At 26.2% G+C, this 72089-nt stretch overlaps 7 protein-coding genes across 7 annotated transcripts; 4 read left to right on the top strand and 3 right to left on the bottom strand.

Annotated features, from left to right (window-relative positions):
• The first annotated feature begins 21947 nt into the window (after positions 1-21947).
• Positions 21948-37227, top strand: LOC129605984 (uncharacterized). The gene is made up of 6 exons (XM_055516025.1): positions 21948-21974; positions 34751-35052; positions 35147-35932; positions 36032-36395; positions 36478-36680; positions 36744-37227. The coding sequence occupies exons 1-6, from the start codon at positions 21948-21950 to the stop codon at positions 37213-37215; spliced, it is 2154 nt and encodes a 717-aa protein (XP_055372000.1). The 3' UTR covers positions 37216-37227.
• Positions 37228-39455: 2228 nt separating this feature from the next.
• LOC129605982 (protein cramped-like) lies at positions 39456-43322 on the top strand. Its single transcript, XM_055516024.1, has 4 exons — positions 39456-39586; positions 39808-40479; positions 40537-41928; positions 42010-43322. The coding sequence occupies exons 2-4, from the start codon at positions 39867-39869 to the stop codon at positions 43320-43322; spliced, it is 3318 nt and encodes a 1105-aa protein (XP_055371999.1). The 5' UTR covers positions 39456-39586; positions 39808-39866.
• A 2579-nt stretch (positions 43323-45901) lies between these two features.
• Positions 45902-47477, bottom strand: LOC129606009 (actin-related protein 1). The gene is made up of 2 exons (XM_055516055.1): positions 46372-47477; positions 45902-46315 (listed from the first exon to the last, which is right to left on the bottom strand). Exons 1-2 carry the CDS (start codon positions 47376-47378, stop codon positions 46192-46194), a joined length of 1131 nt encoding a protein of 376 aa, XP_055372030.1. The 5' UTR covers positions 47379-47477; the 3' UTR covers positions 45902-46191.
• A 1781-nt stretch (positions 47478-49258) lies between these two features.
• Positions 49259-50704, top strand: LOC129605981 (protein odr-4 homolog). The gene is made up of 5 exons (XM_055516023.1): positions 49259-49323; positions 49384-49468; positions 49525-49647; positions 49710-49848; positions 49902-50704. The coding sequence occupies exons 1-5, from the start codon at positions 49281-49283 to the stop codon at positions 50598-50600; spliced, it is 1089 nt and encodes a 362-aa protein (XP_055371998.1). The 5' UTR covers positions 49259-49280; the 3' UTR covers positions 50601-50704.
• A 301-nt stretch (positions 50705-51005) lies between these two features.
• Positions 51006-52092, bottom strand: LOC129605980 (OCIA domain-containing protein 1-like). Its single transcript, XM_055516022.1, has one exon. The coding sequence runs from the start codon at positions 52090-52092 to the stop codon at positions 51196-51198; it is 897 nt and encodes a 298-aa protein (XP_055371997.1). The 3' UTR covers positions 51006-51195.
• A 2853-nt stretch (positions 52093-54945) lies between these two features.
• Positions 54946-58002, bottom strand: LOC129605979 (putative leucine-rich repeat-containing protein DDB_G0290503). Its single transcript, XM_055516021.1, has 2 exons — positions 56615-58002; positions 54946-56503 (listed from the first exon to the last, which is right to left on the bottom strand). Exons 1-2 carry the CDS (start codon positions 58000-58002, stop codon positions 54946-54948), a joined length of 2946 nt encoding a protein of 981 aa, XP_055371996.1.
• Positions 58003-59207: 1205 nt separating this feature from the next.
• On the top strand, positions 59208-60673 carry LOC129605997 (cytochrome c oxidase assembly protein COX11, mitochondrial-like). The gene is made up of 3 exons (XM_055516040.1): positions 59208-59640; positions 59879-60202; positions 60261-60673. Exons 1-3 carry the CDS (start codon positions 59401-59403, stop codon positions 60408-60410), a joined length of 714 nt encoding a protein of 237 aa, XP_055372015.1. The 5' UTR covers positions 59208-59400; the 3' UTR covers positions 60411-60673.
• Positions 60674-72089: the final 11416 nt, after the last annotated feature.

Raw genomic sequence — 72089 nt, 5'->3', positions numbered from 1 at the left:
GAGCGAGACATGACCAATGTAAACAGACATAAATTTTCATCAAAGGTACTTCAGGAGCTGAAATTCAGACGCACGTGTGCACAAATAGCTCTCCAATAGAAATTTGCTTATGTTTCCCTATAGTGGAGAAAAAAATTTCGATTAAAAGATCGACTTGCTAAATTTGATACCATCACATAACCTTTCTTATTATTTTAATAATTGAGGAATGCAGTATTGAAAATTTGAAGAAAAGAGTACTTAAGTGTAAAAATTAGATAAAGTGTGAGCTTGATTTACATATTCAATGTATTAAAATTATAACAAAACTTTCGGAACATGATTTTACCAATATTACAAAAGAAACTTGATCCTTAACGAGTTCAATTAAAATAAATAAATATAACTTGTTTAAAATAAAATTTAGATTATGAAATAAACAATTTTTAATTGAACAAGGTTATTAAAATCATTAATTATTCTATTTAATTATGGTTTCTAATTTGTTTGTTTCCAATGGATAAAAGTGAAAGAACGGTATCTAAATCTAAATTGTTCTATAAAATTAATTACTTTTCACCAAACAATACTAACATTATACAAAAATGTAGCTACATATGTATTAATATATAAGATTGATAAAGAAGAGAAAATTGGATATAAAATTGTCAAAATGTTAAATTGCAAAAATTAAAAAAAAAAAAACAGTTAATTAAAAATGTGTTAAAATTTCCATTCAAAACGCAGAATTTTCTGTACATTTGTATTAAGGAATTAATCAGGGTAAGCGGAAACGGCATTAAAAGACCAAAAAAATTGATATTTCTGAAATTTTTGTTATAATGAGAATTTTAACCAATAACAATATTTAAAAAAAAAAGATTTCTCTTAGTGCAACCAGATTGAAATATTTGAACAATTAAAAAATAAAAATTCCGATTAGGTCCACTTAATTTCAAAAATGATTTATTCGAATTTTTCTTTTCTATTTTAAACTTATTGTTTTCTTTAATTTTAATCCAGCTCCTCCCTCTCCGTCGATTGAGTATTTTATAGTAAATTTTCTAGTAGTAAAATTAATAATGAAGTATGAATCATTTAAAAATTACAAATATACTTAAGAAAAACAAAAAGAAAATCCAGCACAATAAAATAAAAAATTACTTTCACTCAAATGGCATTATTGATGAACGTATAAAACAAAAAGTTTTTGAATAATGTCAAAAATTTCAATTGAATTACCATTGTCAGGTGATTCTTCGATTTTCAATAAAAAATTTTGTTTGTTTTATACTCGTATTATAGCAATTTCTTTACAATTTTGGTTTAATTTTGAATTTAAATTATGAAACTATAAAGTTTTAGCAATTACGCAAACATTCAGTATTGTTTTATATATGTATGTACAGGTATACGTATAGAGAAATTGAAATAGATAGATTCGTACATCTGTTCTGTACTAATTCCGATAAAAGTGTATTAGATTTATTTTGCAGAGTTATGTAGAGTTTTCTTTTACCGCTTAAGTACGTAGAGTTTTCCTACACAGTTATATGAAAAATAGCAATACCACAACGTTATATGCAAAAACGCTATATACAAAAATAATACATGGAGGCGAGTTTTGCTTAGTATTTCGGGTTATAAAACTTTAAGCTTGAAGAAATTCAGAGTATTTTTGTTTTTCAAAACACATTCAAATGACACTTTAAACTACTATTATGAAAAAATAAAAACCACCCCATATAAATATATATAATTATTTAACGGCCCTAATCTTTCTTCACACTATAAAACGAAACTCTAGCACAAAACCTTATTAATCTAAAACTTTCTACATTAAGTGTTCTTTATCATATATATTATACACTTGAAAACTTTATATATATATACACATGTGTATCTAAATAAGATTTCTTTCAATACAAAACAATTTTCTTCCACTATTACATTCCTGGATAATATGTACATATGGATGCAGTAGTAAGATATTAAGCCTGTGGTCCTATCATTAAACTGTCATATGATTAGCATCCTTTTTTGGTAAACTTTTTCTTTCAATTTTAATTACGTTTCAGCAGTTTCATGGTAATTTTTGTTAGTGTTCGACACTGCCGAAAATTTAAAATTTTTAAAATCCAATTGACCTAGTTATTTAATTAGTAAACAAATCCAACACAGACACATATTGTTGTACGACGACAAAATATAATTTACATAGGGAAGAATGGAAAATCGAAATTTAATTCAATTTTAAAATTAAAAAAGGAAATTTATATGAAAATCAAGAATTGGGTGTGGTACATTTTTCTAAAAACAAAAACAAAAAACCAAAAAAAAAAATAAAAATTCTTATTATTTCGTTCTTTTGTCAACAATGAAATTTCTATTTCACCTACATTTTTAAAGTTATTTTTAATTTTGATAATTGAGGTTTTTTTTTAATATGAGCTTTAAAGATTTGATTTTTGACAAGATTTGTTCCGGACTTAATTTACAATTTAATTTTTTGGATATTAGTTTTTTTGCTTTGAACTTGATAATAATGCTCTATCCAAAAATCAATTAGTAAGAGTTAAAAGTTAAGATGAACTTTCTCAGCTAAAATTCAAATTAGATCGTATTATAGCACCCATAGTTTTGTCATTCATATACGAAACATATATTTAGGATTAACGATTATGCAGTATTTGAAGTAAAGCAAAAATAAATTTAAAGAAGAGTTAACATAATGCTCGATTTTAAGGGTTAATTGCGTGAGTTAAGAAAAAAAATTATATTTTTTAATGACATGGAATTTACAGTTAGTTTTTTAGAAATTTGAAAAAACTTGCGGTTTCGGAAATATAAAGCGTCAAAAAATAAAATTTTACAAATTTCAAGGGGCGATAACTTGAGAGGGGGTGGAGATGGAAAACAATTTTCTTCTAACGAAATAAACTATTTGTTAGAGCCTGAAAGCTGCTGAAATTTCAGGCTCCTAGAAAATGGGATCTAGAAGAAAGACGGCATCAAAAATTTGGAAAAAACGCATTTTAGATATAACGGTAAATTAGCCATTTGGTTTTTTTAAAGTTCAGAAATAATATACCGCGATAGAAGAAGTATATATACTTCTATATCTATATATACCGCGATAGCCACTTTTTTCCAAAGTTTTTTCGAAAAGTGCTTAAAAACGTAAAATATTTTAATTAATGAATACGTATTTATTGGAAATAAATAAAAATCAAATAAAAATTACAAAATTAAAAAATGTTAAATGCTAAGTATACGTACTTGGCCTTTCTGTACTTTATAGATTTTATTAAAATTATTGAAAAGTTTATTAAATCGTTTAGAATGCGAGATTTATTTTAAAACTATGAAAATTTATAATTGGTTTATAGTTCAACTCTAACAATTAAGCTTTTGACAGTGGTTTTAAAATTGTAATTAGACCCTATGTATGCATGCATGTAAGGTACTTGCGACACTGATAGCGTAGAGTAAAATGGACCTTCTTTTGATTTAAATATAATGTGTCTTGCGTTGTTGTTGAATATTTCAAAATCAAATGAAATAGAAAAGTATCAGAATGAAATAAATATTATGGAAATATCATATGCAAAAGTTTATATGTGTGGTTGTATTGTTAATATTTCAGATAGATTGCTCAACGTAATTGAATTTCTTAGAAGCATCTTACCGTACACATATATTGTTAAAGGATACTCAAAGTAAATTATAACGATAATATTTGATTGATGGAATGATCAATAGAGAATTACTGGTTCATACCGATTTTGTCATAACAATTGATCTGAACAATTAAATTGAATAATCAAAAACTTGTTGTATCTTGGAGGATATCAAAAATTAGATTCGAACGACAATTCTCAATTAATTTTGTAATATTACTATATAAGTGTAGTTTTAATGCTTATTGGCACAATATTATTAAAACTTCTACAATTTAAAAACAATTCATTTTAAATTTGTACAAGAATTATTTTTGATTTAAAAACAATTGTTTTTAATGTGAAATTGATTATTTTAATTTCAAAAATAAATGACGCTTAAGTGTTAGGGTTTTTTAAGGGTTAACTTTGTATAATTTATGTGTTTGCATATATGTTTAATATAGTTGAATGTGTTTGCATATGAATGTTAAAGACAAATTTAAATATTTCGAAATGTCAAAATGATTTAAGGCATAAATATTGTATGTTTAAAGTATGAAAGACAAAATGAATTTGGTGTCTTGATTTCTGCTTTATAAACAGCAAAAAGCTAATTTGCGATTACAAGAATTTTTATACCCAGTTTAGCATTTTTTAATTTGCAAATGTTATGCTTCTATTTCATTGTTATATTGGGATTTAATGTCTAAAAATTGGTTTTGAAAGTGTAATTTGCATACAAATTTAATATTGTATATTGTACATTGTAACTGTATATCAGTAAATTGTTATTTTCATTACAAGGAAACTATATATTCAATCACTTCTTTTCTTTCAGATGGAAAATCATTCATCAGAACCGAATTGGAATTTAACGTGACCAAAATAAAGATTTCTTTTGAAAATAATTATTTTTATAACATAAATGAGACGAAAAACATTTGATATAAAATTTCCGATCATTCTTTAATTTGGAATGAAATTGGAACCAACGGTTATGAGGATCTATCAAATTATATTAATTTTGCAAATCTTTGCTAATGTAAAGGTAAGTTTAACAGAAATAAGAGTATAAGAAAAAATTTAAAGATTAAATGTTAATTAGATGGTTTCTTGGTCCATTTGCAATTTCAAAACTCTTTTATTTCCAAATTAATGACAATGTCAATAGTTGGAATCGAAAGTTATGTTATTGGATAGGAAATAAAGTTGGGTCAAACCACTGGTGTGTATTGTACCACTTTTCCCTTCAACAAGTGAAAATTCTGCTTTTAAATACAGTCTATGTATATTTATCACACTATTAAAATTATTTTCATTCATTTACAAAGCTATTTCTAGGATTGCATATATTTAGGTTGATGCACACATGCAGTCTTTGAAATAAAGCACAAATTAATATAAAGGGGGGTTAACATAATGCTCGATTTTAAGGGTTAATTGTGTGAGTTAAGAAAAATAATTATATTTTTAATGTCATGGAATTTACCGTTAGCTTTTTGTGTTAATAGAAATTTGAAAAAGCTTGCGGTTTCGGAAATATAAGGTGTCAAAAAGTCAAATTTTACAAATTTCAAGAGGCGATAACTTGAGAGCGGGTGGAGATGGAAAAAAATTTTCTTCCAACGAAATGAACTCTTTATTAATGTCTAAAAGCCCCTAAAATTTCAAGCTTCTACAGGCTGGGGTCTAGAAGAAAAACGAAATCAAAAATTTCGTTTGGCGGACAGAGTGAAACTAATAAGCCCTTTTTATTCGGTTTTGACACAATAGTTTGTCAAAAAATTAAACTTCCACGAATTTTAAGAGTTATACGAAGGGTGGATTAAACATTTTTTTTTTTAACAGAAATAAAAATAATCAATAGTTTCAATAAGATATAGAAATTTTCAGCTTTTCACCTTGAAGCATGTAGACGTTTTGCGAAAAGATGAATAGCCAAACAGATGATTGAAACTGATAAGAGATTTTTTTTCAGATTTTTTAAATATTTGCAAACTACGAAGAAAGAACAAAAAATTGAATAAAATCAATTTTGCTATAATAAAGGCGATTTGTTTTTATGCGACTTGCTTAAATACGACTCGACTGTACTTAAGAATTAGAACAAGAAATTATGTATTTGTGCTTTAATATCTACATTTTAAAATGAAATTCCGCTTTTTCAAAATTATAAAAAATTTGATCAAAATCTCTATATTTTTAACTTTTAACTATAAATAAAAAATAAACTCAAAATAAAGAAGTAATCATTTCTTTGAATCCGATTCCTTCAAATTATATTGTAGATCTCTTCTATTAGATTACAATTGACGCGTATCTAAGCTAAAAATGTACTTTTTCACATTCAGAATACAAGAAGAACTATTCAAAAGGATGCTGTAAGAAATAGGCATTTTTATAAATGAAACGCTTAACAAAAACGCAGAAAAATCAATTTGTCACACTTTACATACTTTAAGTATATTGCATGTAAAAATAAAAAAAAATATTTTTCTTTGAGGATTTTATCATATGGTCAAAGCGATAAGATAATAACAACCTTTCAATTGTTAGTTACAAACATTAAGTGTATATGTGTATAATTATATATACATGTTAGAAATACAAGTACATTGCATATCTAATTAAATTTGATTCACTTTGCTGGACTTGACTAGAGAGGTGAAAGATTGACGATATAAGATTGAGGGCATCACCAATCATGTTAGTTAAATGTTGAAAAAAATGTTGATTCATAAGATTCTTTCCATTTTTTCGGTAACATTAAATTTAACGGTCTTTAGAAATTTTTACCAAGGTATTAATGATTTGAAATAAAAAATATATATAAATAAAATTCATGTGTTCTGTGATTAAAAATACAGTCTACAGATCACATACATTATAACAAGTGAAAAAAGGGAACTTTGATTTGAATAAAGATGAAAAAAACAAAATATAGCTAATGCCATTCAATAGCCGTTTTTCAGGAGTTGGAGTATGTTGTGTAATTTGAATGAGTCCGTAATGAATTAGCTGGAAAGTACGAATTCCTTCCTATACGTACGAGTTCTGGAAGTACGGATGTTGGTATTCTGGTTTCTGGCATCCTTGTACACATATTAAAAGTTTCGGAGCTAACGTACATTCGGATTGTTTCGGAAAACAATATTTGAATACATTTTAAAAAAAGTAATAACTGTCCTTCTTTAATTTACATTCGGAAATTTTGATTTATATTATGTTATATTGGCACCAATAATTATGCATTAGATGTCTAAATAAAAATGTTCATTTTCAGTCCCCCATTTTTTCCATCTATTTTACAGATGTATTTTCAAACTAAATATGTCTTCAAACTATCTATAACGTTGATGTGATGGATCGCATTGGATTGGTTTAAATAAATTTGATTAATGAGATTTTAATTCAGTTTGATCACTTATACTTACGTTAATTTGCCCATATTGAAATTCATTTAATTCGCATATACAAATCTATAATTAAATTTATTTTAATTGGAGGCAAAATTCTGTTTAAAATTTTTTTCGCCCAATTATTATTGTAATTTAACTGAAAAACGTTGTTTATTTGCTTTATGCTTCCTATTTATTACGTGCCTGCATAAAAGAATCGATAATAATTGAGTCATTATTATTGAAATTTACGAAGATTCTTAGTCTTTTGTAAATAAAAATATTTTTCTTTTACAAATTAATTACTTTATGTTTATTTTAAAAACTCTTCAAGAAGTTATTGATTTACACAAATCATTTCAATTTATAACTATACGTCTATATAATTTCCAGTAAATGCACATGTCTTGCATTCAAAATGATCTTAAATATTTTTACAAAATTTATTTTCAAAATCATTTAGTTCTTCTTAGCGTCGTATTGTAAATATAATAGATAAATAAATAAATTATACGTAACATGTATTATAATAATGCATGTATAGTGTTTACTTGAAATAATGGGATGTACATGCTATATATATGTTTATTAAATTTTGTAGTAACAATTATGATCACTAAATATGAAGTACGAAGTACTTGCATATATGGCTAAGTTTATTAAGTTATTTCTATTATATTTTAATAAAGAATATTTCATTTTAAAGTCTTTAAAATGAACCTCAAAATTTACATGCATCAGTCAATAATGAAAGTAAAATCAAAAGCTTTGGTACAACTAATGTACATATTATATCGTTAGTGATCGCAAAAAGTGACTAAATGGCATATTAAATCACGATAAATGTTGGCTTATTTACACTGCAATATAAATATTCAATATATTCAATATAAGTGTGTTTAAAATCTTCAAATGTGTTTGAAAACGAGATTGTAGTCGTATTTGACGAGTTTTTCTTAAACATATGGGTCAAAAATCCCAAGTTTTTATAAATTTACCCTCACTACTTCTATATGCTAAACGATGTACGCATTCATGTTAGAAATACAAATACATTGCAAATCTAATTAAATTTGATTCACTTTGCTAGTCTGCTTCCAATTTTTAAAATATTATAAACGTTTCCCAAACTTCATTAATTTTCAAAAATTCATTAATTTAAAAATTTAGTCAATCAATAGAGATCAATGTTCTTAACAATGACTGCAATAACAAATATATTTCATAAAATATTCCTCTTGGTTTACACAAATACACAATAATCGATCTAAAAAAATCGATATACCTCAATTCTTACAATTTTTTAGCTATTTTTTTCCATTGTTATTATTATTTTATGACCTAAGGCATTATTAAATTTAATAAATTTATTAAATATTTGTTTGACCAACCCATTAGCTTTTTCTTTTTATTCCTGTAGCATATTTTGCGTCTACTTTAGTTTACACTCATAAATGTTTTGGCTATATATTATAATATCAGCAAAGACTGCAGTTGGAAATGATGTGTTCGCTATGGAAATTTCAAATGGGAATTGCTGTATTTTTGCTGTATTTTTATTGAAATTTTATATTTTATAGCATTGTAATGTTAATCTTCGGTTGATAACATATAACATATGTCACAGCACTTGTTTTATTCTAGCAGTTTTTTTTATTGTTTGTGTTTTGATTGGTAGTTCAGATATGATTTATTACATTTATTGTCGTCAAATGAATTTAATTTGATTTGATATTACAATATATGATCGAAGATTTTCATTAATATTAAGTATACTTACATAGATTCCAAAAACGAGCATTAAAATTTCCGAAATGATATGAAATTTCGTGCGGGCTTCGAATATAACATACTTATATAAATATCGAAAAAAATTGTTTAAAATAAACAGAGTTGTACCTCGAAATGTATGATATTGATATAAAAACATTTCCAATTACAAATATGAAATTTTTGTATACAAACATATTATACAATAAAATTTACTTAATGTCAACATAAAATTCTCGAGATTAAGTTTAATCACAATTTGGATTGTTCAAATATCTTATTGTATTTTAACCAACTATATCAACGATTTAGCCACCAAAACATCATGTTTTTAAAAAATTTTTACTTTCATTATTTTTATTCTGTGTAGTTCCACACGTAGTACTTATTGAGTAGCATATGGTCTGTATTGATGATTAGTACAACTGTACCTATGAGTGTACATATATTCTTATACAAGATTTATTATATGCATATAACAAGTTACACTACATCTAAATGTGTAGCGACATACTAGTACATACGGAATTCAAAATACAATCATGAAAAATAGTAACAAAAATGTTCAGAAATTATTTCTGGGTAGTCAAGCTTCAATCATAAATTATAATATAATGAATGAATAATTGAATGAATCAAATACTAGTATCGTACTTCAACATAACCGTACGCAATTTATAAAATTAACGAAACATATTGTTTATGTTGTATACATATATGTACAGGGTGGTCCAGATTCGATGGTATTTCTGAAGCAAAATGATATAATCAAAGCTGACGAACAAAAACTAATAACATATATTTACTGATTAACAACCATATTGTGTTTACAATAGATAGGTTATGTGATGGCAACAAATTTTGCATATCGAGTTTTCGGTGGGAATGCACTTTTCCATAGTAGGGAAGTGTAAATGAACTATTTTTAGCAACCTGTCGGTCTGTCGGTCTGTGTGTGTACGCGTGTATCTCAAGTTCGGCTGAATCGATTTTGATGAAATTTTATATGTAAGTTTATTTCGACCATGGCACGGATTGATCAACTTTTGGGATATATCAGACCGCGGGAACTGCACTTTTTAGCGGACCTGTTTTACATTTTTGACCATTTTGAAGAAAATATTCAACCAATTTACTTGAAATTTTATATATAAACTTCGCTAGACCGACCGTGAAACCTCCTAACTTTTGGAAGAAATCAGACCTCAGCAACTAAACGTTTACTACGGGCCAAATATACATTTTTTATAAAGAGATATAATCAACCGATTTCATTGAAATTTAATATTTGAATTCCTCATATTAAAACAATGAACAAATAAATTTTTTGGAAAGTTCAGGGCTCGAAAACTGATTTGCGGGCCGATTTTACATTTTTGCAAATGACTATTCACGTTTTTTTTACTGAAAATGAAAGCCAGAGTTCTGAGTTTTATTATGATATCAAATATTAAGTAGCAACCAAAAAAAATGTAACAATAACAGTTTTATTGAAAATTTAAAATAAAATACTAGCAGGAATACGATCAAGTGCCGGATAACTTATATAATAACACACATAGTCTTACAGTAACGTCATAGCTAAATATTTCAAAACGTACTTAATATGTTATTAACATTATATTTTTTTACATAATTTATTATAACAAGAAGTATTTTTCAAATAAGATGGCATGTGGGGTAAAAGGGGCGATTCAAAATTTGAATAGCCCATTCAAAAAGTTATATACTTACATATAAATACGTACATACATACCTATTTAACTTTTTGTGTTTTTTAACAAAATACAAACTGTTGAATATATTTGTCCGGTTTGAGCCCTTGAAATTTTTTTTAATAAATTATCAAACAGATTTGATGCGGTTTCTTTTCATATATTCGGCTAAAAATTCGAGAGAACAACAATAAATAATAGTGAAAATCTTATAAAGATAACCTTTTATTATGATGGTGATTAGAATTTGTTAGTTTTTGTAACTATGAATTTATGAAAGAAAAAATTTGTTAATTATATTAGTTAATAGAGTTATTTATTAAAAATTGTAATGGGTAATAAATAGGGTTAAAGTGGAATAATAATGCTTAATTATTTAAAAAAAAAATAAGAAAAATTATACAAAAAATAGCTAATCCAAATTATTTAGTGAATTTGATAAATAAAATTTATTTTACATCTTATTTTTAATAAACCGGATCTATATTAGATCTCTTGGATAATCATTGAGAAAAAAGGGTAAACAGTTAATAAATTAGACTATTAAGAATTTAAATTTATTGATCTTCAACTAAAATAATATTTTTAATTGGGATAGTCAACCGCTTATTAACGCTTTGATATTCAAATTTTTAATATTTTTCCTACAATTTATTAATTATTGTTCAATTTCATGTAAATCAGCACGTGCAAATATAAAATAAATTGAGGAATTTTTAATTAGTTAATTAAAAAGTGAAATTCATTTCCTTAAATGTTAGTTGAAACTTGAGCATTTCTGAATAAGAAATTCTAGAAACTAAATTTATACGTTTTACATTTTTGTAAATACGTAAAAGTTTCAAATATTCAGATATATTTTAAAAAAAACTATATTTATTTTTTGTTTAGAAATATTTTTCTTTTAGAAATGTTGTAAATTTAAAATTAATAAGTTACTAAACAATTCGTCTATATTATTGTGTTTTGGAAAATGGTTTCCCTGAAATCAGAATTATTATTTATTAATTATACTAGCAGGAATCTGACCATAGGTGCAGTGGTTATGGCACCGGCCCTTTAACCGAAGCGTCTCGGGTTCAAACCCCGGTCAGGTCACTATAAAAATTATATTCAATATTATATAACTTAATATGCAATACTAATAAATATTATAGAAGTAATTTTCAAATATTCATAATATTCGATACTAAAGACTAAGAAAAATGAACAGTAAATATTAATAAACTGAAATATTTAATATAAATAAAAAAAACTACGGTAGGCTAGCTAGCTAACTCTCTATGACTGTAGAAACTAGGGCATGATAGATATCATGCACTAGCCATATACTCCTCCTATTAGTGAAGAAGGAAAAAAGAAAAAATACTAGCAGGGTAACAGCTTTAGAGAGTCAAATAATAATAGGAGACATTTTCTTTATTTTCCCCTTCCTTCTGACGTTGGTTTCGACGATCTTTAAATTTTTTCAAATTTTTGTATCGTAAAGTGGTAAATCATACCAAATTTATCATTCTGATACTAAAAATTAAGCAAATTAGTTGGAATAAAATACTGGCACAAAAGCAGTAACAACATAATCACAAAGCGAGAATCTGCGGTCGATTTAAATTAGGGTTTTTTTTGCAAAAAATACCGTTATTGATTGATTTTTAATTTGTTACATATGTGAAAAGCGAGAATCAGCTATTATGGCTCAAGAAGAAATATTCCATATATTTTACGGAGTTTGGACTTTTAATGGTCCCTTCTTTACACCCAGAGTCGTATTTATTGCCAAAATTAACAAATTTGCTTAAAATTTCATATATCACCCTTGTTTACTGATAGAACGGGGAATTACAATTTTTGGTAAAATAAAAGCATATACAGGAATTTATTTTTACTACTTTTTTTGTGGAAATCGGGTTAGAGTAATTTTTCTACGAACCCTTTTTTCAGTTTCGTAAATAGTATCCACCATCAATTTTAAAATAAATTTACAAAGACCATCTTTATCCATTCGTGTAAAGCTTTTGACATCGAAATTGTTAAACAGTAGTGACTATAAGTAGCTTCCACTGTATTCTCTTTTTCAAGCAGTCGATATCAGTTTTGACTTTGTTGTTTTAAGTATCTTAAAGGTGTTTAGCCCAACGATGCCATTTTCTTCCGTTTTATTTTTAATTAAAGACTTTATAAAAAATTATATGAACATAATAATGTTCATCAACTTTGCGTTAACTATTAATTTTTACCCAATTTAACCCTTTTATTATATCCTTTTTTAATAGTAAAGCGTGGTTTGCGCCATTCAATTAACTTTTTGATATTTTCATTGAAATGAAATGTTTGTTTTTTTTTTTGCATTTGTGATTATTAGGCGGTCGCTTTTATTTAAGTGTCAAAAATGTCTGCCCTGATGTCACAAAGAAGAACAAAAAAACACAGAACGAAAGAGCAGGGGGTAACACGATGTTATTAAATATACCAAAACATATACATATATAAATATACTAACACAAATATTTATTTAGATGCATAACAAAAAGTTAAAATCGAATAGAAACGAATTAAATTTTGAGTGACGTGATGTGAACATAAAATAATTGAATAAAGCATGCAAACAAATAAATAATAAAACAAATAAGAACAAAAAAAAATAAAAGAAAAATTTTTATGAGATTCGGGGAATTTTTATTGTGCAAACAATAATAAAATGAAAATTTTCCTCTTTTTCTTCCGATTTAAAGCAAGAATAAAAAAGTGCAGACATTCTTTTATCATTTCTAAACAAAAACAATGAAATATGAAAATTATACACGAAAGTGTACGTTTACCCTGACGTAAGTGACCCTAACAGCACGTTTTTTTATTTATTTAAAATATTAAGTTTGGTCGCCTGTTTAGAACAAAGAACTCGATTCAATTACGTATATTAATCTTTTATATAGAGGTCTTTAAAATGCGATCAAAGGCAAATTTAATTTAAGTTTTGAATTAAAAATTGAAAAAAAAAACGCTATTGCAACTGGTTGAATTATTCACTAAATCTTTCGATATTTTTTTAAATAAAGTTGGGACAAACCAATTTGTATTGTAGCACTTTTCCCTTCAACAAGTGAAAATTCTGCTTTTTAATACAGTCTATGTACATACCTATTACACTATTAAAATTATTTTCATTCATATACAAAACTATTCCTAGGATTGCATATATTTAGGATAATTCATATATGCAGTCTTTGAAATAAAGCCAAAATTAATATAAAGTGGGGTAAACATAATGCTTGATTTTAGGGTTTAATTGTGTGAGTTAAGAAAAATAATTATATTTTTTAATATCATGGAATTTACCGTTAACTTTTTGCGTTTATAGATATTTGAAAAAGCTGGCGGTTTCGGAAGTATAGGGTGTCAAAAATTCAAATTTTACAAATTTCAAGAGGCGATAACTTGAGAGGGGGTGGAGATGAAAAAAAATTTTCTTCTGACGAAATGAACTATTTGTTAATTTCTAAAAGCCCCTAAAATTTCAAACTTCTACAAGCTGGGGTAGAAGAAAAACGACATCAAAAATTTGGAAAAAACGGGCTTTAGATAACGGTAAATTTGAAAGACCATTTTGTTTTTCTAAAGTTTAATTATAGTATACCGCGCTAGGGAAAGCAAGCCGCTGCCTTTCTGCGTTTACAAAATTTCAAAAATGCTTATGGTTTCATTGCAACAAATAGTTAAAAAAGGCCATTTTTAGGTTTTGGGGGGGGGGGGGGGGGGGGTATAACTTCTAGAGGGGGGGAGATAGGTAAAAATTTTGTTCTAAGGAAGTAAGTTTCTAGTAAAGATCTATGTACATATAAAATTTCAGCTTTCTATCTTCAAGGATGTAAAAGTTTTGTAAACAAAAAAAGTGTCCACGGACGGACGGACGGACAGAGTCAAACTATTATAATAAGCACTTTTTTCAAAAAATTTTTGGAAAAGTTCTAAAAATCTAGTGTGAATCCCGAAAAGTTTTAAAAAAGTGTGGAATAAAATATTTTTTAAAAAAGATTTACAATATAAAGGTTATCGTTTATTTTCTAAATTTACTTATTCTAAAGTAAATATTTGAATTGAAACATAAACTGCTATAACAATAAAACAAAAGTTGCCTGAAAAGATCACGTCTATAAGAAAATTGAAAATAAATTTATCGAATACAACTCAATAAACACCTAAACATATTTAGTCGATCGATCCAAATACAAAACCTAACTACAATATTACCAAAAAAACTTAAAGCTTACTTATTTATAATTCTGTTCCAAAGTTTGTAAAATCAAAATTACTTATGTATATTATATTATTTCTATATTTTTCTACTCTAACTATAGCTCACTGAAAATCAAATTAATACTACAATTTGTTCCTCCTCACAACGAAATATAGAAAGATAAATGATATTAAGTACGTAAATCTTTCATTCAACAATATTTTTCAAAGATATTATATTATTATTTCAACAATAACTCTGTAAACGAGCTGAAGTAAAATCTTCTAAAGTGGATCACTCAATGGTGGACGAAAAATCGTCATTATATGGAGAGCACATATAGAAAAACCATATTGTTTTTTCTTGGCCTATAAGACAAGTTTATTTTAATATGCAAATGACAGAAAATATGTTGACCACGAAATATGGAGGTAGTCTTATTTAAAAGCCTTTTTATAGTAGTCTTATTTTTTCTATGGAAAAACCGGACTTAATGCAAGGGTAGTAAAAATCTGATCATATAAGAACAAGAAATCTGGCCAGAAGTCTAACCCCGGTACAGAAGAAAGTTATGTCCAAGTTTTAGTGTAATAAAAAATTGCAGTTTTAAATTTTTATGTTAATATCTTGTTGTTCCCACGTACAACTTTTCTATTTTCGCGCAGACTGAAAAGAAGCAAAATTTGTTAAAATTAAAGTACAAAATTGGTAAATAAGTGCACTAAACTATCAGTTTTAAAAGTTAAGAACTTCAGATGTTCTGATGCGATATCTTTCTAAATTTTCGATAAACTGTTACGGAAGAGAATATGTTTTGTGAGCTTCGGTCTAGTAAATAATGATGCTAGATTAAATGATATTTTCTCTATTTCGTAAATAGCAAGCAGTAAGTAAGTACCGTTTATACAAAATCTGGCATATTACCATTTAAGAGAACAAGGACATGGAAAACTAAGATTCATTATGCCAGATTTGTAATTAGAAGTAAACGTTTTTAAAATAATCGATCTAATAAAATTAATGTAAGGGCTTAAACCTGTAAACATATTAATTTATTCTTTATTTATTGTTTTCAAAAGCAGTGTTATAGGTTATATGCGTCCTTTGTACAAGAATATAACATTCCAAAGTATGCGGGAATAGTTAGAACAATTATAAATAAAATGCTAATTTATATTAAAAGTTCTGTTACGTATTAGAGTAAAACCTAGGCTATAAATTTAAGTATTGAATATTTGACTTTTATTTTCGACATAAAATCTTGAAATCATATTTACCAATATAAATGTGCAATAACTACTCCTATCAACTACAATTTATACTCTAAGACAACATTTAATTTACTGAAAATTATAGCATTGAAATATTCAATAATTTCGAGTTATGACCGAGTAAAAATTAATCGTCGGTATAAACTAATTGAATTATACGCTACACCTTTCATTGAAACTGTGAAACCATTCTACAGAAACTTCACGAATATGTCCGACCTATAATTAGACACACGATTGCCAAATCTCATGAATCTGACTACATTATTTTTGCAAATATGTAAGATCTTTATTAGTTTTTGAAATATTTTAAATAGCCTCTTTTAGTTGTATGGCAGCTACCTAAATCCGTTGTCCGAATAAGTCCAATTAAAATAGCAGCCTTCCTTGGCGGATAAGAAAAACTTGCGAAAGTTTGGAGGTATTTGCTTTATTTGTTTTTGAGTAATTGTACGATCGAATGGGCGAACGGACGGACGGACATGTCTAAATCAACGAAGAATTTTACGCTGAGCAAGAACATATATACATGTTCATACCACTTTGACTCCTTCACGTGGTTACAAACTCCATAACCACGTTAATATACGAAGGGTATAAAAATGGAAAAGACGAATACTAAAAATAAACTATGTGTCCAAAATAAAATTTCAGCTTTTATGCAATTAAGACGAACAGAAACCCACGTCTGCAGCATCTATTCTTCTAATTAATCAAAGCATTAATTTAAGGCGATCATTTAGATTAATTACACAACTTTACATCATTAGATAAGATCAACATGTTGCACGAATTTTATAGATCTTTTATATGCTTTAAATCGTTTAATTACAATAATTTTGATTTTTCCCCTCATGCTCTAAATTCCTATAATTCCCGTTATACATGAAAAAATAATATAATGTATAAACACATGCATGGAATATCTTATAAAAAAACCCCATGTAAAGAAAATTTTAAATATTTTTAAATTTTAACCCTAATTATAGTAACATTAAAGCTCATTAGTAATATGATCCTTTTGCTTGGTTTTAAGCAGCATAATATTGTTGTATTATATTATTAAATGTTTCATAAGAAAACCTAATAATAAAATTTAAATTTTAAAAATAATTTTTATAGAAATCCGTTAAATCCCCCATCAATATGGAAATTTTCACAGGCTACATTTTTTTTCTTAGAAAACCATTTGTGCTCATATGCAACTTTAAGTTTTCTAAAAAAAACAATAACAAAAATCTATTAAAAATTTCAGTTTTTTTTTCCAGTTTCCCAAGAGCATATTAAAATAATCAAATTTACCGCAAATCCATTAATTTATTTAGTAGAAATAGAATAGTAAAAAAATAGCAATTATGTGTTAGTGAAGTTGAACACTTCACTAACATTTCAGATCATGTTCAAAATTTATTAAACAATAAATCTTTTTTTGAATGGACCTGTTGAAAATAAAGACTATATGTGTATACAAAACCTCATAAAGAAATATTGTCTAATTAGAATTCAAAAGAAGTTTTTAATTGTTATAGGGTATATTTTTGGATGAGCAATTAGATTTCAAATTGAATTTGGTTAATTTTTGTTTTCAATAAAATGAATTGCGGTAGCGGAATGGTGATTAATAACCAAATGATCTCACTATGATTATTCTTTTCTCAATTTTTCAATTGATTTTTTGAATACCAAAAATTTTAATTATTCAATTAAAATTCAATGAACTGTAACATATACACTTATGTACTCTAGATTTAATTCATTTTAACTAACAAAAAATTATCCTATAATAATACTTAAATTTAATATAACAGTCATGAATTAAGGGGTTGCTACATTTCGCTACATTTTTTATGTAGCGAAACAGTAATGAATTAAGGGGTTGCTACATTTCGCTACATTTTTTATATTATTCCTTAAAAAAACATTGTTCAAAAAATAATGCAGTTCTCTATATAAAAGTTTTTTGGTGAAGAACATTCTCTGTAAAGTTTATACTCTATATATAGAGTATAAATATGAGGAAATAAAAATTAATTAGTAATATCCCCAAAAATTTTGTAGTACGGTGATTTGAAAATATTTAAATAGAGTCTGGATTCTCATAGCACTCCTTTCATTTTATTTTAATATTATAAAAAGTTTTTAAGCTATACCCCAACCTAATTGAAGATTAATAAGATTTTGTCCAACGATACAATCGTAGGACTTATCAAATTTCCACAGAATTATTTTTGTTCATTACAAATTTTAGTTCCTTAACAATTAAAGTCTATAAATTAATTAAACTCTAAAAATCTTAATTCTAAGGACCCATATTATATTATGGGTCCTTAGAATTAAGATTTTTAGAGCTTCATACACAAAATATTTTTTTTTGTTTAGTATTATTAAGAAAAATTATTTATTGAACATCTGCTGCGCAAATTCTGAACTTTTTTTTATTATGTAATGATGATAATAAATTATGTATTTAGTATAATTTTTAATCATTATATAATTCATCATCATTGGCATGTAAAAATTAACAAAAAAAAATGTAATAAAATTATGATAATTATCAAAATTTCTATTCCGGCGTCCAGATGGGTCGTATGTTTTATGTAATTACTAAATTTATTTCAACTCAAATTATATAATGAGATAATTAAAGAAATAGCAAAAGAAATTAGTTAGAATTGACATGACTACAGTTATCGAGTCACTCTACATTCACTTAGCATTTTGAGGGATTTTAAAATTTCGAGAAATAAATATTGCTAATTACACAGAGTGTTTTATAGGAAATTTCTCTTTCATGCATGAATATTAGCCGTTTCATTAGACATTTGAATACATCTGGACATTGGCTTATTGTTTATGATTCTACTGCAATTTTCGTTTAAGATACTGCGACACTTTTTTGTCTTCTAATGCAACTACAAGGTTAATTTTATAAGAAATATTAATCGGAAATTTCATATATCTCTTTTTATATTATCTATTGCCAACTCATAGTTTTTTAAACTTATGTAAGCCCTTAGGTAACGAGCAGAGGTATTCGCTAAGAAGGTTGATTGGTCCCAATAGATAGTTTTGTTTTTACGGTTTGCATTACATGGGGGGTTGTCGATTGTTAATTAGATGGCATGCCGATGTGCCTAATTACTATAGAGCATGAACTTCCTGGAGGTCCCACTCCATTACAAGGATTATTACTAGGTGAATTATTAGAAGTTTTCATATAAAACTAATTGTGAAAATTTATGATTCTGGGAGATAATAAACTTCATTGAGGAAATCTAAGGTTTTCTCTTATATTTAATCATAATATTTATTATATTCGTCCGTCAATTGTAGCAGCAAAATCTTTTAAAAAAAAAATAAGCATTATACGTTTTTCATTTTTGAGTTTCTTCTATGAAAGAATTACGTTATACTTATATTTACTCAAAAAAAAATTATATTTTATTCATAAATTTATTTACCTGCTCAAAATTCAATGGAATATTAAAGCTATAACGAAAATTAAAATTAATTCAATATCTAACTACCTTTATGTTTTGAATATTGATTTTATATTAAACTAATTTTTATTTGCCTCTTAGTATTCGAAACTTTCATGATCGATTTAAATCAAGTTAAAATACCGTTCTGAATTTATGCTTTAACAAATTTTTAATACTAAACAAAATATAAAAATTTAGCTTCCTTATTAAATCGCTAAAACTCATAATTAATTCCGAAAACGTTTAAATTTAGCGTTGCTTTTTTATTTTAGTATTTTATTTTAAAAATTGAGAAAAATTTTAATAATTTTAATTTCGTATTAATTAAAGTGTGATTTTATCTAAAAAATTTCAAGTTTTTAACATTTGTAATGGGTTAATTAAAAAATAAATATTGAGTTAAAGCGTATCAAGATAACAAGCAATTAATGAATTAATTTTATTTATCCATAAATTTTAGAAATAAACACGTACGGTGGCACTACTTTGCTCTATGTTTTGATCTTTTATTTTTTGCTTTGGAATTTTATTAATTAAATCAATTAATTTAATATTAATGTAAAATTGTTAACAGGTAAATCTGTACCATAATGGTAACTCGGATAAAAATGACTAATTGATCGAAATTCTCTAAAAAAATGAAAATGCTAAATTTGGTTTTAAATTGGAAAAAATTTCAATATATTTTAGAAAACAAGTTCAGTATAAAAGAAATTGTTTTTAAATAGTTCATTTGATCACATATCTTATGCAGAACACATAGTGTGAGTATCGTGTTCTGACCTTTATTTTGAAGGTAAAAGCTTTAGGTAAATCTCTATGAAGCGCACTCCTGAAGTAAAAAACTAAATGAAATATAACTAAAACCAATAAGGAAAATGTCATCTATTATTCTGTGTTTTCAATGTGCTTTATTACGCTTATTTATCCGCCGAGAATTCCATCAAGAGTCAAGACTCAAAAAGTCTCGTATTAATATTTTTTTATATTTTTTCTCATTGACTTATTTTTCGATATTTGTGCAGCCATTTTTTTCATAATTTTCTCGTATATTTTAAAAATTTCTCATGTTTATAAATGTGGAATTAAAATGCAAGGAAAAAACAGAACTGTTTTAAAAATGTAGAAATAAGTTTATATCTCAAATAAAAACTTCCACATTTCGCACTTATTTAATCATTTTTGCTACCACAGAGTCGACGAAAAAATTAGCTATTAAATTTTATATAATTTTCATAATAATATAAATGCGCAGATTTGAAATCAGCAAAATCACCTGCACTATAAAAAATTGAGTCCAGTAAAGTGGTTTGTAAGAAAATTTTAAGATTATTTATCAAGCGTTCATTATTATACAACTAAAGTAATAATTAAGGTTATCACAAAATTGTTATCTAGTTGCAATCCTATGATTGCCGCTACTTAGTTTAAATATCTCATTATAATTTCTACTTAATATAACTTAAACTTCTTTATTAATATAACAATATTCCTTATTGTAATTATAAAGTTTCACTAGGTGTAAAATAAATAATATACTATAAATTGTGATAAAAAATTTAACTATAACTTAATTGTGACTTAAATTTAACGAAAATAAAATAAACAACATGCAAATATTTTATAAAATAAAACCTAAATAATAAAATTTTAGTATACATAATTAATATAATTTTAAGCGAAATATAAATTAACCTTTAAATATATTTTCCACCTTTAAGGTAAAAGACATGGTAAGAAAAACGTTAGAATTCTATCATATTCCTTCATACTGCGAAAAATACATAAATAAGAACAAAGGCAACTGAGTTTCAATTTACAACTAAATAATTTGCTTCATTTGCAACAAAAATTTAAATTTAAAGTAACCATAATTTCAATTCATTAGTAGATTGATTTTTAAATTATTGAGTTCTTTGTATCTTATTCTTATTACAAAACAATTTTAGAAAATTACTGATGAGCGTAGTTAATTTCTTTTTTCTTATATTGGAAATTACTTACAACTTTACTACATAATTATCGTTGTATTCTACACTAAGTTTTACAAAATAGTTTTGCATTTTAAAGTTTAGTTGGTGAAAATTAGAGTAAAAATTAAACAAAAATTGTCTTGTTCTGTCATAAAAAATTGCAATGCACTAAAAATGAATTTTGAACTTGAACAAGTTGAAAAAATCTACTTAAATTAAAACGAATATTACCATATAGTACGGTAATATCAAACAACTGATTCATATTGAAATTATAGAACAGTATGCACAAATAAAATACAGATTTTTATTACATACAAAACCATAAACAAAATATCAACCGCCTACAAATGTACAACAAGACAATTCAATATCCAGGAAAAAAAAATTATTCTGACAAAGTGAAAACGCGTGTGGGAAAATTTGTAATAAAAAAAATAAAAAAAGGAAAACTGCTTACAATATGAATGAATCACTAAAAAAACATTCTGTAAGTAAATAATCGATTATTTGTTATTTAAGTGGCCGCTATTATTTATTGTAACACGATCACGCATATTATTATTTTGTTTGTTTACAACAATGTAGTTTATAATATGCGTGCAACATGCGCATATAAAACACTGCAGGCTAAGCGCTATATATGATGTACAAGCACTTAGTAAACTCCACATGAGATATTTGGTTGATGTACTGGAAAAATAATTTTCTATTGTGATAAAATCACAAAAAGAAAGATTTTTTTCATCAACAAATTCTAACAGTGAAAGAATTTTACTTAGTTTAATTGTTAATATAAATACATACACATACATGCTTATATTCGTTTGTACATTTGCATAGTAAACTCTATAGTGAGAATATTATTCGCTAGTATTAGCTATCATTAAATAATTCACAAATCAAAGATGCCAGCATGATGTAAGAACTAGTTCAGTTAATTTTATTGTAGCATGCTGATTTTGTTACAATCATATTTAAGGCTACTATTCTTTTGCATTCCATTCATAGTAATAATAAGCCAGCATAATTAGAAGCTATAAAAAAATATTTTGATACGTGAAGGGTGTTTCAGAAGGAGTGATGTTTCAAACAAAACAAGTGATGTTTTTTAGATAAATCTTTAGTTTCTTAACAGGCAAATTGTTGTGGTTTAAGCCCAAAATTTTTAAATAGATTTCAATGAACAGTTTAAAAATTAATTTTAGTATAACATCTATACGACATACACAACTTTTTGAAAGTTTTTCTTTAGGATTAATTTTCAACGAAAAAATTAATTAAAAATTATCCATATTCATTTTGCAATTTAGTTTGCAATTTGGGTTGAAAATAATAATGAGTGTTATTGTTGAAAAATAAAAAATCTTAAACCTTATAGGGATAATGTCTAATGAAATTTTATAAATTATCGTTTTTTTTTCCAATTTATGTGCAACAAATATTGAGTGGTTATTTGTTGCACATAAATTATTTGTTGGATAATAACGAATTTCTATTTAATTTTTTAAAGCGTTCGGTTATATTTGCAGCAGACATAAATCAATCAAAACAAGTTAAAAGGTGCTTCCATGAAAAAGATTAGCGTGCTTCAAAATTAAATTTGCTCTACAATATATCACATGCAAAATATTTTCTAGAGATATTTTTTTGTCAATGCAATCATATTTTCAGTCAATTTTCGGGTTTTTTAAAACAAACTATGAACTTGAACTGTAATATTATTAGTTTAGCCTATACTTATTAATATAACCAATAATAAATTATTTCAACTAAAAATGTAGCTGCATACACGTAGAGACATCCATAAGGGCGAATTTTAAATGGAATATACTTTGAATACAAAAATAAGGGTGTTAATTTGTGAAAATTTTATGTTTTGCATCAGAAATACTGGTCTACACCTATAACATTATCTGCAGCATATGTATATAAAACGCCGCATAATCATAAAACAACTTCTTCTTATTTATTTTGTCAACATGTGTTATTAATTTTACACACTACATTTCATTTATACAAGAAATTCCAAACAATAAATTTATTTTTGCACAATTTTGAACATTTTTAAAAGAAAATCATACGATTCAAGTCATCTGGCAACAATGATATTTAAAAATGTGTCTGTGTTTAATTTAAGTAGTTTAATTTAAATTATCTATAATTACTTAATTCTAAATTTAATATATTTGATATTTAATTTTACATTTTTTATAGTTAATTTGTAGGCATTTAAATCTTTTTATGCCAAAATATCATCCACATCACTTACAATTTTCGAAATAATCAATGTTCAATCAAATTGAATACCTACATATAATTGTTTGAATTTTAATAAACATATATGTACATACATATACATTTTCATATATCTGCATACATAATTATTTTTAGATTGGCCTAATATATTCGAGGTCAATAGTATATATTGATTTTATTTTTTTGCCATTTTTACTTTTTATTTTTTTCACAATGTACAGACGTATATAAGTTTAAGATATATACAATGGCTTCGGTATTTGTTTTACATATTGTACTACAAATGTAAGTAAATTGTCTGAAAAAATATCATAAAAGTAAATAAAGTTTTACTGAAATATTTAAAGTAGGAAATTTTTTTAACAATTAATTTTTCTTGTTCTTGTGATAATTTTTCTTCGGGTAAAAACCTATGCAATCAGAAATTTTAATTAGATATGTTTTGGCATATGCTTGTACATTATATACATGTACACATACATGTGTATTACATAGAAATTATATAGGAATGATCGCATCAATCAAATTTGCATCAACTAAGACAATAATTTAACTAAAAATTATTTTTGAAAAATACATAAAATGTACATATATACGAGTATAATTGACTAGAATTCTTAAAAATAATTCGGGGTTCAAGTTATAGTTTCTTTCAAAATCGCTATTATTTTATTGAAGTTGGGCTTGTGAATAGTTTTTAAAATATTAAAAAAAAATTATTTTTGCATCGTTTGATTTTAAACACCTTTCAAACAAAATTTAAAAAAAAAACGAGAAAAAAAATAGAGTTGACCTTGTCAACTCTGTGATACCCGTACGAATTTGTTATCCTATATGCGAATAAAGATGCCATAACTGACTATGGGACAGACTATGACTTTAAGTTGCCGTATTACCATATTAATTTATGCAAAATTTCAGTACTGTGGGTTTTTCAAAATACTGGTAGTGCCAAGCTACTATTTAAGTTGTACGGCAATTACCAGAACGAGCAAAGAAATTTTAACGAATTTTATCATACACATTGGCCCTACTAATATATTCGTTTGTATGAAATTTCAATACCATAACTTTTATAGTTTCTGAAGTATAGCCAAATAACTTTTGAAGTTGTATGGCAGGTACCAGAAGGAGCCAAGTAATTTCATCGACTTTTATGGGACATATTGGCCCTACTAATATATTCGTTTGTGTGAAATTTCAATACCATAGCTTATATAGTTTCTGAGATATAGCCAAATAACTTTTGGAGTTGTATGGCAGGTACCAGAAGGAGCCAAGTAATTTCAACGACTTTTATGGGACATATTGGCCCTACTAATATATTCGTTTGTGTGAAATTTCAATACCATAGCTTATATAGTTTCTGAGATATAGCCAAATAACTTTTGGAGTTGTATGGCAGGTACCAGAAGGAGCCAAGTAATTTCAACGACTTTTGTGAGACATATTGGCCCTACTAATATATTTGTTTGTGTGAAATTTCAATACCATAGCTTACGTAGTTTCTGAGATATAAGCAAATAACTTTTGGAGTTGTATGGCAGGTACCAGAAGGAGCCAAGTAATTTCAACGGCTTTTGTGAGACACATTGGCCCTACTAATATATTCGTTTGTGTGAAATTTCAATACCACAACTGCTATAGTTTCTGAGATATAGCCAAATAAATTTTGAAGTTGTATGGCAGCTACCCGAACCGGTACCCCGATCATGTCCAATTTAAATAGGGTTCTGGCACTTACTATAATAAATCATTTGTGAAAATTTGGTGAACTTAGCTCAATTAGTTTTTGAGTTATCGTTGGGACGGACGGACAGACGGACGGACGGACGGACGGACGGACGGACGGACGGACGGACAGACAAAGCTAAATCAACTCAGAATTTGACGCTGATCAAAAACATACACTTGAGTCTATATCTAAGACCGTTATTTCTTAGCGTTACAAACGGTAAGGCAAATTTAGTATACCCTTCGAACATACGTTCGTACGGGTATAATGAGTTTAGTTATGTCTTACCGCTTTTTTCTGCCGTTGAACCGCCTTCTTCTTCAAAAACTTTGTCTGCTTACAAAACTTGTTCACCCTACACAGAAGGATGTAATTTTTACATAGGAATTGATCTTTTTAAGAGAAAGTGATCTATTACTTGTTTTTGGACTGAAACCGTAAATAATTTCGAAATTCAGCAATAATGTATATAAAACGAATGATTTGCTTCTTTTATCGCGATATTTATGTCATTGACAAAATAGCCAAGGTAAAATGGCAAACTCATCTTAAACAAATTTTTTTCAAATTCTTAACATTATTTTTATCTTACAAAATGTGTACTTGTTGAATCTTTATATTTTAAAAGTTTGCATACATACTTTGGATAAACAGTTGATTTTGTCCAAAGTATGTCAGCAAAGTATCTCCGAAACCGAAAGTTTTTTCAAATTTCTAAAAAAAGCGAAAAATTAACAGATTAGACCAGATCAAATTTGTCAACAAATACAATTCAGATTTGTTGAAAAATTATAATTAAATTTATTTTAAGTTTTTAGAAATACAAGTAGCCGTAGAATTGGGCCAATATTATTAACCCTTCTTTTAATTTATGCTCTCATTCCAAAAGAATGCAACAATAGAATGTGGTTTTATCCGATATGGTTCTTTTTTTCAAACAATTGCAAAGTCTGTAAATTAGTTTATTATAAAAGATTATCGTAATTTTGTGTCTACTAGAGGAACTGCCTACGTATAAATTAAAAAATTTTTACTTTTTTTAATTTCCTTCTGCTAAATGTCTGTATAATTCTTTGTGTTTAGCAGATAACAGAAATTTAACTATTACTAAACAATGATGAATGCCAAAAACTAAAAATTTATATTATAAAAAATGTTATACACCTCAACCTATAATGCATTTTTGTATCTCAGTCTGAAGTTTTATCATTATATATAAATATTCCAATAATATCCAAAAGAATTCCAATTATGGAACTAAAATTAAATAATTTAATTCATTAATGAGAAAAATTTTGCAATTTATATAATAATTTTTACCAACCATTTTACTGTTAATTTAAATATTATAAAATTAAAATAATCGATGTCATCTTAAGTAAAATTTATGAATGGAACACCTTTAATATAAATGAAATTACTTTTCACCTTTTGTTTTAAACAACAAATTAAGTTATCAATAAGACTATGTTTGGAAAGTGTGAAAAAATTTTATTTAGCATTTATATTTTTGGTCTCTACCAAAATCTATATTTAAACAACTTCAAATTTAATTTAATCACAAAACTTATTTGGAAACTAAACAATATTTCTTTTTTTGATTATAAAAGAATAAATAAATTCAAAAATTTTATTATAAATACATTAATGTTGGTACATATTTTAAGTTTCGGCTCCAATTTATTTACATATTACGTGATGGTTAATGCTTCCATGTAATAATATATGGAAGCATTAAACATCACTTAATTAAATCTCTTTTTTAATATAATAATCTCTAATCCAATATTACATAAAACGCGTATTGTTTTATAGGTGTGGATAAACCCTAGATTATTTTTAAATAGTTTGCTTTAAAGTTGGCTTATTAGTATAATATAAAAGATCTTATTCTTTATATAAAGTGAAACTATTACTATAAATTGCTCTGTACTTTAGCTCTGGTTATTACGATTCATTTAAAATTTTTAAATTCAATTCAAATGTAATTAAAAAACTTGAATTATTTTATTTTTTTCAATTATTCTATTAATTTTGTGGCAAAATTAGTACGGTACGAAAGTATGAAACCATAGAAATCTTTTTTAATCTGATAAATTTTAATTAAATACATTTTCAATAATCCGAGCACATAGTGTAAGTACATATAAAATCAATTGACCAACAATAGGGAAACAAATATTATACTTAATGTCTAAAATATTTATTCTCTTTATAATAATCTAACAAATTTATTATGAACATTTTTAATAATTTTTAAAGATTAACTTTGAATTTAAGAATAATAAAAAAAAACACAAAATTGTTTCTGTGTCTAAATAAACATTAAAAAATTTGTTAGTAAATAAATTTTTAAAATTCATAATCTGAAAGCAAACAATAATTATTTTTTCTTAAATAAATACCGGCAACCGGTAAAATAAAAGAAAATTAGCAATGATTTCTTCTATACATTAGAACGATTACATAATTTAATTTTTTACATACATACATACATTGTATTCTTATATATATTTTGTATCTGCACATAATTCTACAAACATATGTGTAATATTCAAATATACCCTTAAAATAAAATTCATTTTCTTGATTATTTTAGAAATATTGTGAGTGAAAAATTTTTAAAGTAAAAGTATGACGTAAGTGTTAAGGTGCGTTTTATAAACAAAATTATTAATTAAACTAAACGATACATGTACAGATGTATAATTTATAAATCAAAAATTTACAATTTTAGAGATAGAAGACTGTTTCTGCACATAAAACTGTGACTTAGGCACAGTTACTAATCCGGAATTTTATATGCAAGCAAGCTTAACAGGGGCAGCAATGGTCTTTGTATTAAAATTTTGAAAAAATACAATGATAAATAAAGTTTTAATAAAAATGTAATTTCGAAAATTTTGTGTACGCAGAAATATTTGCCAAATAAACTTTAAAAGAACGAAAACTTATATGCCAAATGACTATGAAATCACTTTTCTATAGCTGTACAACATTATAGTGAATAATCTAAGCTTTTATAAAAAACAAGCGAGAAGTGTCTAGCATTGCAATTGTCTGCAAGAAGTACTATGTGTAATATTTTTGTTCTTGCTATAATTTTGCTACAACTCCAAAAATCATTTCGAAAATTCCTTAACATAAGTTCAAATCAATCACTTTAGTATAATCAGTTCAGAAAATTCTTTCTGAAATTTCAAAATTTAATTTGGAATCTAAACAGTTCTTAAATAATGTGTATGTAAGTTTATTATAAATGCATAAATTCAATGTTTTTATTAAACTACAATTAAATAAATTTTTGTGGGCGACACTTAAACTTAATTTTTTACTTTATATGTGTATGCACGTTTATCAAAAAATGCTTTTATATTTATAAATGCATAAACATATTAATCGGTGTTCACATTTACCTCTGGCATTTTAATTTTTATTATAATTATCAAATTATCTAGATTTATTCTAAAATACATATACATACATACATACATAGATTTTTATCTATACGTGAATTGTTTAAAAGAAAAATTATTAAATTTAATTTTTTAATTTCGTACACAACCATTTTTAATAACATATTAATAATATGGAAGGAAAAAATGATTATGTTGCAAAATATTTATAATGTTAAAATGATTACATTTTATATACCTATTCAAATATCGTTGTTAGGAAACATGAAAGATTGTTGTACGTCGTGCATTATCTGCAAGCATATTGAATTTTTTTTATGCCATACATTCATTGTTCATTCATGCTCTTAAATTTCCATGAAAACGAAAGAAAATCATTTTTATTTATGTGTGTTTACATACATGTTCTTAAACATTCTAAAATTAACTAAACTTTATTCGCGTAAATTGATTAACTTTTGTTGATTTACACAAATTGGCGCCTACAATAAATAATTTCCTTTTTTTCCTCTTCCCAAAATCAAAAGCAACAAAACAAAATTTTGAACTTTTCTTAGGTATTCTTATGACGTTAACATTACCAAAATAAATGTAAGAAAAGAAAACAAAACAAATATTCAATATAAAATTTCTTACCGCCCCCTATAATCAAAGATTATATAATTTTAGTGGTTAATAAGACAAGACATAAAGAAAACAAAAATAATCTCATCAAATAAATGATAAAAACGAAAAATGAAAAATAATATTGTACAAATTCCAACAAATAGAATAAAAACAGAAACAAAAAGGAACTGAAGCCCATTAGTTATCGGTTCGGCTTGCTGCCAAAATATGTTTGTACATATACATATACACTTATTTTGCTTATACTATAAAATGCTAAAAAATTAAAAAGATACGCGTTAATAACAGAAAAATAAAAAATTATAATTTACCTTCCCCTTAGCAAATTTTTTTCTTGTTTAGTTCTACGTTGAAAGCATTCAGTAAGAAAGGCATATACTCGTAATACTCAACAGATAGACTCGTCACCGCCAACAACATGACATTTTAAATTATGGTTTTTTTTCTTATTTTCATTCTTAAATTTTATGTAGAGAATGGATCTTAAATAAAATTAAACAAAAAAAAATACTTAATACGCAGTATCCTTTGGGCAGAATAACTTTAAGATACTTAACATTACATAATTAGTTGGCAAATAACGGATATATTTAGACATTAAGTCATTATAGTCTAAAAATGACATTTTTAAATGGCAAATGCCATTTAAAAATGTCATTTTTAGACTATTTATTTAACAAAACCGCAAACACTTTCTAGATTTCGATACATCAAAACCAAAAAGGTAACGATATGCCGCAATACGACACAATTGAACATTAAAAGGACAAAACAAGTCTAAAATTTTAGTCACTAATTTTAGACACAAATACAAAATTTATTTCATTAATAGAAATTTTTTTTCCACCTCTACTCCCTTCCAAGTAGTCGGTTGTCAAAGTCAGTAAAATTTGAATTTTCCGCGCCTTATATTTCCAAAATTGCAATTTAACTAGTAGTGAACGCTTTTTTCAATTTTTTTCTTCATCCTAAATATATACAATTAACCAATATATTTTGGTATATGAATAAAAGTAATTTAAATAATGAAGTAGAATGCTTTTTAAAGAGTATTTTCCATAGTTCGAGGGAGAAATGTTTCTTTGTAAAACTATTGGTTTCATCAAACTTCATTCCATTTAAAAATCTGACCATACCATAGTAAAGTGATTAAAATGTACACTAAGTGAGGAACAGACATTTTATGAACTAAACGTTGTAAGGTTTGAACGTTGGGTCACATAATATAATAACAGTGAATGTTACTGATGGGTTCAGCACATTGTGTTGCACTCCTGATATTTTTATATTTACTGATGGTCATATTGAAAAAATTATAGTCTTTAAATGTTGATTGTGTAAAATTGCTATGTATTAATAATGCCTGCATATAACTTGAAATGTTTAAAAAATATTTTTGATTTTTGCATAACGGTGAAAATTTTCATTCAAAATTCAATAACTTCAATAGAAACACTTGAATGCGTTATAGTGGACTTTTATTTATAATATTACAACAATTTACATTTACACACATATATTCACAATATGTACATAAAATGTAAAACGTAAATTAATATTAATTGCTTACTCATTAGTTTCTTTATTTATTCTAAATATAATAGCAAAAATTCCATATTTGTAGATTCAGCAGTTAATAACAATATGAATTTTAAGCAACAAAATAAAATGTTTTATATTTATCTTTGTTATCTTTATGTTTATGTGAACATGTTGATATTCGACTAATTTCTCTAAAAATATTCGAACCGATGATCATAGCTAAATTTTAATTACTAACTAAAAGTTGTTTTTTAGTTGACACTTTGATGAAAGTATCAACTTACTTACTTAGCTGATACTCACTTACTCCTTTTCTAAAATAGTAATGGCTTATTAAAACGCTAAATGTGCTATTTTAAATAATTTATTGTATTAAAACCTTAAAATTTTTTCTGATTTCTCAAATAGAGAAAAATAGTAAATTTCTTCTTCTAAAGTCAAACAGCAATAAGCAAGTATCATAATAACGAAATGGCAATTTCTATGAAAATAATAAATTTACGGTAGCTAAAAGCATGCAAGGATGATTTCTTCAGAATATAATTTTGGTATTATGTAAAATACGAATCAAAGGAAATAGTGTACAATTAATAAACCATTGGTTTATTCGGATTTATGAACCTTTTAATTTATCGCACATGCTGGAAAAATTTTGTAAATATAACCAGCTCACTATATTCAAAAAAAAAAAATAGATGAAAGCATAAATTGAAGGTTTATGTTTTCAGCTTCAAATGTCAACTCAAGGACTGAGATTCAAGAGCTATCACATACAATTTTTAGGATGACGAATACTTTTAATATAAAAATTTCGTTACAATTCCGATGTGCTAAAGTTAGAATAAAATAAACTTTTTCACAATTTCTAAAATCATATTATGAATGGAAAGTAAATACCATAACACCCTTGCATTTAATGCTCTTCACAAGTAGAAGAAATTTTATTTATGAATAAAAACAATTTTAAAATATATTTCAAAAATTTCAAAAATATTTTCCAAAGTTTCTTTTATAATTTAGATGCAATAAAAGCAATCCAGAGAAATTCACTAAGAAAATTAAAAAAAAACTAATAAGGCAAAACATAGAAGAAAATTAAATTTATTTTTGAGAGGAATTTACATTATGATGACAGTGTTGACGATATTAAAACAAATTGTTTACCTTTGTTGTTTTCAAATAAAAAAAATTATATAGGTATAAAAAGCATGGGTCTTTGTTTAAGTGTCTTTTTGATATTTCGAAAAAAGATTTAAATAAATAAACTTTTATCATGTGGCAAATTAAATACGACTGACCTTTATGAAAATGTGATGACAATCTAAAACGTTGCTATACATTAAGGAATTAAAAGAAAAAGAAAAAAGAGTTTTCATGACACAGACGATTTCAGTTTTCTTTAAATTAAGCGCATTCGAGAGATGGAGGAGGAAGAATGATTAATTGACAATATAAAAAAATAATTTTATTTTTGTTTGAAAATGATTCATTAATAGTTCAATTCTCATAGTATATTGTAGGGCCTACTCAGTATAATTCAACAGATAAATAAAATTTAATAGGCACCCTATTATCAAAAATATCATGTTTTATTTTCAAAAGTTTATCAAAATTTATTAACAAAGTAAAAAAATTTATTGTTTATTCCACATTTTTTGTGTGTCCGTGTAAATGTTGCAAAACTTATGTAATATTTGTTAAGAAACTTAAATTTTAATTTGGACAATAATAATTTTATTTATTATTAAAATACTATATTGATGCTGTTCTTAAAATTTATTAAATATCTACAACATAAAGTACAATGAAATATGAATGAACCAAGCAAATATTGTGCAATTTTTGCATAATAAAATAAAATAATAAAATGCATATAACACTTTTAATAAATACTTGTATACAATTAAGCAAGTGATAAATTTTTTGTTAATTAATAAATTAAATTATTTTACATAATTATATAATAATAATACTTACATTGAATACAATTCAGATTTAAGCCTATATATACAAATTTTTTGTTAATTAATAAATTAAATTATTTTACATAATTATATAATAATAATACTTACATTGAATACAATTCAGATTTAAGCCTATATATGTATACAAAATAAGGTTTCTTTTCCGCTGGATTTATAAAAAATACAATTAAAATTTTAATTTTTCGAAATATGAACTATTTTTCGAAATATTTCTCTTACTGAAATTTCGAATTTTGAAGTTGAAGTCTCCTACAACGCGATTTCCTAAAACGTGGAATTTTTCAAGACCCTACAGACCGCGTTTTAGGGACAGGTAACCCGTTAATTATAAAGTGCTTTTATGTACATTGTCATGTACTTATGTATGTATGCATAAGTATGTAGTAAAATAATGTAATTCAGAAATAGAAAGAAAACTTAAAAACTTCCAAAACCATTCATACATTTTGTTTACTATACATACATACATTATACATTCACAGTTATATTAGAAAATAATATGACGGATAAAATGCTATTCCAGTAAAAATACCATGACCTTGTCATTGTCAATAAACGGCCGTGACGTCATCTAGCATAAAGAACTGAAAAATTATAAAAAAAAATTAAAAATTAAAACCAAAAAGATAAAAAATATAGAATTAAAAGAGCAGAAACAGCTATGTATAAAAAAAAACTCGTGAATGAAAATCGAATCGCTATGAATGAAAATTTTATGACTTATTGTTCTTCACCCTAATCTATTTTACGGATCTGAATTGAAATATTTTATTTTGTTTGGTTTATTTTTTTCTACAAAATTAGCATTTTAAAAAAATTTAAAAAAATGCTCCAATTACGAGTAAAAACAAAAATTTATGAGTACCTATGTATATGTATATGAGTATTTGTATGTATGTTTTTAAGGTCTTTTATGTATTTGTGTGCCATTTTTTGGCGTTTTCACTTTTCATATAAATTTTATTTCCGAATTTTCTTGTATTTGATATCAAATTTCAAAATAATAAAAATACTGAAAAATTTCGTTTGATTCAGAAAACTCACGAAGTCAATATCATATTGCAATTTTTAAATATTTGAATTTTACAAGTTTTTGCAACATGATAATAAAATTCAAGTATGAAAATTTACATTAATTAATTTCAAACATAATACAAATGTGTGTATGTCAGTACTTACGTAAGTATTTTAAGCAGTATAAATAAAATTTTCTGAAAAAATATTGCACTAGTTTGTCAACATAACAATTTTGAAAATTAAATAATTTTCGCATAAATATTTTATATTTATTGTAAAATTTTTTATCGATATCAAATTCGACGAATGAATTATTTCGGTAATAAGATGATAACTGCAGTTTTTTTGTTTCCCGGATTACATGCATACATACATATATTTTGTAAAACATTTTATAAATGCTTCAAAAACTAATACAATTACAATATTAAGCATTTTCTTTGTTTTTCAACATTATAACATAACAGCATAATTTAGCCCAGACATTATAATATTATAAATAGGAAACTATGATCATTTTATAATACCACCTAATAAAATAAGTTAAATTCAATTTAGACACTAAAATTATTGAAACCTGCATACATGCATTAATATTAAATCAAATAGTCGTGGGTAACAAAATGCGCAATAGTTACATGTTATCCTATTAGTTATTAAAAACTTTTTATCTTTTACTTTACAGACAACACAAGTTCAAGATGCCAAAACAAAAATATTAAAAACAATACATGAATCTCTTGACCCAGATCAAAATAGAACAAGAAAGGATGTATTAGATTTAGATACAGACAGGACATTTCATATTTTTTCCCATGCAAGACATCCAAACAGATGGAGTGGCCGGCATAAAACAGGGCCGCTATTCACACCTTGGACAGCATGGGGTATTTGCGATAGTTCGTGTAAGAAACGTCGGGAAAGATATTGTAAAGTTAAACGAAAATGCGGTTATACAAAGCATATCGAAGAACAATTATGTTCAAAGTAAGTTTTTTTTCAATTGTGTATTATTGCAAATATTTTTATGATCCTCACTCAGTAAAAAAATTTTAAAAAACTTTTAATTTTTATATTGCAGAAAAAAATGCCATAAGCGTCATACAGATATATTCCGACCAAATTTACAGCTAGAGACTCAAGAAAAATCTAAAACAACTTTTCGTGATATTACACTTCATAGTAATGAAGAAAAAACAAACCTACATCATCACAATCGAATAACAACAAAACAAAAACCACATTATTGGTTACCTGTATACGAAGAAATTGATGAAAACAAAAAAAGCAGATCCCCGTTAGGCAGTGGCACTAACAGCAATTTTGATGATGAAGCTGATTTTTTCATAATTAAAAGACGTAAACCAGATAAAAGGAAGAAACGGAAAAATAGAAACAAAAAATTTCACAATCAAGACAATTATGGCAGTAGTGAAGAAAATAACAATGATAACAGCGATGAAAGTAATGAAGATGATGATAAAGATCAACATGATTTTGATGTTGATTCAATTTATAATAGAAAAATTATCAAATCAATACGTAAAGAACAATGGCGAAGAAGTGATGACCACTTTTGGCCAAGGAATTCAAAAAAAAGTTACAACACAAAAAATAAAAACGAAACGAAAAATTTAAAGAATCCTCCGTTATCAAATACAAACACCGAATATGATGAACAAGAAGTGCCAACCAGCTTTGAATACGATGACATAGATTTTGATAATGAATATGATCAGTCATTAAATATGACAAGGGTTCCTCAAGAAAAAGCTGTGTACGAGCCGCCTCCAAAACACAAAAGAGCATATTCAAAATGGAGTGAATGGTCAAAATGTTCAACAAAATGTACAACACGGCGATATAAGTGAGTTTTGAATAAAATATCAAAAGCGTAAAGATTCATTTACGTCCACAAAATTAAAAAAAGTTGCAATTAATCAACAAATTTTTTTTCCTTAACTAGAAAATGTCGAATACGTGATATTTGTGGCAGGGAAGTTTTACGAGAAATCGCTTATTGTTATACAGAAGGCAGTTTTTGTCAGCAATGGCTTCAAGCTCAAGGGCAAAGAACAAGCCCATATGATTTAAGACCGATGGCATCAAGTCGAAAGGATGTAGCAAGCCAAAATTCAGTTTTCAATGATTACATAATTAGTGGTAAAGGATACCGTGGACCAGAATATCAACCAATGAAATTAAAATGTGGTTTAGCACCAATAAAAAATAATCGAAGAAATATGTACAATATGCTAAAAATAATTGGCGGCAAAGCATCGAGAAAAGGTGAATGGCCATGGCAAGTAGTAATATTCAATAGGTTTAAGGTAAGAAAAACATATTTACAACATTTAACAATAGTAAAAATTTGTATAATATACTCGTATATTTCTTTATTCAATCACATAGGAGGCATTTTGTGGTGGCACATTAATAGCGCCTCAGTGGGTAATCACTGCAGCACATTGTGTACGCAAAGTTTTACATGTTCGTATTGGTGAACATAATTTAGATTTTAATGATGGTACAGAAATCGAATATCGTGTTGTCAGAAGTTTCAAGCATCCAAATTATGACAAAAAAACAGTTGATAGTGATATTGCTCTGTTACGGTATAAATAAAAGAAAATTTAGATTATTTGAATTTTAATTAAAAATTAATTATTTAAATTTAGATTACCAAGACCGGTTAATTCAACAACATATATAAGCTATTCATGTTTACCTAAACCTTATCAAAGATTACCAAAAAACATTCAGTGTACTGTAATTGGATGGGGTAAAAGACGTAATCGTGATCAAGCTGGTACAAGTGTATTACATCAAGCTGACGTTCCAATAATACCAATGGAAAATTGCAAAAATGTATATAAAGATTATACAATAACAAATAATATGTTTTGTGCCGGTCATAAACGTGGTCGTATTGATACCTGTGCTGGTGATTCTGGAGGACCATTGTTATGCCGTGATGGAACAAAACCAAATCATCCATGGACAATATTTGGCATAACAAGTTTTGGCGATGGTTGTGCTAAACGTAATAAATTTGGAATATATACCAAAGTACCTAATTATGTAGATTGGATTTGGTCTGTTGTAAATTGTAATGGTAATTGCAAACCAAATGCACTAAATTATAGATGAGATTAAAATAAAATTAAATAACTATAATTAAATCGAAATATAAAAAAATGTGTACAATAATGTACAATAATGTACATACATATATGCAAACCTATGTAAAGAAAAAAATCGAAATAATCGAAATTAATTAAATATATTTTAAGCATAAGAAAATAATTAATAAATTTTGTTATTAAAAAAGGTTATAATTATAATTTAAAGTCGTATTTTTAAATGTAGTCTTACATATTAATTTTAATTTTTAATTATATTTCTTCTCTTTAGAATAAGGCCGACTTCATAAAACTTAATTAGATTATTTTTAAATTTTAATTTATTATATTTTTTGTGAAAAATGTGAAGTTTTTAGTTTTTAAGAATAATGGGAAAAACAAAAATACAAAACACAAACATGAAAAAATCCGAAATTAAAATTAAGAAATTTCTTTACTTTTACTTGTTTTTGTTATCTTTAATTTTTGTATATAAGGAATATATACCTTCATATTTGCGCACTAACATAGTTAAACAAAAAATTCGAAAAATACTCTTACACCAAATTACACTAAAGGTAAACTGAGTGAAGTTTTTGTCTTCAAGTATTCAGATTTTAAGAAAAAAAGAAAACAGGCTTATATCTCTTATCAAAGCTCAAACTTATCCTATTAAAATCATCAGATTAAACAAATATATTAAAATCAAGCGTAAAATAAATATAACAAAAAAATCCACATAATTGTACATAATGTTGATTTAAAAGAAACGTTCTTTTAAATACTCTTATATTTAGAACAAACACTTGCTTTGAAGCTATAAAAGTATTTTTTATTTTAAATTGAATTTGTTGAGAAAACAAGAAGTGGCCAAATCCTCAGATAAGTTCTATAGCTAAAAAATTTAACGCTTAAATAAATAAACTTCAAGTAATATATCTTCTTTAAGTAAATATTTTAGATTACACCCATACGTGAATACATTTTCTATCTTGATGTAAGGAATGCACAATGTTATGGATAAGTACAATTTTTATCATAAGAACTGCTTTTTTATTTTTTTTTGCAATTCTTCAATTACTATCTCTAATTTATTGTAAGTAGTAAGTAGTAAAATGTAAAATTGTAATACTTCTTACAATTTTACATGTTGTTTAAATGTAATTTATTTATTGATTAATTCGTAATTTTGATATATTCGTAAGTTGTTTTTTATCGTATCAAAAATCGATTACATACGTTATTTTGAATATTCATATAAAAAATTGTATTAGGCTGTAAACTCACATATTTTGATGCAAAATAGCTTAAACTATAACTTCCCCCACTTAACTCCTCGTAGTTCAAACAATCTTCCAAGTTGTTATGATAAATCCAACCATTTACCCGAAAAAGAGAGCTCCACATACTCAAATAACTGGATGACCTGCAAACCCGATTCTAATGTTTGAAATCGTTTCCTAGTATCGAGTATAAATGATTAACTTAAATTATACTTTCATGGTTGGCAGCCAATCTTCTTATTTAAGCAGATTAGTATCCCCTTTCTTGTGGCTCCACTCCCCCATATTGTATTCTTCGGTATAGAAGCTAAGCAAAATTTTTAAATTTACGTGCCTTATACTAGAAATTAGCCAGTTGCCCTATATCAGCTGCACTTCCCAACTTTTCTTTTTTATGTGAAGGTAAAAGGATTCTCTGTTCTTTCCAGATTTCAAATATTAACCAAACTGCAATCCTCTAGTAGCACATTTGCAAAACATATTTTTACAAACAAAACTTGGTTCGACATTTGCTACAAAGCGGTACATTCCACTTTGAGTTGCAGTAAAAGGATGGTGTGAATCGAATTTCGAAAAGAATAGAAATTATACAGAAGTTTTAGGAACATCAATTTACGCACAAGATGTATGATTTAGTTTCAAATTGGGCAAAGTAGTGAATTTATTCAGTTTTATAATTTACAATCAGCGCTTGACTTTATATTATAGAAGTGAGGGAATATTATAAATAACATAATAAAAGCTAGTATTGGCTATTTAAAATGTAAATACATTATTATTATTTCATTTAAGATACCTAACTGCTTTCCACTAATTATAATTAATGACAGACGTTAAAATAAAAATTAAATTTCAATTGGAAATCAATAAAACTTTTAAACGCTTCCATTTTTACCGTTGTGGAAAACTTTTCCTATTTACAGAATTGCAGACTAGAGTTTATTTATGTTTTTTTTGCAGCCAAACTCTTCAAAAGATTAATGACATTTAACGAAACAACTTACAAATATCAAAACAAAAAAGTGAAATATTTATTTTGATAATTTTAAATTTGTAATTTTATAAGCGGTTTACTATTTTTAAATATGATAAATGTACTGTTTAAGCTTAACTGTGGTAAGAAATTTAATTTCTATTGAAGATGTGATAAAAATTAAAAATTTATAGTGTTTTCGTACAAAATAAATTGCGAAAAAAATGTCGCCATTTTGTGAATTTTATTATTAAGAGCTGGTGAAATTGTTTTAGATTTTTTAATATAAAATAATAAATGGCTAATTTTTCACGTACTAAATCAAATAATTGTTATACAATACATCAAAATCTTGTTCTTTTAGCTTTCTTAAGCTATTGGTAGCTTAATAATTGCAATATAAATATATGTATATCCACCATAATGGATGCAATTATAACGTCGTCATCAAGTTCATTGGCGGGTAATATCAAGCAAGAATCAAATTCCAGTTCCTGTCAGGATGAAGTTCAATCCTCTGGAGGTACTGTTTCTACAACTTTACCAATTTCTACTATGCAAGGAAGAAGTCCTCAGTTTAATATTGCCGCCAATAAATTAAAAGCAATGATGGAAAATAAAATAAAATTGGAAAATGGTGAATCGGTTTCCGAACTTTTGGGATCAGTCATAATGGATAGTTGTCATGGTGTAAGGACATCAGCGCGTGTTATACAAAAAATGAAAGAAAATTCAGCTAGGCCAACAACTCCTCCTTTATCGGAGCGTGAAACTAAGGCGAAAGAAGAAAAAACTTTGCAGAAGACGCCATCGCAAACCAAACCGAATAAAGTGGTTTGGAGTAACCTAGAACGCAATTTTTTTTTTGACGCAATCAACGAATTTGGAAAAGACTTTGAAGCTATTACAAACTACATAAATATGAAATTAAAAAGAAAATGTCCAACTGATCAATGCTTTAAAACAAAAGAACAAATACGAACTCTATATTATCAAACTTTTCACAAACTATCAAAATATATAAAATTTTCAGACGGTAATTTCTTGAGTTTCTCATTCTTTTTCCAACTTTATATAGTCAATCTATTTTCAGATGTTAAAAAGCCAGTTCAAGAATTATATGCCTTAATAAATTATGGGGAAATGAGACGAAAACTGCAGTTCGTCTCTGAAAAAAATTATATGAAAATAAAAGATTTAGTATATAAAGGGTATGCTATAGCACGAAGTAAAGGTAAAAATATTCGAATTAAAACACCCTCCTGCAAAGCTTTAAGAAGATTGAATCAGTTGGAAGATTGGTTAGAGGATATCAAATTACCACCGAAAGTTGAAGTTCAACTACGACCAGCAACTATGTCCTCTTTTTTACAAGTTCAGGGTGTGGCTCAAAATCCTTTAGTAAGAACAAGCGTACCTCTCCAGAAAAAATTGATTAATATCATAAAGACTTTTCAAAATAAGTGGCGCACGAAGGAAACAAAATTACTTATTGAAGCAACAAAACTTCAACAGCAATCAATTAATTTACCAAATATATTTGCTAACAAAGCACCTACACATAATATAGACACCAATTTTTTATCAATAAACGATTCAAACTGTTTAAACCTTAATATTAGTGAACCTTTCATATGTTTAAGGCCAACGGCGGAAGCAGTAATTCATCGTCCATTATTGAGTATAACTGAAGTTTTGAGTAGTTTTAATGTTTGTCTTAATTCATACGAAGAACGGATCGGCGCCAAAGTTCGAGGTGAAATTCTTTGTAATGAAAAAAGTCATTTGAAGCGTCACCGTAGTGAAAGTAATTGTGAAAAGAGAAGTCCTGAAATGAAAAAGTTAAAACAAAATGAATTAAACATAAACGTAGCGGAAAACACAATTCAAAAACAAAATATGACTCATATAAAAACCGATGTTAAAACTGAAACCAATATTAATCTTCAAAACCTGAATACCTCTGTAAAAGATGAATTAAAACCCATAAGTTCTGGTGACGAATTGGAAGAAAATAATTTGCAGGAAGATTTTGGCGAACTTTTATGCGATAGTAATGACGACAGTGATGTAAAATTTTCACGCCAAGATAGTAATAGTGATATAGAATGCCATACATCAACACTATTGACAAACTCTCATGAAAATCTATCAACTTCTGTAAATAATATTGATAAAACTTTATCATCGACATCATCATTAAACGCAGTAAGCCACAATATGAACTGTTCCCTTACTGTTCCTACCAATGACAGCAACTTTAATAGTAATAATAATAATAGTGTAAATAGTAGTAATAGCAGCAATAATAACTCAACTCATCACAACAATTCTCAAAGCAGTAATAAAATTAAGAAATCAAAAAAGAAAGATAGTAGTATTTCGAAAAAGGATATGAGTAATGTACGACCGTTGGTTAACGAAGAAATAATTCGAAGAGTTCGAAAAGGCTGGACCATTTCAAATGCAAATGACATAACAGTGGGTAAGTCAAAAAAAAAAAAAACAAATTGGTTTTAGTTAACAAGAAACAAAACAATATTTTTAAAATAAATGATAATTTTAGGTGATTTATATATTGTATTTGGAAGCGATTCCAAACTAATTTTTGAATACTATTGGACTAATGAAAATTTTGATAATAAACCTAACGCAAATAGTTCTACTATTGTGAATCATCAATCAGATGAGACTATATTTAGTACTGGAATAGTGTCATATAATGGTGCATCGTTTGTCAATAATACTCCAGAGGAACACGAGCAGCAATTAAAAGCAATAAATAAAATTCATTCAAGTGGTTTAAGTGATAAATTAAAACAACTATTAGTAATAGCTAACCTTAGTGAAAGAATGAAAAAAAAATCATGTTATTGTGGTCATACTTGTGATAAATTTTCTAAAGTTAGATTGGAAAATGAACTTGTTAACCGTAGTGTTTTAAATAAAAACAATATGATTAGTAACAATGAAACAAAATCAAATTCAGTTTTTCGGCAACCATTGGTGCCATATCGAAAATCAGTATTTTCAATAGATGCATATAGGTCTAGGCAATCAAAAATGGTTCGGGGTGGAAGTGTATTAAAATCTCAGCATTTGTTTGTCCAGAGAGTTTTACCTGTACAACCAGGAGTAAGCCCAAGATATGATATCCTCAAAATGAACACAGTTGAAGAAGGTTTAAAACAAAAAAATATAAAACCACTGCCTGAATCAAATTGTGTTGGGGAAAAGTTTTCTCAGGTTACGCAAAACAAAAATACAGAAAAATGTGAGAATATAAATAATTCGTTTCCAACGAAAATTTTACAAATACCTCCAGATCATTCAAATGTTACAAATAAACTTACATCACCTTTGCAACAATCTAAAGACAAAATAGATGAAACTACAAGAAATAAATTTGATAGCAATGATAGTGAAAATGATTTAAAAGATTTTAAAATAACAGAAATCTGCGATAGCGAAGATAAGCTCATTAAAGGTGACACTAATTTGTCGATCGGTAGTATGCCTGATCTATCCCCAATAATGGAGTTAACATTACCATCTCCAATACACACTCCGAAATACTTAGAAGAAAATACAAATGATGTGCAAAATTTTATCAGTATTCCCCCAATGAGTCCGGCATCATTATTACGTGAAGTTAATAGTTCAGATTCTTCAAAATGGCTGGAAGAAAATATCAATGATTATTCTTTAAGTAGTCTATTAGGACATTTAGATGAAATTAATAATGGACGAGATATAACTAGTATCGATAGATCAAACATTTCCTCAAACCTGTCAGTAATTAGTGAATCGAGTGTTGATTATGTAACGAAATTTGCTGAAATAGCTGCATCGATGCAAAATGAAGAAAAAGACTTGTAAAACTTGTAACATTTGATAAAAAAAGATTCTTTTTTGTTCAATTTTTTCAAGTTAAATGAAATATTTTATTGTGTAGTTATATTAACTTTGTTAAAAGAAGGATATTTTTTTATGATTGAGATTTTCTTATTTGTTTTTTTCGTCACGAGTTTTTGTTAATCCAGCATATTTTTTACACAAATTAAGAAAATACTTTCATTAGTATGCGATTTAATTTATTTAATTTTCTATATATTCATTTTAAATTTAGAATTTTTTTAATTTTAAAAATCTATTATATATAATATATGTACGTTAAAATCGTTTAAAAAGTTTTTGCTTTAAAATACGCTTTATAATAATAATCATATTAATATTACTAGTGTCACGAATGTATTGTTACAATATGAGGATAATTATATAGTTTCATAAATACTTCTTATATTCAAGTAATTATTTTTTGTGTCTTTTTATCATGGAAAGTCAAAAGAAAAAAGATGTAAAGTGAACTAAAAACATGTTATAAGAAATTGTAAAAGTTTTCGTTATTATATTGTTAGTAATTGCGAAAAGCATAAGTATTAAAAAGTTCTGTTTTTAAGTATGTTCAAAAGTTATATTGGAATAAAACAAAAAAAAATCAAATTAAATGTTTGTAATTGAAATTATCGAAATTTTTGCAAATCTCTTTTGTTTTTGAGTTTGAAATTTGTTCTTGTTTTTTATCTTGTCCTGTAATTTATGAAAAAATTTCTGCGTTAATTTATATTCAATTATTTGTGCCAAATTTGAATTGAAACTAAATTGATATTTATTTAGACATTGTTATTAAAAATATAATAAAATTACATATGAAAGTAATAAGCATTCGTAAAATTACTATTTTTTTTCATTAAATTATATTAAAACTATTTAAAAAATATTTAAGTATAAAGTTCAACGTGATCAATATATATATATATATATATATTTTATAATATTATGAAAAAAATATGCATACAATACAATCTTGTATTATAATAATAAAATAGTAAAAAATGATGATTGGAGAGTTACTGTTTAAAATTTAAAGGAAATTGAAAGAATCAACTGAAAATAAATATTTTGGTATTAATTTATACATGTAAATTTAATGTGAAAACAAAAAAATAATATTTTTTATTTAGTTGAAGGTTTTATATCAAAAGTGGAAGTAAAACAAAGAAGAATAAATTTAGTGCATTTGAATTATTTTTGTTATTTATATAAAGTAACTACATTTATTTTAACAGTAGCTCTCATGATCAAAGTAACACTTTTATTTTATAATTTTTTATTCGAAACAAATTATTAATGTTATCTCAATATTTATTAATAAAATTTTATGACAAAAACTCTTATGTTTATATTCACATATGTATTAAATTAATTTATTAAAATGTAAAAGTTTTTGTTTCAATAACTAGGTTTTTTTTTCTGTATCATTTGAATGATCAATTGCAAAATTTTTGATGTAATTGATGTGTAAATAGAAGTAATTCACAAATCCATAAAGCTTCCTTTTGCTCCTTAAAAACAAAAAGTTTTAGAGTTTTTAAAAATAATTTAATTGAGAAGTTTATATAATATTATACAACATTAAATTAATTAAGTACATACATAATGTTATTTTCACTCAAGCGAAAATAAAAATTAATTGTGTTAGATTATAGTTTTAGATTTTAGAGATTATTATTCTCAATATTATGTACATATATGTACATATATCCTTATATATATAAAAGTACGTATATTTATATGAATGTAAAACCAAAATAATAAAATAAAAATGAGTATATTAAAATTTTAATAGCATTTTTTATTTCAATTTAAATTATATTGAAAACAAACGTATTTAAATTTTTGGCAAAGCATTTTCTTAAGAGAATATTGTTTAATGTAAGTACCTTTAACCTTAGCATATTAAAAATTTGCTATGAATTTATCCTTTAACTTCGAAGTTTTACATTTTAAAGAATAAGGAATAGAAGACATATAATGCATAGAAATCGATAAAATTTCCTATATAAATTTTTAATCTGGTTTATTAAACATGTGTAATTTCAAACATTAACAAAACTTTCTACATATATACATAGGTATAGATATCAAAAAAATTTCGTATAATTTTCTTTGGCTTGGAAAGATAAATACACTATAAATTACGATACATATATATTTATTTTTTTAATTGTTTTGAAAAAAAAAGAATTCTTACTAAAATGTCAACAAATATGTATTAACATAACCGTGAACATAACCCATACTCATATTGCATCATTCCTGATTTATTTTTAACACACCTCAGATCATTCAGCTCGAAATATGCTGTATACTACTCTGTAGTATGCATGTACTCTGTAATTAAAAACGGTAATTTGGGCAGGTAAAAATAAAAAGCATTGATTTGTTTAGCAAAGTAAATCGACTTTAATTACTGGCTGATATTTTGAATGTTTTTTTTTTTCTAAAATCTTAGAAACTTATATAATTTATTTACTTTATTGAGATACATAATATATATTTCGTTATTTTTCCTAAAATCAATACAAAAAAAAATAGTAAATTTGTGAACTCGGAAATTATCAAAAATAAAATTTATTCAAGCTTCAAAATATTTAAACAACGTAGAAAATTTTGATTATGCTTATAACAAAAATTGAGAATTTATTGATATTATACATAAATACATACAAAGTAAAAATTTCTATATAATTCCTATTGAAAGCGTTTTTAACCTAAAAAAATCAGTAGGTTTTGTTAATAAATATATAATTTTTATTTTGTTTTATTTTAATTATATAAATTGTTTTTTTTTCTTTTTGTGTTATATAAATTATTTTGAAATAGAAAAAATAAAATTTACTTAAAATTAAAATGTCTTTCTATGTACTGCTCTATGCCCTTCTTCATCATATTCTCTCTTAGAAATCCACATTTTTTTAAATGTGTCCAGAGATGCTAAAATAGAGCCTCCCATCCATGTTGAATATAATCTTAAAATTAAATTTTATATTTATAAATAATATACAAAGATGTAATTTTTTTTTACCTTTCTTGTGGTGCTGCAATCCTAATTTTCAAATCTTTTGGCCCATGTTTTTTTATTTCTGCTAATAATCTATCACCAAAGCCTTTAAACAAAGTAGAACCTCCTGATAGCACAATATTTTGATACAACATTTTTCTTAAATCCATATCAGATTTTTCAATAGAGTATATAAGTACATCATGAATGCCCTCACATTCTTCACCAAGTAAATCTGGTCGAAATAATACTTCAGGAGCACGAAATCTTGCTGGACCAATTTCTAATGTTTTTCCATCTGGTAATGTATATGCGAATTTTTCTGTTTCAATATTTTCTTCCTTTTGAGGGTTACTAGCCAAATAGCAAACTTTTTCCTTTATCGATCTTACTATTTCAAATTCGGCAGTGGTACGGAAATTGAAACCTTCTTTTCTTATTAACGCTTTTAGATAGCGAGTTACGTCCCGTCCAGCTATATCGACTCGCATAATGCTATGAGGCATTGCAAATCCTTCATATATAGGAACAGCATGTGTAACTCCATCACCAGAATCTAAAACTACACCTGTAACACGCCCTGTAGCATATAAACTAAGAACAGCTTGCATTGATACAAAAAGAGCAGGCACATTTAAAGTTTCAAAAAATATTTCAGCAGCCTTTTCCCTATTTCTTCTAGGATTAAGAGGAGCTTCTGTTAATAATACTGGATGCTCTTCGGAAAAAGTCGATAATTGATCTTTACTATAAATGTAGTTCCAGATCCGCTCCATGTCATTCCAATCGGTAACTATTCCATGTTCCATTGGATAACGGATACTTAACAAACCTCTGTGTTCTTCAGCTTTTGGCCCCACAAATAAATCACCCTCCAAGGCACCAGCCATAACCCGTAAATGTTTCGGTCTACCAATGTAATTTGGAAAGCGACATTTTGGAACATGGTCACCAGCGAAACCAGCCTTAATAACGCCAGATCCGTTATCAATAACAACTGGTTGATTAACTATCACATCATAAGGTTCCATTTTTGTGCTTAAATTCAATTATAAATAGAATAGAAAAAATTTACTTTTTAACTAAATGCATAAAAATTTTTCAAGAATGACAGCACAACACTTGGGCGATGATGGGATATGACTAATGGAAAATAAGAATTAGTAGTGCTGCCGTAGAACTTTGCTTGCAGTAATAATGAATTTTTACGTGTCAAAAGTTATAGCATGTGGAAAATAGAAAAATTTTGCTTAAATTAGGATAAGTAAATACATACAAACAAAATCATTACTTTTTATTACTTAAAATTCTTAGTTTTAATAAGAAGCGCCTTTGGTAAATTTATTTTGTGGTTTATTTAGTTGGTAATTGCTAAAAAAATGTAGATGATACTGAAATAAATGTTGAAATCTAGTTAACTAGATAACTTTCATTTATTGGTTTTAACATATTGACTTTTAAAGATACAAAATTTAGCAATTAAATTGATTTACAATGAAGATACCTAGTTTTGGCATTATAATTTTCAGATATTTAAAAGTTTAGATATTGGCGTTAGATGAAAGAGCATTCGATTCTATGACGCCTAGGTTTATATAAAATTTTTGAGATATCTAGTTATAATATTAACCTCAAGAATTATATTCAAAATTGATAACCTAATTTTTAAGTTGGATCTTAAAAAGTTTTTCTCTAGGATTAAATTGATGAAAATTTGTTAGTATGCACATAGAACCAGACAGTATTAAATTTTAACTGGTTGTCTGAGTAAAATATAACAAGCTTTGTTCCGAGAACTTGCCTTTTTTTTACAAAAATTTTTTAATTTTTTGACAAGCTATATTCATTTTAACATATTCATACTCTGACTTTGTCAAAAAATTACTGAGTTTCAGTTTTAGTATGTACTGTTAACATCTTGTGAAAGCCAATAAAAATGTCAAAAATAATTTGCATAAATCTCGAAATATTAATTTTATTAAACATTGTCTATTAAATTTGTATAATAACCTTGATAAAAAAAAACACTAACTTGTTTTGCAGCAGAATATTCACAAAAAAAAAATTGAAAATTAGCACTGAAATTATTTTAAATAGAATTCCGTTAAATTTTCACGAAATACGCACACGAAAATTATATTAAAAAAATTACTTTTCTTTTATATATTGCTAATTTTATACTATTTTATTAACACTTTAGTGTAAGAAAAGTTTGATTGCTAGTTTGTATTACGTTGGATTTGATGTATTATGGTTTACAACTTGCATTAAAAAAATCACGACTGACACGTCTGAATACTAAAAGGTCACAGTTCACGATTTTAACACAATCAATTTTTTTTAAATTTTTAGTTAGAAAAAGTTAAAAATTCATTGATAATTAAATTTTTTGTTATGTCAAATGAAAAAATGAACACACCTAGGTAACATTTTGCTTTGCAGAATGCAGGAACAGAATGTCAATGTGAATATAAAATTGTGACATATCATCATATTCCAATCTACATAATAGATTGAAATGTTTATTGAATTTTAATTGTGAATAAAGTTTTAAATTTTATTATTGGAAATAAATTATTATTTTTGAAAATGCGAACAATTATAGCACATAGGAACATTCAGAAATATTTAGAAAAATGTGGAACTGAAAGAAAATTTTCATTCGGTCTTGTTATTGGACAAGTGAGTATCAAGTACACGACGACAATTTTTTTTTGCTTCAATTTAAACTGTATTAAATATTTTTTCATGTTAAACAATTTAAGCCTAATATCCAAAACAAAGATTATGTAATTCATTTGGCAAAAAATTCAGATTGCAATGAAACGGAGCAAGAAATTGAAGTCTCTGAAACAACCCCAGAACATAACTCTAGCCATATCTGTTTTCAATCTGTTAATGATTTAGATAGTACTTCATTATCACATCAAGTGATGAGTCTTATAAAAATGATTCCAGGATCTTTTTTCGTTTTGGGTAATAAAACATTTTTACTTTCCATAATATATGTATATTTTAAATGATTATTGATTAAAGGTGTATTTTTCGTGGATGATTCTGACATATACAAAAATAAAGAAAAAACAGATAAAATAATGGCAATTTTGTCAGACATAAGCCAGTAAGTACCATATATTTTTATGCCACCCACATGGTTTAAATCATATTTATTTAAAGACTATTTAGACGAAATAAATATCTTTACGGTACTTCAACAACTATGGGATCGACTAAATTAATAATGTTCTATAATTCTGCAACAAAAAGTTTAGATTGTAAATATTATGACCCTAAGGACAAGTTAGTAAAATATATAAATTTGTGTACATATTTTTTGTATAAAATTTTGCAACTCACTTTAGAAACACTTTGATTCCGGCAGAATGTATTTTTCTTGATAAGCTTACCGAATGGATTTTTTTTGAAACAAATTATGAATTAGACGAAATTTTCCCTATCGCTGAAAGCAACGAAAAACTCAATATTGAAACACATTTCACGGTCAACTATTTTAACTTGGTTTAAAGTTTTGAATTAAATTTATATTTTTATAGGCTACACTCGAAGCAATCAACTTGTATGTTAATAATAGCAAAATTTTTGTACAAGACGAACCAGTCGAAGATGGAATTATTTTGGAAAACTATTTGAAAAAATGTCAAAATAAATACGATAAGACAAAGGGGATATCAGCCAGTATATTTTTGACAACAACGGCTTTGGATGAGAAGGTATTAATTGAACAATTTGATGGAATAATTCGATATTCTGGAATAATAGCATCAAGAGTTTGGGCTCATCCAAAATCTTCATTTAAGGAAATTTATGATTTTATAAGAATTGATATTATGCGATCAATGTGTTCCCGGATACAGGTGTATTGTGATGGTTTGATTGATCCTAATGCATCTAATGACGCCGTTGTAATAAATGAACCTCCTAGAAGAGTATTTTTCAACAAAGTTGATGATAACGGTATTCAATTTTGCGATTATATATTTCGGGGAGAGTCTCCGTCTGTTGTTACATCGCAAGCAAAGTTTATCTTAGATTTGGAAATTGAAACACAAAATGTTAATGATGCAGTTGAAGGGTATCCTGATGATGACAGTTTTGGAATAAGTAAAATACCAAACACTTCAAATCGTCAGTCCAAATATGCAAAAGGATATGGACAAGTAATGTATATTGGAATAGCTTCAGCCGTGATTGTTTTAATAATTTCTATTCTGTTACATTTTATATTTCGATAGTTTTGTATAAAATTTAAATTTTTTCCTTTTGTAAATTAAAAATAGAAGTGGATGATTCCTTGTTATAAATTTAATAAATTTTTTTATATTATTGTTTAATGGTACATATTTGAAAAAATTTTTTTGTTTCTAATCATATTGTAGTTATTGTCCTGAGAAGGCGAATTCTTAAAATTTTTGTTATATTTATTTGGTATAGGTAGTACATAATGATGTAATTAATTAATAAACTGATATTTAAATTATTGAAAGGAGAAAATTGAGTTAAATATTCAATCCTATTAATTTGAATTTTGACTTTTGACTTGAAGATTTGTTTTCTGACTTTAGCATAATAAATTTATTAAATAGAGGTACCTTTTTGTAAATGGCATCTTAATTAAAACAAAAAAGAAAGGAACTATCTACATATTACATGTTCCTACATAATGTTTATTTTTGTGTAATTAAAAATTATAACTGCTTTAGATATATGATGAATATATCTAAATAAATATCTAAGAAATATAAATTTTTTATAACATTCGTTATTAGACGATTAGTTTTTCTAAGGTTTAACAATTTCCATTTGCATTTTCAAAATTCTATAGTATTATTATTGTGACCAAACGTCGCCATATTGATTTTTCTTCATTGGCTTTATCGGGCCATTTTGTGCTTCATCACTATTACTTGTTGACGGTGGAATTTCTCTTGTTCTTATAACACTCGGCGAATCTTGTATAATTGGTGCATTACTTTGCGCTCTTTTGTAGTAATTATCCCGATTAGTTTTTCTAAGCTCCTCGTAAGTTACCAATTTTTTAGGAGGTTCTAAAGGTAAAGTTTCATTTTGATTGCCAATATCACCAAAATTTTGACTATCATCTAAACTAAAAGTAGGTCTTTCAGTATCCAAGTCCAACGCATTTGATCTAGTTTGCTTATCTTTTAAATGTGTATCGTCATAGACGTCGTTGTTTGGAGCAGCTGAGAACGGCGTTAAACCGAATCCGGGAGTTCCCATGCCTTGATTCGGCAAAGAACCCACAATGCCCCCTTGCTTTTTTTGTCTTAAAATTTCTCCCAATTTTGAGTTTGGTAATTGCATCATTTTTTCAGCACATTTTTGTTGATAGCTGATTTTGCCAAGAAAATAGCCTATAATTACACTTACTACAACTTTTGGAACCGAGCCATATTTAGGATTAGGTGTCAGAAAGCCATTTTTGACTGCTAAATGTGAGCCAAGGCCAAATACTGCGCTAAATGGTATACAACGTTGGAAAAATGACTCCGTATTGCATTCTCTTAAAACCCTTAATTCTTCGGAAGAAAATTGATAATTCGCTAAAGGGTGTTGTGGTTTTTGTCCTTGCGTTGAAGGTTGGGAATATGAGAACTGATGTCTGGGTTGAACTTGTTCGCTGCCAATGGGAAATTGTGATTGTTGATATACATCTCTTTCACCTGAACGAGATTGTGATTGGGTAAATTGTGAAGTGTCCGACATTCTGCAAAATAATAAACTTTACATAAAGATAGAATCCAATATTTTAATGTTGGTTCATACGAGTAGTATTCATTGTTAAATAAACAATAAATATACCTTATATGAAATATAATATGAAATATACCTTAAAATCTTGTAAAAAAATAATTTTCACAATATGACGTTTGTTATTTTTTTTACTAAATATGACAAAAATAGTTGATTATTTACGATTTGCCGACTGTCAAAATAAATTATTTACACAATAAGGTAAAATATTGGCATATACTTAACGGTTTTGACAGTTTTAAAGTGAAACTCATTCGTTTCTTGTTGAATTCACAATAAACTTCTGAATTAAAATAAATCTTGAATTCATTGCGTTCTTTAAACTTTCGTTGTCTTACGTTTTGCAGTCAAGAGTAAAAAAAACACAGCTTTAAGTTTCTCTTCCAGTATTCAAATTGGTCCTCCACTACGTTTAAAAACACATTCACTAACATAAGCAGTCACATTTCCACATTATTTCAATTTTTTTTAAAACTATGGATGGAAAACTATTTTATACAACATACAAGGTTACGCTCAAAAAAATTAAATTTTTTAATATTTTCTTCAACCACTTGGATGAAAATTTGCTAACACTTTTCAAATGTGTAATGAAAGTAAATTTCTTTCAAGATTAAATGTGTACATTTATTTATTTTAACTTTGCACTTTATATAATAATTAATCTTCAATTATTTCGCTTTAAGCTCCAGAATTGGAGCAGTGCCAGTATCAATAATTATTCCGGTAACAACAACTTCGTTTATATTGATGATGGAGTACTTTATTTGAAATTCCAATTTTTGTATACGCTGCACATATGGAAATAATAGGTGAGGTCTGTTAGCATAAAACCTGAAAAAACTTTAAAAAGAGATTGTTATATGTAATTTCTCGCAAAAAGAAAAAAATCTCATTTAAAAGAAAAAATAAACCAGACGGAAAAGTCGAAAAAACTTTTAAAAACTTTATAAATACGTGGATAAACGTCAAATTTCAAAATATAAACATAAAAAATCTGATGTGGTCAGCACACAACCGACCGCATTGCGTATTTTCTAGTTAAATGAAAATGTTACAGAATATTATAAAAATGTCTGTTAAATACTTCTTACCAATTTTTAGGACATTAGTAAGCTTATAGTTAACATACCTAGAAAAATGTAAATTTGGCTCTTAGTAGAGTTTCGCTTTGTGCTACCCGAATTCCCTGAAATGCTCGTCAGTTAGTTTCGGTAACAACCAGAACTCAAATATCAAATTTCAAGAAACTCCATCAATTTGTTCTCTGGATATGGTGAAAAATGTAAAATCGGCCCGCAAATCAGTTCTCGAGCCCTGATCTTTCCAAAAAAGTTATACATACTATGTTCATTGCTTTAATATGAGGAATTCATATATTAAATTTCAATGAAATCGGTTGATTGTTTCTTTTTATATACACAAAAGTGTATGTTTGGCCCGTAGTAAACGTCTAGTTGCTGATGCCTGATCTTTCCAAAAAATTTACTTGTTCATTGTTTTAACACGGGGAATTCATATATTAAATTTCAATGAAATCGGTTGATTATTTCGCTTTATATATGTACACAAAAATGTATATTTGGCCCGTAGTAAACGCCCAGTTTCTGATGCCTGATTTTTTCCAAAAGTTAGGAATTTTTTCGTATGATCGAGCAAAGCTTATATATGAAATTTCAAGCAAATCGGTTGAATACTTTCTTCAAAATGGTGAAAAATGTAAAATCGGCCCGCAAATCCGTTTTCGAGCCCTGATCTTTCCAAAAAATTTATATGTTCATTGTTTTAATACGAGGAGTTCATATTTTAAATTTCAATGAAATCGGTTGATTATTTCTCATTATATACACAAAAATGTATATTTGGTCCATAGTAAGCGTCTAGTTGCCGATGCCTGATTTCTTCCAAAACATACGAATTTTTGCGGACGGTCGAGCTGAGCTTATATATAAAATTTCAAGTAAATCGGTTGAATATTTTCTTCAAAATGTTCAAAAATGTAAAACAGGCCCGCTAAAAAGTGCAGTTTCCGAGGTCTGATATGTACCAAAAGTTGATCGATCCGTGCCATGGTGGAAACAAACTTACATATAAAATTTCATCAAAATCGGTTCAGCCGAACTTCAGATACACGCGTGCACACACAGACCGACAGACCGACAGACGGACAGACTGACAGGTTGCTAAAAATAGTTTATTTACACTTCCCTACTATGGAGAAGTACGTTCCCACCGAAAACTCGATATGCAAAATTTGTTGCCATCACATAACCTACCTATTTTTTACACAATATGGTCGGTAACAAATATTTTTTGGTAATGCAAAAAACCAGAAATTTTGGTTTTGGTCTATAAAAGAGCGAAACTTTTGAATTCATTTTATTTATTTTTAATTAAAATGTTTTGAAAAAAGTACTGGCAAGTTTTAAGCTTTAAACTCATAAAAGAGACGAACCAATAGATTCACCTTAATAGTCCTTTATTATGAACTTTTAATTTAGTTTTAATATTAAAAATTTTATGTATGTTTATACATATGTATATTAATTTTGTAAAATATAAATTCTTTATTATGGAAAATATTTACTTAAATACACTGAAGTTTAGTATAAAGTTATCTCTAGGAATAATATTTATTACATTATTAGATTTAACTTAAAAAGTAAATTTTCAGGCTTCACTTTCACATTATAAAGTTAGTTTTACAATACAATTTTCATAATATTAAGTTGATAATCAATTATTAGAATAATTATAATTATTATGCTTTTATTCAGTCATAAATGTATGTAAAAGGCAAAAATTTTAAAATTCATCAATTTTGGATAATCTAGAATTTAAGTCAATAGTAGAGAACTCAGGATCTAGAAACCCTTGTGGTTGAGGAAGGTCGAAATTTTGAGTGTTTAAATTCTGGTTAAGCACATTATCGTCGTCGGTATTTAACTCATTGTTGAAGTTTTTATTTATATGTTCCATTTTCATTAACGACTCTGTCACATCCTTATCAAAGAGTTGGTCAATATTGTGAGTAAAGTTATTATTGTAAGCGAAATTAAATTCAGTTAAATAATTTTCTGCATCAGGTAAAATATCATTTCCTGTTATAATATTTGAAATTTCAATACTTCTTTCTCCGATTTTGCAAAGACTACATTTACTGAGCTCAACTTTTTTCTTAAGTTCTTGAAGATCTATTCGCTCTTTTGATAGCAATAATCTCTCCTGAGACAATTGTGTTTCACGCTCAGAAAGAACTCTGGTTTGGTTTTGCAAAAATTGTACTTTTGCAGTTAAGCTTTGCTCAATGTATTTTTGGCGTTGCAATGCTTCGCGAACTTTTCGTTCCTTAGATTTTGTTTTTAGAATTTCAGATTCCAACTCCTCTCCTTTTGAGCGAAGTTCATTTTCTTGATCAATTAAATCCCTCTTACGAATTTCCAATTCTCTTTGTGACTTTAGGAAACGCTCACGCTCCACATCCGCTTGTTTGGTAGCTTCTTTTGCTACTTTGATTGCTATATCTATTTCTGCTCTAGATCGATTTAAGCCACTACCTTCATCCAATTTTCTAGCAGTTTCAAACTTAGTTTTTTCAATTGCCAACAATTTTTTTTCATCTTGCACTTTTTCCAATAGTTTACGATATTCCTCAACTTGATATTCCTTTAAATCTTCCAGTTTTTTTTCAGATCGAGTTAGCTGTTCCCTAATATAGAGTTTTTCGCGCTCAAATGCTTCACGTTCTATTTCTAATGCCGATAATTTTTGCTTTATATTCCATTTCTCGTCAGCAGAATCTTGTGATAGTTTTTGAAGTTGAATTTCGAGGGTAGTTACTAGTTCTATTAAACGAGATTTTTCTTTGTCAGATGACTCTTCTGTAATCTTTAAACGTCGTTCTAAGTCATTTAATTTTTTTTCTTTTTGCATTAGCTTGTCTTCTCTTTCTTTGTATTCTAAGTCTATTTTGTTATACATTTCATCTCTTAGATTTTGTAAATTTCCTGAAACGTTTTCTAAATTAGTTGACGCATTTCTAAGAATTTGCAAATATGATGTGTTGTCCTGAACTACTGCAAATTCCATTAATTTAGACTCACGTATAGCTTCAATAGTAGATTTATGATCAGATTTAAGATTTTCAATCGAGTTCTCATAATCTAATTTTAAGTCTGCGATATTTTTTTCATAATTTTCTTTTAAGTTCCTAAGTTTTTCCTCATATTCATTGACTAATTTCTGTTTTTCTACCTCAATATCGTTTAATTTCTTGGAATAAAATTCTTGTAAAGAAATAATTTCCGTTTGTAAACGTTTCTCAACAATCTCTAAATTGTCTTCTAATAGCTGAATCTGCTTCCTATATTTTAGTTACCAAAATAATAAGAAAAACATAAAATTCTATTTTTAAAAAAATGTATATAATATGTAGTTTTAATATGAATTTTTTTAAAGGTAGGTAGCTACTTACTTATGGGAATTCTCTATGAGTTCAAGCTCTTTTTCGTAGTTTATGTTTATATTTGATATTAAGTCTTCAAGTCTAAGCTTTTCTAGTTCCAAACGCTTCACTTCATGTTCAAATTGAATTTGATTTTCGTGGTTTTCATTTTCTGCTATTAAATCAGTTTTCTTATTCTCATTATTTTGAAATATTTTCATTTCTGCAGTATCTGAAAGAAGGGGAGGCTGCGTCATTAGCATTTGTATGTGAGCATTAATACGTTCTTGTTGCGCTTTTATAGTTGTTTCTAAATTATTTTGCCTAGATATTTGATTTTTCAATAATTCATTGAATTTAAGCTCTTGTTGATTTAGTAGTTCTTGTTGTTTCTTCTGCATTTCAAGAAGTGCTCTCTCTTGGTTTTTTAACTGTGCTGCCATTAAAATTTGTGATTCTTGTTGATGAAGAGCTTGAATAGCGTTTTGAGTTTCCATATTTGCAGCCACTATTGCAATTGTGTTTTGATTATTGTAGGTCGGATTCGCATTCATTTGGGAAAACTCTTGCTGAGAATATGATACGGAAGATATTGCTTCAGGTAATTCGGTTTGATTGACTTGTAATATTTGTGGCTCTGAAGTTGATATTTTTGATTCCGGTTTTTTTATTGAAGATTGCAGGTCAAGGCCCAGCCAATCTGGATTTAAACTTTTCACTTTGCTTTTAAATGAAATTTCCTTATTAGAATCAACTTTAGATTCAAAAGATTGATCTTTGACTGACCCTGCTGGAGGAGTTGTAAACAATCCTAATGGGTCATTTCCAGAATTAACAGATTGTCGGCGTCCCACAGATGTTTTTGGTCTAGTAGTTGGTAAAGAAGTTCCTTGAGAAGTACCAGGACCGGAGTTATCAGTTTCTGTTGATTGTCTTGATATATTTTTCGGGGCATTTACACCTGCTGCCGTCAAAGGTCTAGAATATTTTAGGGCAGGTTGTGTAGTTTTCGACGTATCGATTGAAGTAAGTAAATCGTCAAGAATACTTGATTTACTACCCTTAGGCTTCTTTGGGTCAAAACCTAAATCAGCTATTATATCACCTTCAACAAAGATATCACCCGATTTGCTTGGTTCAGTTCTGGAAATTATCGGTTTTTTAATACTAAGAGATGAAGGTGGAGTAGATTTGATTTCCCCTTGAGGTTTTGTTGAGTGTATGGAAGATTGAATTCCAAATAAATCTTCCATTGTTTTAGCAGACGTAAAGCCTCTTTGACTTTCTGTACTTTGTTGTTTGGTGCCATCCTTGGCTTTTAATCCTGTTTGTGGAGGTTTTTTAGATGTCTCGAAAAAGCTGTCATTAGAATTATCACTAACTAAGTCAGCTAAAGGATCATCCAAACTGAAGTCCATTCCTTTTATTTAGTAAAATATCTTTTAGGAATCCATAAAATTTAGGTTGTTTTAGAATATGTATATATTCTGAAATTCTGTTTGTAATTGTTTTACAACCATAGTAACGTATGACTTTTGCTAAATTTGATAATGGTACTTTTTCGGTAAAGATGGAAAAATTCACAATAGTCATTTGATAAAATGTAAATATGTAGCTTTTCAATAAGTTTGTATCACTTAGTATTATTTTTTTAATATTTTATTCACACTATAATAGAATAAATAACAAGTTTTTTTTGCTTCGTGCGAGGTGTTATCGAAAATTGAATTCATACTAAATTAACATGTTCGCAGATGACATTTTTTCGTTATTAATTGAAACTATTTTAAGAAATAAAGCGGTCGTTGTCAATATTTGCCTTTGAATTTCTGAAAAAGAGTTCTTTTTTTGTTTGACCTGAATATTTTTAACTGAAAATTTCAACTACAATTTTTTTTTGAGTTTTTTCCGTGAACAAAAAATAATTGACACTGTAGAAGAATATTTTTATTGAAATTTAGAAAAAAGAAGCAGAAAGAAATTAAGAAGCGTTTAAAATCTTTTGAACAGTAAAGAAATCAAATTATAATTAATTTTTAATATTAATCTATTTGACACTGTAGTTTTTACTTAACTTTTTTTGTATGAAAATGGCTTTATGTTAGAAAAAGGTCGTGAGCTTTGCAATGTTGAATGTTATGTAAATGATTACTCAATGAATGAACTGGATGAACTCTGTTAGTGTTATTTTGCCACATCTGTTAGGACTAAGTATAGGAGATCCAATGAACTGGATGAACTCTGTTAGTGTTATTTTGCCACATCTGTTAGGACTAAGTATAGGAGATCCGTCAAAATCATCATTCATCTTTTGCCATTTTCTCAATATGTCAAAATATGTAAAGTTTTTTTCTTTATTCAGAATATTTCGAACGTTCTGAAGACAAAATTCAATTATCTTATTCAAAAATAATAACTTTTAAGGGTTATTTTTTACTAAAATTTTTGTATACCTTTGCGGGGCCGTAGTGTTTGAGTTCGATAGTTCCAGTAAAAAAACGGTGTCATCTTATATTTCCTTACTGCCAAATAACGAATGTTTTTGCTTGAAAACTTAACGTATGTGTAACGCATGTAGCATTTGGAAGCTGTTGTTTATATCTGCACAGTCTGTAAATATTTGACATTTGAAGGCAGCGAAAATTCAAAACAATTAATTATAACCTTACTTTTGTCATTTAAAAACAAAATGCATCATTACTGGTACAATTGTGTTGAATTTTTTAAGTTATGAAACAAATACTCTATTTTTATTTTGTATTTAAAACATATAAATCAATATAGACGTTTATATAAAATATTGAATAAATATTAAAATGTTACAAAAATTGTCTAGGTATATAATATGCAATAAAAGTGTGATAAATCAATTTTTTAGTATAAAGAAAAGGAATATATTTCAAACAAAAACAAATTTTCAAAATAATTTTAATAGAAGTGATGGAGATGCACGAAAAAGAAACATTAAATCAACTTTGTATTATGTTTCTGCTGCCGGTGTTTTAGTTGCTGGTTTTAGCTATGCGGCAGTGCCCCTTTATAGAATGTTTTGCCAGGTGAGTGATAGTCTCTAAATTTATTTTTTTACATTTACAATGTAGCTAGGTTATAGGCTTACATTAAAATTTAAAATTATTAGTAAATAGTAGGTACATACTTATTACAATAGATGAAATCAAATATTTAATGCATGTTTAGTATGCAAGATAATTTTGTATTACTTTGTAGGTTACAGTTTTTGGAAATTTCTTCACTTCCCAATTTTTGTTTTAATTATCGAATCTCTAATTTTAGGCATATAGTTATGGTGGAACGACTTCCAAAGGTCATGATGTAGCAAAAGTTGAACATATGAAAAAGATAGAAAATCGACAATTAAAAATAAAATTTAACGCTGATCTGGGCGCATCAATGAGATGGAACTTCAAGCCACAGCAATATGAAATTAAAGTAGTGCCAGGTGAAACAGCTTTAGCTTTTTATACTGCAAGAAACCCAACAGATAAACCTGTAACTGGAATTAGCACTTACAATGTAATTCCATTTGAAGCTGGACAATATTTCAATAAAATTCAATGTTTTTGTTTTGAAGAACAACAATTGAATCCCAACGAAGAGGTATTTCACTCTTAAGCTTCTTTGAAATTTAATAATTTTTAAAAATTGTTTATATAAGGTTGATATGCCAGTATTCTTCTATATTGATCCGGAGTTTGTTGATGATCCTAAGATGGAATTAGTTGACACTATAACATTATCTTACACATTTTTTGAAACTAAAGACGGATTTAATATACCAATGCCGGAATATGCTAAGCCACATTAATTGTCAATTTCATTTATTTTATTTGGAAATTAAAGTAGGTAGGAATATCTGCCTACCTATCTACCAATTGTTTATAAAAATTTAAAAAGTTATATGTGTTCTTGTAAGTTTCATATGTAATTTATGGCTTTGTAATTTTTGACTTCAAAATTTATGGTTTGACTTTCATTTAAATTTCAAACTTCATACAATTTTTTGCTCAAGATTTGAATTACATAAAAATGAACATAGTATACATAAATACATAGTATACTTTATGGAATTGGTAGGACATTCGCATAAAAAGCGATACCACGAATTATTTAATTTGTTTAACGTTAAAAACTGTTAAATACTAGTTACACTTGTTGGAAGAGTGAATTTTTGGAATATTCACTATTTATTTTTAAAAATTTTATAGCATAAATTAATCAAAGTAAGTTTTTGATGATTGTATTATTGTAGAATATTTTGTAATAGAAATAAATAATTTAAAAAATATTACATTTTTACATACATAAACATGTATGTATAAATCTAGAAAAAAATTAAATAATTTGAAGTAGCAAAATTTATAATTTTTTAAAAAATAATTTTGTTTCCTAAAATTTTAATATTTCCACAAAAAATTAGGAAAAACTCTTCAATTTGTTTGTTTCATTAAATAAAAATTCCTCAAAATGAGAAGTTCTTGTAGGTTGGACATACATATGTATGTATGTATTTTAAAAATACATATGTACATACATCTTTTTGGATAAAGTTTTGAGACTCTTCAATTAATTAAAAAAAATATTAATATTTTCAAATGAATTCTGACTACTGATTTGTTGGTATTGACGTTATTGATACTTCTTAATTTCTTACTTTTGGAAATTGAATAAATGAACATATACATATGTACATATGTACATATTAAGTATGAATGTAAGTATAAAAACTTTTTCTATTTATCCCAGTAATGTAATAAAACAGTAGAGTGACTAATTTCCAAAATAACACGTTTTGAAGCTTATAAAGCTGTTATTTCATATTTCTATTTAATCCTAACTTGAAGCTTTGATCACAAAATATCTCTGATCATAATTTTCTTTAAAATTGTTTGTTTTTATGTTATTTAAAAAAAGAATTAAATTATACACATTATACACAAAAATGTTGTATTTGCAGATTTGGTTGTTTTAAGCTTGTCGTTTAAGTCTTACATCCGGAAGTTTTAATAGTTTTCTTTTAAACCTTTAATTTTTTGATTTACGAAAATATTTTGAATCATATAATAATAAGAATTTAGTAATATATGTATATGTATGACACGTATTCATCAAGTAATCACCAATATGTAGCACTTTAATAATACAGCATACAAAAAAAGTACAAAACAAATAGTAAGAAATCAAACACAAATTTTTTCAAATAATGCAAATAATCTTCCTTAATGTGCAATTGGAGAACATAACTTTTAATTTTGAGAGTTAAAATAGCTAGAAACAAAAATATATCGAAATAAAGTGCAACTCTTTCTAAACTTTTCACAAAATTCACCGGAAGTAATTTACATTAAGTAAAATCAAAGCTAGTGAACAAGTTGTATATTAATTGTAATTTCATTCTTTTGAATTAATTCCACAAAATAAGAAGTTCTTGTAGGTTGAATTAGTTTTTAAGCCTATATACACATATACATATATATAAAATTATATAAAAAATTATACATGCATATTACATGTATATATATATTATTTTAGTACTGTTATTTTATTATATTATTTTAGTACTATTCTACATACATCACATTATTCATAGTTTTTTTTTTTCAAAATAAATTATGCTCGACTTTACGAATAAAAAAAAAACATAATATGTAAGTAAGTCTTTTGATTAAAAAATTCCAATCCTTGTGTAATTAAACGATAAAGGTTACCTTGTTACAGAAATATTTAAACAATCAGGATCGGCGTTTTAAAAAGAAGTTAAAAAAATTATAATTATAATTGTGCATGAATAAACATTAAAAAAAATCATTGTAATAGCGCATTTTAAAAATTTAATAATATTGTTTGCACTATAAATATAAAAAGAATGGAACTTAATAAAATTATCAGTTTCATTCATGTTAATTAAAAACTTTTAATGCGGTTGCTTGTATCTTTAATCAGATGTTTAAATATTTTCCTTGCTGTGCCTTGGTGTGCCGTTCTTGTGACAAAAATATTAAAATATTATTGTTAAAGTAGGTAAACAAAAATATTAGTGCGTAAAACAAGTAATAAAGATTGTAGACCTACAAAAACAACTGAAGTACATTATATACATACATATGTATGTAAGCAACCATATTATATAAAAATATTTATTTTATCTTTGAATAAATTACATATGTACTTTGTTTTTTTACATTTGTTTGATTAGTCCTTTAAAACTGCAAATAAAAAAATATTTTATGAATTATATAATTTATATTAAAAAACAATATTAAATGAATGTAGTCAAATCTAAACAAATAGAGTAAGTGATTCGGTAAATTTCAAAGATCCAACTTTGTTTTAATATGCAAATGTTTTTAAGTCTTTAGGATATAAAGTATGGGCATCTTATTAGGAGTTATTTGTATGTACATAGATTTACATACATATATATTATGTACTTATAGTTATTGACCCCTTGTTGCCTAACATAAATACATACTAATTTAGTAAGAAAAATGTAGAACCTAAAAACGAAAAACATTTTAGTTTTCGGCTTTGCCTTTTATAACACACACTGTAGTTAGATCAGAAAAAGCATTAGGAAATTAAGAAAGCCAAAAAAAGGGTTGGATTTAAAAAATTATTTTTCAAAATAATTTTGATAAAGTAACTATTTAAATAATATTTGATAAGTTTTTTATATATTAAACGTCTTATCTGTCTCATTTAGCAAAACATTGTTTATAAAAGTAAATAATACTATTTAATTAATGAAGTTTTAAGAGCACACTAATAAAAAAGCATATAAAACATTATGCTAAAATACCTAAAATTTTCAGAAATTTAGAATAAATAATTTTTTAACGCAATGTATAGAGAAAATCTTGAGTACTTTTTGATAAAACCGTATACTGTAATACAACGTAAAGTAGTCAGGAATAATGTAATCTACCTGTTATATTAGATATTCCAAATTTTTATTATGATTGCAAAGAAATTAATAAAATGAAAGTAATAATTGCATTTTGAGGTTTTTTTTTATCAAGTTCATTAAATATAATAATTTGAGTTATAATGCATATGGTACCTATAAAACTCAACTGTTCTTACATATTGCTTTTAGGATATATTTGATTAATAAACTTATAATAAGAGCAGAATTATATAGTATTTAAATCTAGTCTGTAGTAAAGAAATAAATATTTGATCCATACGATCATTTTTTTAATTATACATTTTTTGATCCTCAGTGGATATATTTACTGCGGAAAGTCTAGATGGTAGGGGAGAAGACGGTTATTTTGTTGAAATGATTGCACTGTCTAGACTAGTTAGCGTTCCAAGTAGAACAATCGTCGTACCATATTGCTATTACCAAATTTTTTAGAAACTATAGATATAGTTTTTGTTTTTTACTATAACACTTTTTTTAATTCTCCTCTATATAGAATACTTAACTATAAAGTGATACATAATAAATTTTACCTCTTTTCTTGTTCATAAGGTGTACATAATTTAATCTAATGATTGCCAACATCATCTTAATGAACTTACATACATACATATTTACATATAATTTTATATTATATATGAAATAGCTTTTCGCACCTTCAAATATTTTTAATTTCTTGCAAGTTTTAATGTAACGAAGTTTTAAATCGCAAAAACTCATAAATCATGAAAACAGTTGTTTTATATTTAAAATGCATTACACATTTTCAATTAATCATTTTAAACGTGTGCTAACAATCTTTCATTTTTGTTCTTCAAAACTATTCCTATTAAAGGCATCTTTCTAAAAAACGTGAGTTATTTTACATATACATATGTATATGTTTTAATAATATGCAATGTGAGTATGATGTACGCTTTATAAATTTTTCATAATATACACAACATAATATAGATTTGTCTTCTCGCATATTCATATAGGCAATCATTGCTTATCTTTATATCCAGGGCAATACAAAATAAACAAAATATGCATGAAGAATATCAAAAATAATTTATTTATATTTTCATATATGTACATACATAGTAATATATTACATAAGTACATAATTACATTTTCAATCGAATTCTTTATTACATATAAAAATCGACTACCATTCGAATAAAATAAATTTTAATAATGAAATTTTAATGATCGTTTTTAAGTATATGGTAATTGTTTAATCGACTATGTTATTTTCATTATTCGATATTTGCTAATTGAATATAATATTACATAAATTAGAACAGAACAGAAAATTTCAAAATTAAGATATTCGGACGGTAAAAAATTAACCAGTTAAACTTAAGTTTTTCAAATTTTTGTTATTTAAGTTATTATGGGAAAATTTTTGTTTATATACGATAAAATTTATACAAACTTTTAATTTATTTATTTAAATAAATAATATTTAATATTATTTTAAGCTATAATTAAATAAGTATAAGCATCTGGTTACACCAGCTGTCATGCAACTTTAAAAATACTTTGCAGTGCACTAATTTAATCAAAAGTCTGCTACTGATTGGACCAATTGTTATTAAAATTATATAGGCATAGGAAGTATCAAGAGCGATCGTAAAAGCATTCATGCAATTGTTTTCAAAGCATGGGTATAAAAACTGTATGCACACAAATTTATTTAAAGGGTTGGTTTGAATTTGTCATTTTATGATAATTATAATTTCATCGATTCAAAATAATGTATGATATGAAACTTTTGAATTGTAAAATAAATAAACAGAGGCTGTATTTAAAAGATATTCGAATTCTGGTTTTATTTAGTTATGAATTATCGAAAATTTTTGATTAGGAAACCTCCATTTTCCTTATTATACTCTTATTAAAATATTATATAATTTTCTCAATAAATTCTCTACTTAATTAAGTATAGTGTAGCGTTGTGCAAAGAACGTATGCTATTGAATATTACTTCAAATGAATTTTTAAAATCATGAGTACATACAAATATACATATAAAATATTCACAAAATATCTGAATTTTTAAATCAAATTGAGCGTGATCAGAAAATACTTATAAGCGTTTTGAAAATTAAATTAGTTGCAATTTAACACCTAGTTGCTATTTTTTTAAACGTATAATTGCTTAATGGCATGCTAATTTTATTAATTTATTAAAATAATTTGTATTTTGACGATTTTTAAGAAAAATTTACAAGGAAATTTTGTTTTTTTTTCTCGTAAGTACAAGAATACATACATTTTTCGAGAAGAAATTCACTTCATAATAAATTAATATGAATTAACTTTGTATTTTAAAATATTTAAACAAATTACGACAATAGTTTAAAATTTAATTTTTTTCTGTGTGAATCAATTTTTGTTCAGTGTAATAATTGACATAGATTTGTTAAAATTCTAACAAATCGCATCCTTCATGTGATTGCTGCTTTGTTAAAATAAATTTTCAAAGTTGTACGAGTATAAGAGCCATAACTTTTTAACAATATAGCAATAACCAATTTAACTTTTTTGATTGATTAATTAAAAGACTTAATCGTTTAGTATTTTCCTTTTTGAGCTTTAAATATGTATTTGTTCCTTATACACGTATGTCCGTTCAGGATGTTTTACACATATTTGTACTCACTTTATTATGAAATATACAAGTGTATACAGACATTTTATAGGGTTCAGATTTATGAGTAATAAATTAATAAATCAAAAATTAAGGAAAAAAAAATCTTGCTTAAAGTTGAAGTCTACGATATATAAACAATTATTTACCAAAAAAAAGCAAAATAAAAAAAGTAAAGAAAATGCAAAATGGAATCCTAAAACTAAAAAGGTACTTCATATATACATAGGTAAATTAAAGTAGCAAAGGAGACTCAATGAACTGTATATTTGTAATTGTATAATATTTGATTTATTAAAAATTTCTCACTAAACAGAAAAGGATAATATTTCATTGTCAGAGAAAATTTGAGTTTTATATGCAAAATCAGAGAAAAGAAGAAAAAAATCAGAAAAAAAAGAACCAAAACATATTTATGAATATTTACGAGATCCTTCTCTGTACTTGTAACAAACCACCTCCAGTTAATTTAAAGATAGAAATTTGAATTTTAAATAGAAAAATATGAAAAATATAAACAAAAAAGTCAAAATCGTCGATAACAGGTTACCTACAACCAGGAACCTGAAATCCTCTTTTTCTTGCTATTTCAATTTAATGATTATCATCTCTTTCTAATTTATGTGTTCCTTTTTATTTATGAATATACGTATATACATATTATATGAAAGTATTTTCATCAATATATTTCTATGTAAACTTTATATTAATCTGTGTGTGAGGAATAATTCATATGTAAAATACATATATATATATATATATTTACGTACATATATGTGTACTAAAAAATATTTTCTCATAAATTAATAAAGGACAAGAAAAGTCATAAATTTTCATTTTACATATGGAAAAACAGTAAAGCAAAACAATAAAAAAAAAAAGAAAAATGAAAGAAGGAAGGAAAAAGAAAAACAAAATAGAAAATTTTATGCACAAAATGAATTTTTTTTAATACGGAAATTTTTTTTTCCTAAATGGAGAAAAATAACTCGACTTTTCCTCTAAAAGCAATAAATTTTCAATGTTGTTCATTTCATAATGTTGTAGGAGTATCTACAAAAGTTCAAAGGATTTTTGAGTAAAAACACAAAATAAAATATAAAAATGAAAGAAAATTTGTTTTTTTTTCTGTTTATTATTGCGTATCCTGAATTGTTAATTTGAAATATAAAATTTGGCGTACCAGAGGAATATTCTAAGTGATACCATGAATATTGTACTCTATAGTTGTAGTGGAAAAACTATTTTAGAGATAATTGCTTTATTTTTAATGCAAGGCATTGAATATTTATTCTACTATTAAATGACAATCCGGATCTACGTGGATTGGAGTAAGTTTTTGCTTTTCCCTTTTTATTTCTTTAATTGTTGTAATGCGTTTAAAGATTTTTTTCCATATTTCATAATTTTTCGTATAAATTTTAAAAAATGAAAGAAAAATTACATTCTCAGACAATTATTATATTAAGCCGACTCACAACAAAATACAGCTCCTTTATAAAAATTTGGGCATCGAATTTATTTTTTCAATTTAAAGTTATCCCGATATTGAAAATTTCAATAATTTTACGTTTCATTTAATTTTTCCTGCTGGAATTAGATGTGTAGTAGATTAAAATTTCGGTTATGTAACTTGAATGAGAGTAAAATATTCGATTTTAACCGAGAAAGTTTAGAAGTTTTCCAAAAAAAAACAAATATATGTAGGGAATGTATTTAAATAAACTTGAAATGCACGACATATATGCATGAATTAATATGCATTGGTTAGTATTTCGCTGTATATTTTAACATTTGCAGATTGTTTAAAAATACATGAAATTTCGCCTAAAAATAGGTCACAAAAATGTATTTCCGAGGGCGTGATACTCAAATTAGTTGTCATGTAAATTTACCGAGGGTAGAATTACATGGTTTTAATAAAAATTCGTTTTGATATTAAGAAAGAAATTAAAAAAAAATATGTTAGAAAATTTCATTCAGTTCTTTTATCAATTTTGAAGTCGTCAAGAGGACTTTAAATGGAATATGCATATATACATAATTATTTTGTAACTGAATAAATTATAAATTTAAAATTTTCAATTTTTCTGCTCCTACTCAAAATAAGTATGTATATTTGGTACGCAAATAATGGGTTCGAAAACCTGTACTGCAAACTAATAAGAAATTTATGTATGTATATATACGTATATATTTTATTATGTAGTTACTATATATGATACTTTGTAAATTTATACATAACATAATATAGTAAAAATTTAACTTTTGAATTCTGGGAACCTATGATACATATTCTGTTCTAACTGTTTTGTACTATCAAAAATTATTTAAAATGCTATTATGGAAATTGTGTATAGTTACTTTTATTTGTTCCTTTATGTTTTACTTAGCGATTTTTTTTAATATATGCAATATATTTTGAATTTTTTTTTACTCTAAAGCAGGATCAAACCAAAAGTTTTTCAGAAATTCAGGATAAAACCTAAAAATAAAAGAAGGAATAAGCAGTAGCAGAATATAGAGAAAGAAGTTAAAGAAAAACACAAAAATATTAAATCAACTCTGCGGAGTACACAAAAAAAACTATTACTAATTTTTTTTTTTTAGTTTTTGTTCATAGACTTTTTTCACACAGAAGTTTGTATAAAGACTCCTCCATTTTATAAGGATATCAAATATGTGTATAACTTATTATTATATATGACCTATGTACATGTGTATGTTAACATTTTCTTGACGTTTAGTTAGGAGGTTCATTCATCTTAGTTTTTTGTTTTGTTTTATGGCTTTCTATTGTATATATGTACGAGTATGTATATATGTATTATGTATACATGTATATATTTTGTGCATGTTGGTTTATAAAATTTAAATGTTTAACTTCTTATCCGTATGTCATGTGAATAAAATTTATTCATATAAGATACGTATATATACATATGTATGTATATAAAGCGGGAATGTGAAGTAATTTCATCATTATTGTAAAGGAAAATCTTTAATAAAGCTTACGATGATTGTGTAAAAGCCTGAGTAGTTTAAGATCATAAATCATTTACTTGAAAAGAAACATTTTTCTTTTAAATATGCAGGAAAATGCAGGAGCAACATGAGCTGAAATGTTCAAAAAGTATAAAAAGACAAAAAATTTTATTTTCACATTTATAAAGAAAAATGTACATATGTACTTCAGTAACATATAAAAGAGTCGGGAATTACTTTGAAAAAGAAGGGTTTTGAGTTTTGTTTTAGTTTTAGTCATTTTAAAACAGATTCTATGTAGCGAGGATTAGTTAAAAGTTTTAAAAAATTTGCATAAAGTATTTTCAAAACCAAAACCTAATGGAAAATGCAATATGTTGTTAATGATTCTTATGTTAAAAAGTTAAGGTACAAGATAATCAAGTTACATTTAAGTTTATCTTAAATCTTATCTTCAGTTGGTTTTTCATATATAATTTTTCGAACATGTATTTTGATTTTTATTTAAGATAGGAAGTCAAAATTTTATACATCATCCGGTTTATATTAACGGTGTCCATCCATCTTAAAACAAAATCTTTAATTACTTATACTTTCTCCTCAGCAAAAGTTATGCTTCCGAAATTTGGAAAAATTGTTATTTTTGGCAACAAATTTTAAAAACTTTATTGGCAATGAATTTTGTGCATTCTGTTATACTAAACACAATGGCACAGCGAACTTCATTTTAAAAGAGTTTTTAAAAGGCCTGGTAAAGGGCTTAAAAAACATGCTGGTGGGCTTCTGTGTTTTATGTTCTCTCGAAATACAAAGCATTAGAAATTTAGGGATTTTCAATCAAATTTTTCTCTAGTTTTATTTTTTCAGTTTTTTCCAACTAGATAATTTCGTAAGAAACTTTTTAAAACCTTGGAATTTTTTTTATGGAATTTCGCCCAGCTGCTTAAAGTTTAATTTAAGTTGTGAAGCATTAAAATTTTTTTATGGTACAGAAGATACAACACAAAAACCATTTCTATGTCATAGATTTTGAAGGCTCTATTTTTCACTATTTTTGATTTTTATTGATTTAAAGCGCTTTAATTATCAACTATCATTCATTTTGGATTATGAAAGTCACTCGAAAAAACCGGTGTCACTTTTATGAACCACTATTTTGATAAAAAATCTGAATTTTAATGTTTTTATTGTAATGTAAGAAGTAATAACAAAGTTTCAACGAAATTTTATACAAACTTTTAATTTGAAAAGCAAAAATTGATTTTAAAAAATTTGAAATTTTTAAAAAGAAAAACTAGAATTTTTTATTACGAAAAACAAAAAAAAAATCTAGTAATCAAAAATTATTTTTCGAAACTTTTCTTGGTAAAGAAAATTGATAGTTTTTTAATTTTTGCCAATTTTTATAAGAAATGGTACCTATATGGTTTGGAATTTTTAAATGCATTTTTCTCAAATTGGGTGCAATTTAAAAATTTGAAAAAATTATTTTGGAAATCTAGGCACCATTTAGCATCTGAAGTTATTAAAATAATCCAGCTGTGGCGAATTTTTAAAGACATGCCATACAAAATTTGACATTTATTCTATAATAGAAATTTTTTTTTCAATGGGAAAATTTCATTGTTTTGTATAAAATGGAGTTTGTAAATGATATAGTATTAATATCATGAAGCTAATAAATAATTAATAAATAATTCAATGGGATTAATAAATTTTAAACAAATTTTTACAAAAACTACAATTACATACGGTGTACGGTTGATGCAACCAAAGGAGGAATTCCAGTGTATTCAATTCCATATTTCAATTAATTTGAGATATGCAATTGAAAAGAAATAGATTTGGAAGAAAAAAAACATAATTTTTTTCAGATTGAATTTCATAAGAAAATTTGGTGTGTGTTTGAAAATTCGTATTTTTCCAAATTTGTTGGTAAAGGAATATTAAATTGAATTTAATTTTAGTTTTATCAACACCTGGTTTGATTTTAATTAAATTTTTGGCTCGCAATATTTGTGGTTTTTGTGCTATATCTTCTGTACCATAGAAAAGTTTTTAATGCTCGACAACTTAAATTAAAGTTTAAGCGGCTGGACAAAATTCTATAAAAAAGTTTTCAAGGTTTTAAAAAATTTCTTACGAAATTTTCTAGTTAGAAAAAACTGAAAAAATAAAACAAATGAAAAATTTGATTTTTCCTAAAGTTCGAATGCTTTGTAACATTAAAAATTTCGTGAAAATTCGTTGAAATCCTTGAAAATCGGAAACCTTTGTGATTTGGCAACCAGTCCGGAAATCTTATTTAGAGTTCAATTTCAAACGTTTCTTTTTATGACCAAATTGTTTTTTTAAATTTTAATTATTTATATAGAAATTTCTATAATTGCTTATAAAAGAGTTTTATTTCTAAGTCAAGTCTAGTCCAACTTTAAATTAGGCGGCTATAGTAATTAATTTTAAGTATAACTGTAGATGGTATTGTATGAAAAATCAACTTCCAATGCTTAAAATAAATTTAAATTTATGCTAGTTTAATTCCTATGCAATATTAGAATTTCTATAAACAGAATTGCATTTAAATACAAGCTATTCCCAACTTTCAGCTATGTCGGAATAATTCTTAAATGGAACGCAAACATTGTATTTTTTTATATGAATCGATTTTAAAATAATTTTTTCATGAAATATGAATAAAAAGTACGCATGCACACAAGTTTTAGAGGATGCCAAGTTATTTACATAACCATATATTAATATAGAAACTTCCTACTAAATCTATATTTTTATGTATTTCAAACTTTTGTACATATATGTCTAAAAGTTTATCTTTATTTGAAAACTTTATTGAAGTCTAAAGTTTTCAACTTTTTACCAAAGTTTTTCAACCTATCTAGGTTTCTTTCTCGTTCATTTTTTCTTCTATATTGTTCTATATA

This window comes from Condylostylus longicornis, unplaced genomic scaffold, assembly GCF_029603195.1.
Source record: "Condylostylus longicornis isolate FDR11 unplaced genomic scaffold, ASM2960319v2 ptg000016l, whole genome shotgun sequence".
Taxonomy (NCBI): Eukaryota; Metazoa; Arthropoda; class Insecta; order Diptera; family Dolichopodidae; genus Condylostylus; species Condylostylus longicornis.
The sequence above is the reverse complement of the archived record's forward strand: the minus strand, read 5'-3'. Positions and strand labels throughout refer to the sequence as shown.

Excerpts from the sequence above, each read along its gene's own strand:
- LOC129605997 (XM_055516040.1), top strand. The coding sequence starts at position 59,401 with ATGTTACAAAAATTGTCTAGGTATATAATATGCAATAAAAGTGTGATA. Across the intron at positions 59,641-59,878 it reads TTTATAGAATGTTTTGCCAG|GCATATAGTTATGGTGGAAC; the intron begins GTGAGTGATAGT and ends CTCTAATTTTAG. Across the intron at positions 60,203-60,260 it reads AATTGAATCCCAACGAAGAG|GTTGATATGCCAGTATTCTT; the intron begins GTATTTCACTCT and ends TGTTTATATAAG.
- LOC129606009 (XM_055516055.1), bottom strand. The coding sequence starts at position 47,378 with ATGGAACCTTATGATGTGATAGTTAATCAACCAGTTGTTATTGATAAC. Across the intron at positions 46,316-46,371 it reads ATTGCAGCACCACAAGAAAG|ATTATATTCAACATGGATGG; the intron begins GTAAAAAAAAAT and ends TTTAATTTTAAG.
- LOC129605984 (XM_055516025.1), top strand. The coding sequence starts at position 21,948 with ATGAATGAATCACTAAAAAAACATTCT. Across the intron at positions 35,053-35,146 it reads GAAGAACAATTATGTTCAAA|AAAAAAATGCCATAAGCGTC; the intron begins GTAAGTTTTTTT and ends TTTATATTGCAG. Across the intron at positions 36,681-36,743 it reads AGTGATATTGCTCTGTTACG|ATTACCAAGACCGGTTAATT; the intron begins GTATAAATAAAA and ends ATTTAAATTTAG.
- LOC129605979 (XM_055516021.1), bottom strand. The coding sequence starts at position 58,002 with ATGGACTTCAGTTTGGATGATCCTTTAGCTGACTTAGTTAGTGATAAT. Across the intron at positions 56,504-56,614 it reads CTCATAGAGAATTCCCATAA|GAAGCAGATTCAGCTATTAG; the intron begins GTAAGTAGCTAC and ends ACTAAAATATAG.
- LOC129605980 (XM_055516022.1), bottom strand. The coding sequence starts at position 52,092 with ATGTCGGACACTTCACAATTTACCCAATCACAATCTCGTTCAGGTGAA.
- LOC129605981 (XM_055516023.1), top strand. The coding sequence starts at position 49,281 with ATGAGTCTTATAAAAATGATTCCAGGATCTTTTTTCGTTTTGG. Across the intron at positions 49,648-49,709 it reads TATTATGACCCTAAGGACAA|AAACACTTTGATTCCGGCAG; the intron begins GTTAGTAAAATA and ends AACTCACTTTAG. Across the intron at positions 49,849-49,901 it reads ATATTGAAACACATTTCACG|GCTACACTCGAAGCAATCAA; the intron begins GTCAACTATTTT and ends ATATTTTTATAG.
- LOC129605982 (XM_055516024.1), top strand. The coding sequence starts at position 39,867 with ATGGATGCAATTATAACGTCGTCATCAAGTTCATTGGCGGGTAATATC. Across the intron at positions 40,480-40,536 it reads ATATATAAAATTTTCAGACG|ATGTTAAAAAGCCAGTTCAA; the intron begins GTAATTTCTTGA and ends ATCTATTTTCAG. Across the intron at positions 41,929-42,009 it reads TGCAAATGACATAACAGTGG|GTGATTTATATATTGTATTT; the intron begins GTAAGTCAAAAA and ends TGATAATTTTAG.